Source organism: Lactuca serriola, chromosome 7 (assembly GCF_051521515.1).
Source record: "Lactuca serriola cultivar US96UC23 chromosome 7, Lser_US96UC23_V15, whole genome shotgun sequence".
Lineage (NCBI taxonomy): Eukaryota > Viridiplantae > Streptophyta > Magnoliopsida > Asterales > Asteraceae > Lactuca > Lactuca serriola.
In genome coordinates, this window is record NC_136414.1 from 74,185,323 (window position 1) to 74,257,411 (window position 72,089).

The 72,089-nt window shown below is 37.9% G+C and overlaps 3 protein-coding genes and 1 long non-coding RNA gene across 5 annotated transcripts; 3 read left to right on the forward strand and 1 right to left on the reverse strand.

The window, feature by feature from the left end:
* Nucleotides 1–7,117: 7,117 nt before the first annotated feature.
* LOC145062938 (uncharacterized) lies at nucleotides 7,118–8,169 on the forward strand. The gene is made up of 3 exons (XR_013687788.1): nucleotides 7,118–7,293; nucleotides 7,422–7,485; nucleotides 7,553–8,169. It is a non-coding gene; the product is annotated as an uncharacterized LOC145062938 (long non-coding RNA).
* Nucleotides 8,170–13,759: 5,590 nt separating this feature from the next.
* On the forward strand, nucleotides 13,760–20,563 carry LOC145062718 (uncharacterized). Its single transcript, XM_079010306.1, has 2 exons — nucleotides 13,760–14,961; nucleotides 20,320–20,563. Exon 1 carries the CDS (start codon nucleotides 13,929–13,931, stop codon nucleotides 14,907–14,909), a length of 981 nt encoding a protein of 326 aa, XP_078866432.1. The 5' UTR covers nucleotides 13,760–13,928; the 3' UTR covers nucleotides 14,910–14,961; nucleotides 20,320–20,563.
* A 40,405-nt stretch (nucleotides 20,564–60,968) lies between these two features.
* On the forward strand, nucleotides 60,969–68,013 carry LOC145063387 (uncharacterized). 2 transcript variants are annotated; one of them, XM_079010992.1, is made up of 16 exons: nucleotides 61,080–61,217; nucleotides 62,619–62,672; nucleotides 63,106–63,375; nucleotides 63,511–63,590; nucleotides 63,774–63,874; nucleotides 64,751–64,873; nucleotides 64,955–65,024; nucleotides 65,311–65,397; nucleotides 65,493–65,558; nucleotides 65,675–65,767; nucleotides 66,013–66,069; nucleotides 66,455–66,583; nucleotides 66,848–66,938; nucleotides 67,224–67,312; nucleotides 67,398–67,591; nucleotides 67,684–68,013. In XM_079010992.1, the coding sequence occupies exons 3-16, from the start codon at nucleotides 63,180–63,182 to the stop codon at nucleotides 67,766–67,768; spliced, it is 1,461 nt and encodes a 486-aa protein (XP_078867118.1). In that variant the 5' UTR covers nucleotides 61,080–61,217; nucleotides 62,619–62,672; nucleotides 63,106–63,179; the 3' UTR covers nucleotides 67,769–68,013. The 2 variants fall into 2 exon arrangements, with proteins under 2 accessions (XP_078867117.1, XP_078867118.1); XM_079010991.1 differs by lacking the exon at nucleotides 62,619–62,672 and having other exon boundaries at nucleotides 60,969–61,217.
* A 48-nt stretch (nucleotides 68,014–68,061) lies between these two features.
* On the reverse strand, nucleotides 68,062–69,914 carry LOC145063388 (uncharacterized). Its single transcript, XM_079010993.1, has 5 exons — nucleotides 69,466–69,914; nucleotides 68,917–69,096; nucleotides 68,710–68,836; nucleotides 68,517–68,630; nucleotides 68,062–68,422 (listed from the first exon to the last, which is right to left on the reverse strand). The coding sequence occupies exons 1-5, from the start codon at nucleotides 69,799–69,801 to the stop codon at nucleotides 68,307–68,309; spliced, it is 873 nt and encodes a 290-aa protein (XP_078867119.1). The 5' UTR covers nucleotides 69,802–69,914; the 3' UTR covers nucleotides 68,062–68,306.
* Nucleotides 69,915–72,089: the final 2,175 nt, after the last annotated feature.

Here is a 72,089-nt window from a genome sequence, read left to right on the forward strand (position 1 = left end):
AACCCATTCCAATGCCTTAAAACTAAGCCTAACATTAACCCTCAAATGTTATAAGGCCATTTAGCACCCTAGAACACCCCACCATGAGTTTACGGCCGTAAACTCATGGGGAGTGGGTCATTAGGGCCGTAAACTCTCTTATGAGTTTACTCTTGAAGAGTAAACTCCATATCCAAGCCATATACGTCCATAGATGTCACCCGGGTCACTCCAAACACTTGTAATGAAGTGTTTTCGCGACTAGAAGTGTATATCCTCAACTAATTAGTAGTACAAAGCCTCATTATATACAAATGTGTATCTTTTCATATTACATAGGAACCTCACATGTGTTCAAGCCTCGAACTGACGTTTAGCATCCAAACCGACACATTCTGCAACTATTGAGTTCATACCCTACACCTTTTTCCATGTTTTTCAATGTTTTCAGGGGGGGAATACAAGCAAAAGTACAAGGATAGCTTGTACTCAAACTTATTATTTCATTTGAAATGTTTCATATTCCACATGCTTTTAACAATCAAAACCGTATTAACCAACTGTTTGACTTGCAGAATTAGTTTTCAAATCTTACTATATATTGTTATAATATATGTTTCTTACATGATTTTCCACTTTATTACTGTTAAAAGCATTAGTTTAGTACATTTGTTTTGTCCTCGGTAACACTCCACAGAGATACGCGAGTGGAGGACCGCCCTTTGTAATTAGAATTTAAAACAGGATTTTCCGCATTATTACTTGTAAATTCGTTAATCTTAATAATTGGAGACACGTCCTCTGTAACACTCCACAGAGATACGCGAGTGGAGGACCGCCCCCGTAACCAGAATCTCCTGGAGGGAGAGCGTGACCTGAGTGTATAGATCTATACGGGGCTGACTACCCCGCACCTGGCTGCTAGCTACAGCCGAACCGAAAGGTTCAAGGGTGACGAAAGTCATAAATTGATGATGGACTACTTATTGCCATTTTTAGTCTATCGTATGGTTATGGAACTCGCAATTTAGATAACGGAGATTTACTTGTTGGTAATAATGAATTTAGTAAGCTAATAACCTTAAGAATTAGTTTACTTTCTGCTCAATAGTTTTATATACGTGGTAAAACTATCATACATTTCAAGGATAACCAGGCTTTCAGGAAACTTCACACAAACATTTTAAGTATGGTAGATACTTGTACATTACATTTGGATTTGATAATTAAACTCAAACTTTTAGGAAAATAAGGGTTTTTCCTGGGATAACTGAACTGTTCTTATCTAGACCGTGTAACTAATGGATAACTAAACTTTACTTTTAAGAAAATATGGGATTTTCTTGGATTCATAACTTTTAAAGAAAACCAAAGGAAACTCGTTCATTTTCAGAAAAACAAACCGCTTATCAACTCACCAGCTTTATGCTGATTTTTAAACTACTTGTATTCTCAGGTCCACATTAGACAGGTACCCCACGATCTTTTGGAAGTCATAGCGTGTAGAAGACCCGTCTTAGCTTTTGTTCATATGATACTTATATGTATAACACTTGTAACACTTTACTTTCAAACAAATGTAAATTTCCTATGTAATGTAATGTTTTGTGTTTACTATGCTTACTATGTACATTGGTTGCGATATAAATGATGTCCTCCGCCCCAGAACATTTCCGCCATCGGTTTCGGGGTATGACAAGTTTGGTCCACTAGCATCAAACTTCCAATTCACAATCACAAACATATACACTTCACCGTATATATCAATATTGGTCAACATTGGAACATACAAACTTACAAGTAGTACATCAATACATGCAGACACAAAAATGGTCAACATTGGACCTTAATTGGCATTAATTCATACTTAAAGACCTACCACAACCTCTTCCTACTTAACACTTGTACACCATCCACATCAAAATCCCTACCATGACTACTAAAATAACAAGCAACCCAATCATAGCCCTAACAAGATCCATCAAACTTAATTCACCATGATGAGGGTTCCCTTTTCCCTGTCCAGTGCTTTTTTTCTTCTTTGCCATAACTTCAAACAGAAGTTCCTTATACCATGGACTTACTTCACCGTCATACCATTCAAAGTAGCCACAGTTTTCAACTTCATCGGGCCATTACCTGCACCCAAAGTATCTTCTTCCAGGATTCTTCTCACTCGTTGACATCTTCAAAGGAGCAATTACTCCATAGTAGCACGTCCTGGAGGGACCATTGTTTGACTTGTTTACCCCACTCGTTGATCCACCTGATTGAGACGAAGACACCATTGAACAATCCTCGTGAATAACTGAGATGAAAAAGTGAAGATCGATCTAGGGTTCTAAAGGGTTGAAGCTGTTAGGAATCATTTATAAAGGCTCAACTGCCATGTAGGATCTTACGTGTATGCCACACAAGCAAAAGACCCACTCAGCAAAATTCAAACCGGTTTACCTGAAGGCAACCAGTCATATGGTTACATTTAGCAAAAAATTAATTACGCAGTGTCAAAATTGACACAAAAAAACACGGTGTCAAAATCGAATTTTTGTGTAAACAAAGTGTTTTTTGTGCCATTTAACATAAATTTAAAATAATAATAGGTGTTGTAATTTTGGGGCACTATTAAGCTTTTTCGTCCGGGGCATGAAAATCTTATGGACTGGCCCTGCATGTTGCTAGAGACGGAAGAAGACGACCAATGAGGGCTTTTCCTCATCTGAATCGTATTTGTTATCAAAATTATTTGTCGATTCTTGATTTAATCCAGATTATTCTATTTGTTCATCATAATTGTAATCCCAATTTCTTTGAATTTCCAATTTCCAGTGAGGGCTTTTCCTCATGTGAATCGTATTTGTTATCAAAATTATTTGTCGATTCTTGATTTAATCCAGATTATTCTATTTGTTCATCATAATTGTAATCCCAATTTCTTTGAATTTTCAATTTCATCATTAAATCATGTTGTTCTTCAGCGTTAAAATTGTTTTAACCGAGCTCTGATTTGCATCTGATTCTATTCATTTGAGCTCTCCAGTTCAATGTTCGGTTTCAAATCGCAATTTCTCATCACTAACGGCAATTTGAAATTTTTTAGCAATCAAAGTGCTTGGTGAAGTTCACATGTTTTGATAATTTATTAAAGTCAATCTGAATTGGTATCCATAGAGTTTATGTGCTTCATTATTGATGAATCGATGTTATCCTGTGTTAATTGACGAATTGATGAATTGAATAGTTGATGTTAGGCGGTGATGTATATGTGTTTTGAAGACGAAGTGGTGAAATTGGATTAAAGAAAACTGGGGTCGATGTTGTTTTGAATGGAGAAACTAAAAGGGTAAATGACACAAAAAACACTCTTTTTACACAGAAATTCGATTTTTACACCGTGTTTTTTTTTTTTTGTCAATTTTGACACTGTGTTTTACAATTTGTTACAACTCTGACCACTTGACCGGTTAACCAGGTTGCATGATGACGTGTCGGTTTTGATGACGTGGCATGCTGACGTGTCGAAATTGAATTTTTTTTCTCACAAAAAACACTAAGTTTTCATTTTTTTCGATTTTGACACTAAGTTTAATTTTTTCTTTCAACTTTGACACTATGTTTTTTTGTTCCAAATCGAACATCATTCTTTCCAATTTTGTTCAATGTTGACAATTTTCTATTTGAAACCGTATAAATATTTTTTTTAATACATTTAAACCGTATAAATATGTTTTTTCATTTAAAAACCATAGTTTTGTATAAATACATTTTTTTACACTCAAACAATATTTTTATGTACAAATATGTATTAGTTATATAAAAATTGTATTTTATATTAAATATGCAACATTAAATTGTGTTTGGAGGTTTAGAGGTGTGTAGTTGATCAAAACTCGGATATCAAGTTTGCAACATATCAAATTTTTACATCTTATTAGAAGCTTATGGTTAATTTGATTCTCATGATATAACTAATGCTTTGAATGTAAGAACAAAAACACCTTGTATTTAAATAAAAATATGGTTTTTAAATGGAAAAAAATATGTTTATACGGTTTAAAATGTAATAAAAAAATATATTTATACGGTTTCAAATGGAAAATAGACAAAATTGAACAAAATTTGATAAATGATGTTTGATTGGAACAAAAAAACATAGTGTCAAAATTGAAATAAAAAATTAAACTTAGTGTCAAAATCGAAAAAAGTGAAAACTTAGTGTTTTTTGTGGAAAAAAAATCAATTTTGATACGTCAGCATATCATGTCAGCATGCCACGTCATCATGCCACATCAGCATGTAACCTGGTTAACCGGTCAAGTTGTTAGAATTGTAACAAAATAGAAAACACAGTCTCAAAACTGACACAAAAAAAAACACGGTGTCAAAATCGAATTTCTATGTAAAAAGAGTGTTTTTTGTACCATTTACCCAAACTAAAAAGTCAAAATTGGATTAGTTGTGGTTCAATAGAAATTAATCCACGAAAATAGATTAACTCCGATATGGTTTGGAAGGAAATCTCAACTGTGATTCATGTGTTCGAAGGTGAAATTTGGTGTCCAAAGAGAAGCAATGATATAGATCTGGGACAAATGTGTAGTCAATTGAATTTAAAAAGCAAAAATTGATATTGCTACATGGGTTGAGTATAAAAAAAAAAAAAAAAAAAAAAAAAAAAAAAAAACATGTATATGGGTTTAACCGTTAGACTGGTTTTTTCGCTTTTGAAGCCCAAAAATTCGATCAAAGCCGGTTATGTTGTAACCGAAGCCCAAAAAAATTAAAACTGTTTACTTTTACCAACGACACGTGGTATTTTTAGCGCAGATAAATGTCACCGTTAAATAGTTTTTTTGTAGTGAATTTTACTCCAACCGAATAATTACTTGTTTAAGACTATGAAGACATGATTTTACAAAGGGGCTTCCTACACACTACACTTTGGTGTTTCGTATTTTAAGGCGATGTAGCGATCGTTTAGGAAGTATGTGTTGCATCGGGAAGAATTTGGGTTGTTTGTGCAGTCAAATGGAAAGATGAACGCATTCACACATTGGAATGGATGATCGAATTGATAGGGTGGTTAACCATTTTTTTCGGTTCGGTTTTCTGGTAGACCAATTAACCGTTAGTAATTGAAGAGATGCATTTTAGAATTAATAAACTCTAAAACTAATTTTCAAAATAATGATAATTTTTTGATATAATCTTCACCAAAATGGTAAATATAAAGTTTGAAGTTTAAATACCACTTCAAAAATAAATAGTATCTGCTGTATAGAAGTTTAGATTTCTTGATGGGGTTTGAGTCTTTCGAATGATTTATCTACAATTGATTGGATTTTAGATGAATACGAGAAATCAGTTTCTTTTATTGTCTACTAGTTGTTTTTTTTTAATACTGAAACGGCATAAATTATCAATTAACTATGGCGTTTGGGAAATAATAATAATAATTGATGAAAATTTTCATTTTCTAAAATATATAAAAATAACATAATATTCATTTACTTGGGTTAAAACATATTGAATTGAAGATGTAGACTCTATTACTCTATTATGTATTAACGACATAGATGGATTTAATATGTAGTTTATGAGTAGGTTAGATTTGTCGTTTCAAAAAAAAATTAACGAGTTAATTAAAATTGATAACTCCTAATAATAAATCCATTAACTTGAAACTTCAAACCTAATATATATATATATATATATATATATATATATATATATATATATATATATATATATATATATATATATATATATATATAATCGACAATTGTTAAATGAAACAGATTATTCACTTGATTCTTTAAACCTAATACAATCTTAAAATATAAAAATAAAAATTTGGTTTTGCGGTTAACCGTTCGTGTCAAACAACATGAACCGTAACCAAACCGGAAAATCAAAAATCGTACCAGGCAGTTAACCAAACCGGAAAAAAATATAATAAAAAAATAAGGTCAAAATAGTAGCTTCAGTTAACCTGAAAATTAGTACGTACGGTTCATCGGTTTTTAGGTTTGGTTTTTCAGTTTCGGGTATTTTGAACATGGTTGTTAGGTGGTACCATTACTTGTACTTTGAGAAAATGAACTCTTATGGGTGTTGGTTGTGTCATTCATGAAGTTGACGGCTAGTACAAACTTAAATGATCACAAAAGAAAAAATAAAAAACGATGGTCTTCTAAAATTATAAAAACCATCCAAAACCGTCGATTCGGTTATTGTTGTACCGGGTATTGAATAAACAGTTATAGTAAAAACTAGTCGGGTTTTTTCACAGGTTAGAAGACGGTTTGTTTGTGCATCCTAATTATAATTGTTGTATTTTGTATATTTTAGAGCATTTCGTTTAGTCTTTGTATATTGTATTTAGTCTTTGTCATTAATGTAAAAGATGTTAATGGAAAAAAATGTTTACAATGTTAAGTAGTATTTAATTTATAGTTTTATTTTTTGTAATGGTTTACTATTGTAGGTTTTCTTTAGTTTTAAAATGTTGGTAAAAAAGGGTTTTTTTTTTCTTTTTCCTGCTAAGTGGTGTATGTATAAATGTTTGAATTATATATATATATATATATATATATATATATATATATATATATATATATATATATATATATATATATATATATATATAGATATAAAGTTTGTTCCTTTTACATATTCAATTGTGACATTGTTTTTCATATATTATCATGAGAGATATATTGATGAGACAAGTGAGATGATTTGATACATTGGCAAAGAGATTGGATAACTAAGTTGTTAAAATACTCTAAATATGGTAGAGAAACATACTTAGAAAACATGACATGTTCGGATGAATGTCACTACGCGACGATGAGTACACATGGCTTGATGTAAGTAACACATAGGAAACGCAACACGTTTATAAAAGAGACGTGATATGTTTATATAATAGACGTGACACGTTAATGTGGTTCGCTTTTTAATGTGTGGGAAAGGAATAAAATACGTAGAAATACTTGAGGTACACATATGGATGTGATGTGTCCACTATTGGGACGCCACGTGCCTTCGTAGAAACCAACCATTCAAAAAATGAGTCATTTGTTCGGTTTCTTTCGAATATGGATCAGTAGCTTCTCGTGATGAATGATGGAGGGAGGAAGTGAATATTAATGTTGATATACAATGGTACAAGAGTTAAGTTGTTAACAAATTGAAGTATCCGTTTTCCTCCTTTTACGTTATTGTGTTCACGTAGCATAACTGTGACCGGTTGCTACAACCTAATCTAGTGATTAAAGTTCATAATATGGTGCTATTATGAAGACAATGGTAAGTTTAATGAGTTTAGCTACATAATTCAATTGAGTATTATGTTTTAGATGGAAATATCCAGATAAACACATGAAATAGTTATATCCTAATTTATAATATTCAAGAATTATGTGTTTTTTTGACAGCACATGGGATGGGATGAGGATTGTCACGGTCTTCCTGGAATCTCATACAACTAGTATATTTCAGGTGAGTAACTTTATCCTTATCTAGATGATTGATATCTACATATATGATACTTATTTTCCTTCTCTAGATGATTGATATCTACATATGCGATCAGGAATCTCATACAACTAGTATTATATTTCAGGTGAGTAACTTTATCCTTATCTAGATGATTGATATCTATATATATATGATACTTATTTTCCTTCTCTAGATGATTGATATCTACATATGCGGTCATCATTTTGTATGTAAAGAATAGTTATAATACATAGACCGTTGTAAATTCATATTTTATGAATCGAATAATTAGTGTAAATCAAAATTATAGTTGTTGAATGCCATATGAGTACTTGAGCATAATAGTTGAGAATTTTAGCAAGTTATTGACATCTAGGTAAATGGGAGAATGTAGACAAGATACATAGCGGGTATTACAATATGAATTGATGAGGACATATTATTAAGATACATAGTGAAGTGATGTTATATGTTATATGGCTAGGTAAATGGGAGAATGTAGACAAGATACATAGCGGGTATTACAATATGAATTGATGAGGACATATTATTAAGATACATAGTGAAGTGATGTTATATGTTATATGGCTGGGGAGGTTTTGAACTCATGATCTCCACCTCTTAAAACCAAAGCCTTAACCAATTGAGTTGCATGCGTTCTTGGTTTATTTTTTCCTAAAACTAATTTATATAATAATAGAATCCTTAAAAATAAACAATAAATAAACTACAAAAAACATTTTCTTTAAATAATTTTTTTTTCAATAAAAAAAAACGTATTTTAGTTATATTATAACAAAAATATTTTTTTACAAACAATTTGTATGTATTTTTATGTATTTATTTTACGTAAAATATATTTTTTTTGTTTTTAAAAAATACATTTTCTTAATACATATAACAAAATCGTTATTTCAAAGACATAAAAAAAATATTTTAAGAAAACATATTTTTTATACGAAAACTATTTTTTAAAGACAATAAAATATATTTTACGTAAAATAAATACATAAAAATACATACAAATTGTTTGTAAAAAAAGTATTATTTATAATATAACTAAAATACGTTTGTTTTATTTTAAAAAAAACTTATTTAAAAAAATGTTTTTTGTAGTTTATTTATTGTTTATTTTTAACGATTCTATTATTATATAAATTAGTTTTGGAAAAGAAAAAATCAAGAACACATGCAACTCAATTGGTTAAGGTTTTGGTTTTAAGAGGTGGAGATCATGAGTTCGAACCCTCCCTCAGCCATATAATTGTCTTTTTAAACAAATTTCAAAAATGGTCCCTGTCCTTTACTATATGTCACGGATTCAGGCCCTTTATACTTGAAAAGACGAAAATGCCCTTACAGATTCAGTCCCTAACGGCTGAATACTAACAGTGTTAGTAAAAAGGGCCATCAGTGCAACTTTTGCAAACCACAAGGACCATTTATATCAAAAAAGAATTAGGAGGGACTAACTTTGTGACTTTTGGCAAACTACATGGACCATATAATCACACAATTTTCAGCATAAGGGTACTTTGGTCAATTTACCTATATTAAAAAAGAAAATTTCCATAATTTAAGGGATAATTAATTCCTTTATGTTTAAAAATCTGAATATTTTAAATTAATTCAAATTTAAAAATCCGATTTTATTTTGTCAGAATGACAGAATGCCAACCATAAACTAGTAAATATATTTTCGGTTTTATTCTTGTAGAATACATTTCCAATGCAGTTATATTTGGTAATTGGCCTAATTTAAGAATGAGATATTATTCATATACATCCAACTTGGGTCTATGATTTTATTCTTAATATACATCCGAAATTATACATATTCTAATAGAATATCATCAAAAAATGAATGAAATTCTTTAAAAAAATAGCATTCTTGAATATACAATTATTGAACAAATACATTTGATCCTCTTCAATGGTCCATATAACCAACTTGATCTTCACATATATACTTGTTGTTGAACTCGATTCCAAATATTTCTCTTGTATGATCAATATTGAATTTTTTCTCCATGCAACTCTGAAAGAATAAGATACATTACTCGTTAGTATTACTAGTTAAACAAATATACTTGTTGTTAACAAACATTCTCAAAGACATTCTAACAGAATGCATTTATATAAATAAATTCTAACAAAATACATTACAAAATGCATTTAAATCATAGTCTTTTCTTTTATATGCATAAACATTCTAAAGCATGTATAAATGTATTCTGTCAGAATTACTAGCAACACATGTTTTATGTAATATTTATATTCTCATAGAATGAACATGTGTTTGCATTCTGATATGAAAAAAAATTAAAGAATAAAATTTGAGTTCATTCTTAGAGAACAATCATTATAAAAGAATAAAATTAAAGCTTCCCTACCTTTTTTGGTTGTCTAAGTTTGATCAATTTGCAGGATTGCATGTGAAGAATATTTCCCTTCTTCATTCTGTAAGAATAGTAGCCTTCCTCAAACTAAAACCCTCTTTATTCTAAAAGAATATTGCCCTGATTCTGAAAGAATTTACATGTTAACATTCATTTGGTAAAGCAAACAAGTTATATTACTGTAGGTGAAAATTAAAAATTATAAAGTTTGAAACCATTTAAAACTAAAGTTTTCAAACCTTTAAGTATTACTCAATTAACTAAAATATTAAAAAGAAAAAGAAAAAAGAACACAATGATATCCCATTCTTAATTTCTTAAAAAGGTCATTCTTCACTTCTTAATGAGTCGTGCAACAGTACAACACCAATTATATAAGATGATTTTAAAAATTATAAATCATAAATAGGAACTAAAAACATCATAACCCACCTTCTGCTCATGTCTAAAAGACCCAGTTTTCAGATCAATATAGATCACTTGAGTGTCATTCCTAAAAGACAAACTCACAATTATATATACCTCACTCGTATCAAGTGTAATAATAACAATAGATGTATCCCGCAATCCACCACCAGCAAGAAAAAAAATGCAAGGAGACAAGAGTCGGAATCCATCATATGACTTTCTTCACAAAACCAATCAGCAAATCAAGTGATGAAACTGCAAAAGCTTTCAAAGGGCTAACCAGGTGATTCCATGATCTCACGCCGCATCTGCCTTGGATGTTGATGACTGTGTTAAGGCTCATGAATTGTAGCACCTGATTCCTGGTATGTATTCGTGGTTATTAAATCTCTTTATTTTGCATAATTAGCCTTGGACTCGGCGAGTTGAAGGACTGACTCGCCGAGTAGAAGCGGGACTAGACGCGGGATCTACTCGGTCTACTCGGCGAGTAGGTCCGATGGACTCAGCGAGTAGACCCTATTTGGACTTAAACCCTAACCCGGGTGTTTGCACCCTATTTAATCGATCTAACCCAGCCTCCACTTCCCTTAGCACTCCTAGAGACCTGTAGAACGAAACCCTAGCCTCCTTTGTGTCCTTGTGGGTGATTGTTAGCATTTTGAAGGTGATTTGGGGCTTGGGAGAAGAAGGAGAAGATTGAAGAGTGCAAGAAGGGAAGAAGATCCAGAATCTACTCTGTGAAAGGCTTCTATTCAGGTAGAAAAGACCCTAACTTGATCTTTAGCTCGTTAGTCCCCTTTTGTCCCTAAGAAAAGCGGTTTTAAGCCCTAAGAACCTAAATCTCTATGTGTTTATGGCTAATGTTCTGCAAGAACTTCGGATGTGGACCTTTTGGACTTCATAGTAGCATAAAGTCTCTGTGGTTGAGGTAGTGGAAGTCCCCATTGAGCATAGGACCTCTTGTATAGCTTAGAAGTGCATGTTTGAGCTCATAGGGCCATGCATGCACGTAAAGTTTACAACTTTACGTGGTAAATGAGCCCTAGGACCATGGATCTGTGGTCTGGAAGTGTTGCATGTCCCAGATCTGGCCTACTCAGGAAGTGGGTCGAAGGACTCGGCGAGTCCCAAAGTGGGACTCGGCGAGTTCTATGAAGATGGTCGTCAACTCGGCGAATTGGATGAACAAACTCGGCGAGTCCTATGAAGATTGCCTGGAACTCGCCGAGTAGTTCTTCAAACTCGTCGAGTAATATGAACATCCACAGAACACGAGGGGTTTAAGCGTCGAAGGCTCAACCCTTCGTACCTGTGCACGGAATTAACCGTATAACGTAGTCCCGAAACCCCCAAACCCTCGAATGGGGTGTTTTGGTGTGGATTGGAAGCGAGCAGAGGACCTGCTCGAGGAACTCGGCGAGTTGCTCGCAGGACTCGGCGAGTTGGTACTCGAGTCAGCCCCAAAGTCCCGGATAGCGAGTCAGGGGTGACTTAGTGAGTGAAAAGAGGGACCTGGTGAGTGGTACCGGATTAGTGAGGGATGGACTCGGCGAGTTGCTCTCTGGACTCGGCGAGTCCAGTCAACTGGAAGTTGACTTTGACCTGGTCTTTGACTTGGTGAGGGGTAAAAGGGTCATTTTACCCTAAGAACATCTAGCGTGTTTGACTGATCATTTTGTGGGAATTACAGTCGAGGGACGTTAGCAGCAGCAGTAGACAGCCAATTCTCACACAGACCAGCAGCCTATTCGAGGTGAGTTACCTTCCAGTAGCGGTAGGTCTACGGCCACAATGCCGGCCCACCAGTAGGAGTCGTATGTTAGATGATTGTCTTTGTGATATCATCTATGTTGCTACTACCTGATATGTTATATGCTAGCATGATATGTTATATGTGATAATAGTAGAATTCGGTTGTTAGGACCGGAGGGTAGTCAGACACCCCAGAAATGTCTGACAGTACGTGATGATATGTTTGCATGCTGGCCTGTTATGTTATATGCGATAGTGGTAGTAGGAGGGGACTAGCCCCCGAGGATCGGTTGTTAGGACCGATGGGTAGTCAGCACCCCAGAATGGCTTGACACGGGTAGTCAGCACCCCAGAATGGCTTGACACGGGTAGTCGGCACCCCAGAATGGCCGTACCGGGTAGTCTGGCACCCCAGAATCGCCTGGCAGTGCGTGTGTTATGTGTTTGTATGGTATGTGGTACGATGGGGGAACTCACTAAGCTTTGTGGTTTGCAGTTTTGGTTTCAGGTACCTCTTCGTCGAAGGGGAAGGAGCCGGCGCGGTAGCGGCACATCATGCACACACACGGGTTTCCGCACTTACGAGATTCTCTGGGATTTATACTCTGATATTTTGATGATTGTATGATTTGACTTTTAGACATGGCTTACGTTTTGTTATGGTTTGATCAAACAATGTTTTTAACTCTTAATGTTTTTCTAAAGTAATGTTTTTAAAACGAAATTGTTGGATGTGAAATTTGGGTCGTTACAAGTTGGTATCAGAGCCCTGGTTTGAGGGATTCGGACTCACATTCGGGGGTGTCTGAACTCAAATCGAGGGATTAAAAGAATTTCTAAAAGGAAAATGTTTTCTAAAATTGAGAAAAGAGTTTAAGAAAGAACGAAGTGTGTGATGTGCGCGACCGGCCGAGCTCAAGTAAGTATTCCCCAAAGTACCCATACAAGTTTATGTTATGTTTATCAGCTTTTAGAACAGCATGCTAGAATAGGAATAAGGATCTAGGAGTGATGCCTTATGTGCCTGCTTTCTGTGTTCTTGCTGTATGAGAATTGCATGCTAGTATCGAGTAGACAGCAGTAGGGTAGCCTGTTAGGGTTGTGCCCGATAGTGTGAGTTAGCACTGTGTACTAGATAAATTTCCCTCCATGAGAGCGGAGTTGCTTGAGGTTGTTTCCCTTGTCTGAATGCTGCTTGCTTCGTGCTATGTGGGACTCCGAATAATGGGAATTAGCCATTGGACGAATATGTCACGTCACATGTGATCAGAGTTGAATAATCTTAGAGTGTCGGATTTGATCCTACTGCGCAGCTCTTGTTTGATTCCAACCGTTGTAGGGACGAGTCGGGTATTCGAAGGATTATTTGAGTCTTGTCGCATGTGATGGTATTCGGGTGATGGCTAATTGGCATTACAATGAGGCCTGCAGCAGCTGAGGACTGGATCGAGTAGAGTCGGAGATTTCCCTAGGGCGAGCCTGGGATGAGTATAGTAGTGATCAGCCTTAGCGTAAGGGATCTGGTGGAGTCGAGGCGGTCCTTGGAGAAGGTACGGATAGATGTGGAAGGTAGTATGGGCCCGTACTACTGAAAGCAGAGGATCTGTACCCGAACCAGGGAAGGCCAAGACAAGACCAGGGAACTTGTAAGTAGTTGTGATCCCTCAGGAAGTATCAGTATCTCTAATTATTGTTGTGATGTATTGCAGAATGGTGGTACTTCGATCGAGGCCGGTGGATGGCGGTTCAGGAGAGGGGTCAGGTTCGGGATCAGGTTCCGAGCCGGTAGATGAGGGGCTACGCAAGTTCATCGCATCAGAGATCACTAGAGGTATTCTTGAGTCGACCCCCATTCTCTTTGGGTCGATCAAGGAAGGGATTATGGAGCTGATGGAGGATCGCCCGCGGGCATTCAGGAGTGATTTGGCATCTAGCCAGTCGGGATCTCGCACACTGTCCTTCAAGGACTTCAGGGGAAGTGGTGTGCCGGACTTCCATGGGGTGAAGGACCCCATTGCTGCCAAGCGATGGATTGCAGACATCGAGTCTGCACAGTTAACTAGCTTCTGCCCCGAGGGGTCGAAGGTGAGGTATGCAGCGGGGTGTTTATGGGACCGAGCCCGGGATTGGTGGGAGTCAGTGGGTGACTCGTTGGGAGCCTCAGCTATCGAGGCTATGACCTGGTCGGACTTCGTGACCAGGTTCAGGGCAGAGTTTGCGCCAGCTGTCGAGCTTCAGCAGCTGGCCAGGGAGTTTCTGGATATGAGACAGACGACGGAGACTGTGGCGGAGATCACCGCCAAGTTCCGGGAGAGGGCTTTGTTGGTGCCCCAGTATGCTGGTGATGAGGATATGAGGAGGACTCGTTATCACGATATGCTACAAGCTGACATCCGGGAGCATGTTAGCTTTTCGGCTTGCCCTACCTTGGACTCTATGATTGCCAGGGAGAGGGAGAGGGAGATAGATTTGGAGCACATCCGGAAACGGAAATTGGAGGAGGGACAAGCAGGAGGGGCTTCGGGGAAGAAGCCCAAGGGATCAGATGGTAGGCCGAAAGGCCAGTCAGGACCGAGCTGCTGCAGGAAATGCGGCAGGCCGCACGAGGGGGCGTGCAGGATGGGATCGTCGGGTTGCTACAAGTGCGGCAAGCCTGGGCACATCAGCAGGGATTGCACTGCTCCGGTAGCAGTCATTCAGACATCAGAGTTGCTGTGTTTTCATTGCAACCAGAGAGGCCACAAGAAGGCCAATTGCCCCCAGTTGACAGTTTCAGCGCCAGTAAAGGCGCCAGCTCCAGCGACCCTGCGGATCACGGATGGCCGGCAGGGCAAGGCAGAGGCTCCGGTGGTGAGGAGCTGAGCATTCCAGTTGACTACCGAGGAGGCACGCGCCGCACCCGATGTGGTGACGGGTATGATTCTTTCCCTCTATTTTTATTTTTATGATGTTATGATATTGATATGTGCTCCGTATGTATATGTGTGCATTAGGATCATTCCATGTGAACGGCATCCCAGTTCAGGTATTGTTCGACTCGGGTGCATCCCGATCGTTTGTTTCTCTTGCGCTTAGAAAGAAGTTTCATGAGACTTCGGGCGAGTTAGATTGCCCTTTAGAAGTAGAGATTGCTGATGATCGATCAGTGTGAGCATCGATGGTGTTTCGAGATTGCGTTCTGTGTTTGTTTGAGGAGCGTTACTTGGTAGACTTGGTTCCCATTCCGTTGCGCGGGAACAAGGTGATTATAGGCATGGATTGGTTGAGCCCTAATGGGGCGGTGATAGATTGCGCGCAGCAGCCAGTGCGGGTCAGGACCCCAAGTGGGGGAGAGTTAGTGATTCATGGTGAGAGGCCTCAGTGTGGACCCACTGTATGTTCAGCAGCGAGGGCTAGGCGCTATCTTCAGCAGGGATGCGCAGGATATGTCGCGTATGTGATGGATACCCGGGAGGCGGGCAAGGCGACAGTGAGCGAGGTTCCGGTGGTTCGAGATTTTGCAGATGTTTTCCCGGAGGAGGTACCTGGGATACCTCCGGAGCGGCAAGTGGAGTTCAGGATTGACCTTGTTCCTGGTGCGGCTCCGATAGCCAAAGCACCGTATCGATTGGCTCCTCCCGAGATGTAGGAGTTGTCTACGCAGCTGCAGGAGCTGTTGGACAAGGGATTTATTCGTCCGAGCAGTTCGCCTTGGGGTGCCCCGATCCTATTTGTGAAAAAGAAGGATGGGTCGCATCGGATGTGTATAGATTACCGGGAGTTGAACAAGGTAACAGTGAAGAACCGTTACCCACTCCCGAGGATTGATGACCTCTTTGATCAGCTTCAGGGAGCATCTTGGTTCTCCAAGATTGGCTTGCGTTCGGGTTATCATCAGATGAGGGTCAGGGAGGAGGATGCGCAGAAGACAGCGTTTCGGACGCGCTATGGCCACTATGAGTTTGTGGTGATGCCGTTTGGGCTCACCAATGCTCCTGCCGCGTTCATGGACCTCATGAACCGCGTGTGCAGACCGATGCTAGATCGGTCTGTGATAGTCTTTATCGATGACATCTTGGTATATTCCAAGACTCAGAAGGAACACGAGGAACACCTGAGGGAGGTGTTGGAGACCCTGAGGAGGGAGAGCTTGTATGCCAAGTTCTCCAAGTGTGAGTTCTGGTTGCACGAGGTGTAATTTCTTGGACACCTCGTCAACCAGAACGGGATTCTGGTCGATCCGGCCAAGGTTGAGGCCGTGATGAGATGGGAGGTTCCGAAGTCTCCATCTGAGATTCGGAGTTTCCTGGGATTGGCAGGCTACTATAAGAGATTTATTCAGGATTTCTCCAAGATAGTCGTGCCCCTGACGCGGCTGACAAAAAAGTCGTGGTCTTTCGGTGGGGGCTCGAGCAGCAGGCTGCATTTGAGACGCTGAGACAGAGATTGTGCGAGGCGCCAATCTTAGCCCTGCCAGAGGGCGTGGAGGATTTTGTGGTTTATTGTGATGCGTCCATTTCTGGGTTGGGCGCGGTACTGATGCAGAGGGGACATGTCATTGCCTACGCTTCGAGGCAGCTCAAGCCTCACGAGGCGAACTACCCGACGCATGATTTGGAGTTGGGGGCGGTGGTTTTTGCCCTCAAGATTTGGCGACATTACCTCTACGGGGTTCGATGTACCATCTGCACAGACCACAAGAGTTTGAGGTACCTCATGGATCAGCCAAATCTGAACATGAGGCAGCGTCAGTGGTTGGATGTGGTAAAGGATTATGATTGCGAGATCCTTTACCACCCGAGGAAGGCCAACGTGGTGGCCGATGCACTCAGCCGCAAAGCGGCGCCGAGCAGGGACGTCTGCTTGAGGATGACCGTGGTGACTCCCCTGTTGGAGCAAATTCGGGAGGCTCAGCAGGAGGCTATCAAGGAGGAACATCGGAAGAGCGAGCGTGTAGTGGGCCAGGTGTCCTCCTTTGATTATGATAGCCGAGGACTATTGACACTACATCGTAGGGTGTGGGTGCCGTATCATGGAGGCGTGCGCCAGATTTTGATGGAGGAGGCGCACAAGTCCCGATTCTCTATTCATCCTGGGGCGACGAAGATGTATAGGGATCTTCGTCTGGATTACTGGTGGCCCTGCATGAAGCGGGATGTGGCATGGTATGTCGAGCGGTGTTTGACCTGCAGGAAGGTCAAGGCCGAACATCAGAGACCGCATGGCAAGATGCAGCCGTTGGATATTCCACTATGGAAAGGGGAAGATATCACGATGGATTTTATCACAAAGCTTCCCAGGACCGCATGTGGAGTGGATTCGATTTGGGTCATTGTGGATAGATTGACCAAGAGTGCTCATTTTATTCCGATTCAGGAGAGCATATCGGCCGAGAAATTGGCCGACATCTATATCAGGGAGATCGTGGCGCGGCACGGGGTGCCGGTATCGGTGATCTCAGACAGGGATGTGCGTTTTACTTCCAGATTTTGGAAGAGATTCCATGACGAGTTGGGCACTCGTCTGCATTTTAGCACCGCCTTTCACCAGCAGACGGATGGCCAGAGCGAGCGGACCATCCTTACTCTGGAGGATATGTTGCGGGCGTGCATGCTAGACTTCGGTGGTAGCTGGGATACCTATCTTCCCCTGGCTGAGTTCTCATACAACAACAGCTACCACGCGAGTATTGATCGTCCTCCATTTGAGTTGTTGTACTGACGAAGGTGCAGGACCCCGATATGATGGGGTGAAGTTGGCCAAAGAGTCATGGGGAGCACCGAAGTGGTGCTCAAGACGACCGAGAGGATTCAGCAGGTCCGGAGTAGGCTTCAGAATGCTCGGAGTCGGCAGAAAAGTTACGCCGACAAGCGTCGATCCGACTTGGAGTTTCGAGTCGGGGATATGGTTCTCCTGAAGGTGTCGCCTTGGAAAGGCGTCATCCGATTCAGGAAGCGGGGCAAGTTGGGCCCGAGGTTCATCGGACCGTTCAGGGTTGTAGCCCGGGTGGGCAAGGTGGCGTATAGGTTGGATCTGCCACCCGAGCTCAGCCAGATCCACAACACTTTCCATATCTCTCAACTGCGAAAGTGCTTAGTGGACAATTCAGCGGTAGTGCCGTTGGAGGATATTCAGGTTGATGACAGCCTAAATTACATTGAGCGCCCAGTCGCAATCCTCGACAGGAAGTCGAAGGATTTGAGGAAAAGGAGGGTGGAGCTAGTGAAGGTGCAATGGCAGCACCGCAAGGGTTCGGAATGGACTTGGGAGTCGGTGGACGAGATGATGGAGCACTATCCCGAGCTGTTTCAGGATCGAGCAGCAGACTTCGAGGACGAAGTCTAAAATAAGTGGGGGAGATTTGTAGCTACTGATTCCTGGTATGTATTCGTGGTTATTAAATCTATTTATTTTGCATAATTAGCCTTGGACTCGGCGAGTTGAAGGACTGACTCGCCGAGTAGAAGCGGGACTAGACGCGGGATCTACTCGGTCCACTCGGCGAGTAGGTCCGATGGACTCGGCGAGTAGACCCTGTTTGGACTTAAACCCTAACCTGGGTGTTTGCACCCTATTTAATCGATCTAACCCAGCCTCCACTTCCCTTAGCACTCCTAGAGACCTGTAGAACGAAACCCTAGCCTCCTTTGTGTCCTTGTGGCTGATTGTTAGCATTTTAAAGGTGATTTGGGGCTTGGGAGAAGAAGGAGAAGATTGAAGAGTGCAAGAAGGGAAGAAGATCTGGAATCTACTCTGTGAAAGGCTTCTATTCAGGTAGAAAAGACCCTAACTTGATCTTTAGCTCGTTAGTCCCCTTTTGTCCCTAAGAAAAGCGGTTTTAAGCCCTAAGAACCTAAATCTCTATGTGTTTATGGCTAATGTTCTGCAAGAACTTCGGATGTGGACCTTTTGGACTTCATAGTAGCATAAAGTCTCTGTGGTTGAGGTAGTGGAAGTCCCCATTGAGCATAGGACCTCTTGTATAGCTTGGAAGTGCATGTTTGAGCTCATAGGGCCATGCATGCACGTAAAGTTTACAACTTTACGTGGTAAATGAGACCTAGGACCATGGATCTGTGGTCTGGAAGTGTTGCATGTCCCAAATCTGGCCTACTCAGGAAGTGGGTCGAAGGACTTGGCGAGTCCCAAAGTGGGACTCGGCGAGTTCTATGAAGATGGTCGTCGACTCGGCGAATTGGATGAACAAACTCGGCGAGTCCTATGAAGATTGCCTGGAACTCGCCAAGTAGTTCTTCAAACTCGGCGAGTAATATGAACATCCACAGAACACGAGGGGTTTAAGCGTCGAAGGCTCAACCCTTCGTACCTGTGCACCGAATTAACCATATAACGTAGTCCCGAAACCCCCAAACCTTCGAATGGGGTGTTTTGGTGTGGATTGGAAGCGAGCAGAGGACCTGCTCGAGGAACTCGGCGAGTTGCTCGCAGGACTCGGCGAGTTGGTACTCGAGTCAGCCCCAAAGTCCCGGATAGCGAGTCAGGGGTGACTTAGTGAGTGAAAAGAGGGACCTGGTGAGTGGGACCGGATTAGTGAGGGATGGACTCGGCGAGTTGCTCTCTGGACTCGGCGAGTCCAGTCAACTGGAAGTTGACTTTGACCTGGTCTTTGACTTGGTGAGGGGTAAAAGGGTCATTTTACCCTAAGAACATCTAGTGTGTTTGACTGATCATTTTGTGGGAATTACAGTCGAGGGACGTTAGCAGCAGCAGCAACAGCAGTAGACAGCCAATTCCCACACAGACCAGCAGCCTATTCGAGGTGAGTTACCTTCCAGTAGCGGTAGGTCTATGGCCACAATGCCGGCCCACCAGTAGGAGTCGTATGTTAGATGATTGTCTTTGTGATATCATCTATGTTTCTACTACCTGATATGTTATATGCTAGCATGATATGTTATATGTGATAATAGTAGAATTCGGTTGTTAGGACCAGAGGGTAGTCAGACACCCCAGAAATGTCTGACAGTACGTGATGATATGTTTGCATGTTGGCCTGTTATGTTATATGCGATAGTGGTAGTAGGAGGGGACTAGCCCCCAAGGATCGGTTGTTAGGACCGATGGGTAGTCAGCACCCCAGAATGGCTTGACACGGGTAGTCAGCACCCTAGAATGGCTTGACACGGGTAGTCGGCACCCCAGAATGGCCGTACCGGGTAGTCAGGCACCCCAGAATCGCCTGGCAGTGCGTGTGTTATGTGTTTGTATGGTATGTGGTACGATGGGGGAACTCACTAAGCTTTGTGCTTACAGTTTGCAGTTTTGGTTTCAGGTACCTCTTCGTCGAAGGGGAAGGAGCCGGCGCAGTAGCGGCATATCATGCACACACACGGGTTTCCGCACTTACGAGATTCTCTGGGATTTATACTCTGATATTTTGATGATTGTATGATTTGACTTTTAGACATGGCTTACGTTTTGTTATGGTTTGATCAAACAATGTTTTTAACTCTTAATGTTTTTCTAAAGTAATGTTTTTAAAACGAAATTTTTGGACGTGAAATTTGGGTCGTTACATGAATCCTATTGGAGATAAGATATAATCTGATTAAAAACTCTGTGGTTATTTGATTTTCTTCATGGGACCGCTAGTGAGATAAGGCTTACAAAGTGCAGTGTATATAAAACATATCTATGTTTTCTAATAATAAATTGGGGGATTGTATTTGGTATGCAATGGACAAAACTACTTCACATTTTGAAATTTTGCAAGGAAAAGTTTCTAGAAATCAGAAAGCATAGTCACCTGAGTCGAACATATTAGAAATAACATACTTTAATTCTCAAGCTGCGAGATCAGGAATATTTAAGCTGATAATCACTAGCTATGGAGTCGAAACATACATATTTCTTAAGCAACGATCTACATGAAATAAGCATAAAGATACCATAGAAAGAGGTGATCCAGAAGAAGAATGAAAGAGATGTTGTTGGTAGCCACGACAGGAACTGATTTGCAAATAGGAAGGACCCAAGGAGAATGCATCGATACCGGTTTATGAAACCCGGATTCAAAACACGAATCTTGATTCTTTGTTGGTGGTTGGTATGATTACTGATCTTGTTGATATTGTTGTTGTTGAATATTGAACAGATAAAAATCATTGAGACCACACGCATAGAAGAAAAAGCAGAAGCGGAACGATGATGAGTTTGATTTAGGGCTAATGTTCTAAATTTATTTTTGATTCTTGCGTAATATAAGGAATTGGTGTTGATCTACCATAATTAACTATGCAAAGATTACTATCATATCCTTAAATGATTTATTTAATGATTTATTTTTTCCTAAATTCCTATTGGTGCATTCATGCACACAATAGTTGCTAGAAACATTTAAACCTAACTCTCTCTCTCTCTCTTTCTCTCTCTCTCTCTCTCTCTCTATATATATATATATATATATATATATATATATATACACACACACACACACTAGCCATTTACCCGCGCTAATCGACGAGTGATGAATAGTTTCAGAAATTAGTTTATAGAGGCAGGCAATGATTAGTTTCAATTCAAGGATAAGTTAGCTTTAGAAAACATATCATATTAAAAATAAGACATAATGTATTGCCAAATTACAATGTTTTGAATATTGAAGTTAAGACAAATCTATACCATTTCAAACACATTTAGCAACTATAACACATCTTTTATAAACATTAGATTTGAATGAATATTAGAAATTAAAACTAACATGTTGGGAAATACATGTTTGATTTTGATACATAATGACTCCATGCCTACAACAAAAGGAGCAAAACAACAAGCCTTTTATCCCAAAAAGTTTGGTTAGAATAAAAAAGAACCATACTTTTATCTCGGTCGAAACTTCCTATTGCTGATAAGAAACTTCTCAAAATCACTTATAAAGAATACATTAGGGTATAGAACTCCCAGCTAGTATTAAAACGATGCATGAACCGAAAGATATACTGTTATTTTTGCCAATAATTTTTTTGATATGAGAAATAGAGAAATGATTGTTTTCAAATGAAAGTCATATATTGAATAAGTTAATAATAATTTCACTACAGAATAAAAGGAACTTGCACCTCAGGAACAACTTATCCAATTTGACTCTCAAGAAGCTCAACTAGCCTGTTTCTATGTATGTAGGGAAGACAATACTACACTGATATCCATAACTTGAATATACAATAAAACGATACATTTTAGAAAGATAAAAAGACTTAATTTTCTTACCAAGATCAAATAATAAACATGAATATTGTTAGGTAATTAACAAAAAACAAGGAAATATGAAAGTTGGGAGATTTAAAATAAACCAGGGGTAAAAGGGAAAAAGAGACATGCCAAAGCTAGTATGAAAAATAATAGAATTATCAAGGGTAACAGCAAGTGTGTTCTTTTTGGGGTAAAATGGTCACTATGATGATAATATGAAGCGTCGATGGCAGCAGCAGGGCCAAGTAATTTATGATGGAACAAAGTATCTTCAACATGCCATCATCAATATGATCAAACATAACTATGAAAGTCAGAACCTGCAATGTGATCTTTTAGGGGCCACATACAGATCGAACCTTCATGTTCCTTAGCATCCTAAGGTTATTACTTAGGCCGTATACAGATCCGGTGATTTTAGTAGTACGGATTGATACTACCTTCCACACCAACCTGTAGTCATCCCAAGTCCTCCTCCTAGGATCCTAATTCACAAGTACTTTATCCCGTACAGATATCAAACTACTCTCCCAGTAGATTCCTCAATGCTCATCTAGGTATCTCTCCTAGATTACTCAAAACTCTCTCTAAAAGATACCTATTAGGTACTCCTACTAAGCACATACATAGAGCAAATAGCAGATAATATCAATCGATAACATCCCCTAGGCTAAGGCATCATCAATCAGGCAACTCTAGCTCTAATTTCCGAAATATATAGCCTATCCTCTAGCATGCAACTCTAATATCTCATAATCTAAACAAGTAATGGTATCTTGGGAAATCATCACTCGGGCTCTGGTTGATTGTACACACTGCTACATCTCGTTTTCTCTTTAAAATCTTACTCGTATTAGAAAAATCATTTCTTTTTAGAAAATTTTCTCAAATCCTCAATTTGAGTCCAGGCATACCCGAGATTACATTTGAATCCCTCAAACCAAGGCTCTGATACCAACTTGTAACACTGTAAATTTTCAACTAAAATTTTCATTTTTAAAATAACATAAACTCAATATCATATTTCCAAAAAGACCATAAAATGTATAAGTTGTCAAAACACATTTCAACAAAAGTTTATTAAAATCCCATAATCCTCAAAATCATGATCTCTAACTAGTGTGTACAATCAAGCCAGCGCCTTCCCGCGATCCTGAAAAGTACTTGAAACACATATCACACAACACGGTAAGCATGAAGCTTAGTGAGTTCCCCAAAATACCACACGCAAATAATTAGCCTCTCATGGCTATATCTCTATAAAGACCCTCCGATCCATGTGTCTCAGTGAGCACCCTCCGGTGCACAGAATAATATACAGCATAAATCACAAAGACAAATACATAATATCATATAACTCAGCATAAGCATATAAGACCCTCCGGTCACATTGTATTACCACTTAGGTAAGTATAGTGAGAAGACTCACCTCGTAAGTAAAGCAAGTATGTCTCGTACTCGAACCACCGGTCTAGCCTCCGCCTAACATATATCGTAATTAACTATAATTAATAAACGACCCCTAATGATGTTAGGCTAAACCCTCTACTAATTCCCAGAAGGATTAAAGACCATTTTACCCTTCCATGGCCTCCAAATTCCACAGTTTGACCAAACCCTAAAAGTCAACAAAGTCAACACCATGTGCATATGTTGGGCGTATGCATGCATCGGGAAACTTTGACGCTATGCTGCGTGTATCTGGAAGTACGCTCAGCGTACATCCCAGACTTATTTTTCCCACTCTCCTGGTCTTAATCCGTTAAGGCCGTAGCTATAATCTCATATCTGGACTCACTAAAGGCTAATACTCCATAAAGTTTGTGACTTTAAGCCTTAGGATGGCTGAGCAAGTCTAAAACTCATAAAATCTCACTCCTTACTTACAAAAGTTCTCATATATCATGCATGGGAGATCTTGACATCCAAGATCTCATTTTTATGGGTCCAGGCAACTAGAGACACTTAAAGGAATAAGTCTTATGCTCTAGAGTTCAACAAACTCATAAATCTTCAAGCTTTGGTACATAAACCCTAAAATGAACCACGATATGCACAAATGAAAACAATGAGAATGCTTTGAGCTTGATACCTCCAAATGATGCACCAACCACAGGGAAACTGAGATCCAAAGCTTGGACTCCAACTCTACACTCTTCAAAGCTCCTTCTTCACCCAAATAATCCCACAAAGATCACTGAAAAGCTTCAAATGGACACTCAAGTTAAGAAAACGTAAATTAGGGTTTTGAGGGGATTTGAAGACTGGAAATGGAGGCTGGAAATGAGGCCATCATGTTCCTTAAATAGGGACACACCACACAATTAGGGTTTTCACTCTGAGCCTAGTATATGTTCGGCGTACCCTCTGGTACACCCAGCGTACTAGGTGGCCTCCTCGTCCATAATACCCACATGAGTACACTGAGCATACACACCCGTACGCCCTGCATACTCATTTGCCACCTTTTTTTCAATTAAGGGCTAGCTTTGACAATTAAAAAAAAGTAAGGGTTATCGATACATACCTTATTTCAGGGTGTTACAATTCTCCCCGACTAGGATTAGACTTCACCCTCAAAGTCATCCTCTAGAAACAACTCTGGGTACTACTCCCGTATCTCGGACTCCGGTTCCCAAGTCCACTTGGATCCCTTCCGATGTTGCCACTGAACCTGAACCAAAGGTACCTCTTTATTCCTCAAGACCTTCACCTTCCTATCCAAGATTGCTATTAGCTTCTCAATGTAGGTCAGGCGATCGTCAATCTGAATGTCCTCTAAAGGAACCACTGTCGTCTCATCGGCTACACACTTCCTCAACTGGGACACATGGAAGGTGTTATGAATGGACTGATGTATCTAGGGCCCAGCTTGCCCCTCTTCCTGAGTCAGATCACCCTTTCCACGGGGATACCTTCAGAAGGACAAAATCCCCTACCTGGAACTCTAGCTCTGAACGTCGCCGGTCTGCATAAATCTTCTAAAGACTCTGAGCCATCAGTAACCTCTGTCTGACCTCCTAGATCTACTATGTCGTCTTGATCACTATCTTAGTGCTCCTCATCACTCTCTGCCCTACCTCTCCCCAACAGATGGAAGTCCGGCACCTCCTCCCGTATAAAAGCTTAAAGGGAGGCATACCGATACTGGAGTGATGGTTGTTGTTGTATGACAACTTAGCCAAGGGCAGATAAGTATCCCAACTTCCACCGAAGTCCATAAGACATGTGCGTAGCATGTCTTCGAGCATCTGAATCGTCCGCTCGCTTTGCCAGTCTGCCTGTGGATGATATGTGATACTGAAATGCAACAGGGTACCCAACTCCTAATGAAATTTCTTCCAGAACCTGGAAGTGAAATGCACATCTTGATCTGACACTATCGATGTTGGCACCCCATGCCATGTAACCACCTCTTGAACGTAGATCTCGGCTAATTTCTCCGCAGAAGAGCTCTCACTGATAGGCAGAAAGTGAGCACTCTTTGTCAACCAATCTACAATCACCCATATCGCATCGACACCTCGCGCGGTCCTCGGTAATTTGGTGATAAAATCCATGGAAATTTGTTCCCACTTCCACAGGTGAATCTCTAAAGGCTGTAACTGGCTATGACGACGTTGGTGCTTCGCCTTGATCTGGCGACAGGTTAAGCATCTCTCGACTACCTATGTCACATCTCTCATCATACAGGGCCACCAATAATCCCTTTTAAAGTCCAAATACATCTTGGTTGTTCCTGTATATGGCACCTATACCTGCCTACGGAAGGTCATAAGCCCCCGACTATCCATCTCAAACTCAGAAATTTGCCGGATCACCTGCTCTCTCTTACGGATCTCTAGTCTCACGGCCACCACCTGGGCCTCTCGGATGGTATCTAAGACTAGAGTCACCACCGTCATCCTCATGCACATGTCTTGGATCGGAACACTTACTACTCTACAACTCATGGAATCAGCTACCATATTAGCCTTGCCAGGGTGATACAAAATCTCACAGTCATAGTCTTTAACTACATCCAACCACCTCCTCTGTCTCATATTCAGGTTGGGCTGATCCATAAGGTATTTCAGGCTCTTATAGTCCGTGTACATGGTACACCGGACACCATAAAGATAGTGGTGCCAGAGCTTGATGGCAAACACCACCTCCCCCAGTTCCAAATTATGGGTGGGATACCTCGTCTCGTGAGGCTTCCGCTGCCTCGACGCATATGCTATCATGTGTCCCCTCTGCATTAACACGACACTCATCCCTGATATCGATGCATCACAATAAACTACAAAGTCCTCCACTCCCTCAGGAAGGGCTAACACTGGAGCTTCGCACAATCTCTGGCGAAGAGTCTCGAATGAAGCCTGCTGCTCGGGCCCCCAAACAAAAGTAACATCCTTCCTTGTCAATCTGGTGAGAAGAATGGCAATATTAGAGAAATATCTGATAAACCTCCGATAGTAGTCTGTCAGGCCCAAAAAACTTCTGATCTCGAGTGGGGATCTGTACACCTCCCATAGCATGATTGCCTTGATCTTGGCCGGGTCAACCAAAATCCCATTCTAGTTAATGAGGTGTCCTAAGAACTGGACCTCTCGTAACCAGAAATCACACTTGGAGATTTTGGCATAAAGCCTCTCCATCCTCAATACTCCAAGAATCTCCCAAAGATGCTCTTAGTGTTGTTCTCTAGACCTCAAGTACACCAAAATCTCGTCGATGAACACGTTCGCCGAACTGTCCAACATGGGCCTACACACCGGGTTCATGAGGTCCATGAACACTGCCAGTGCGTTGGTGAGCCCGAAAGGCATCACCACAAACTCGTAGTGGTCGTAATGAGTCCTAGAGGACGTCTTATGGATATCCTCCTCACAAACTCTCATCTGATGATACTCAAATCTCAAGTCAATCTTGGAAAACCAAGATACCTCCTGCAATCTCGTAGTGGCCGTAACGAGTCCTAGAGGACGTCTTATGGATATCCTCCTCACAAACTCTCATCTGATGATACTCAGATCTCAAGTCAATCTTGGAAAACCAAGATACCTCCTGCAACTGATCGAATAAATCGTCAATCATCGGTAGTGGATAACGGTTCTGACCGTCAGCTTGTTCAACTCCTGGTAGTCGATGTACATCCGGTGTGAACCATCCTTTTTCTTGACAAAAAGGATCGACGCTCCCAACGATGAGCTACTCGGTCTAATAAAACCCTTCCCCAACAGCTCCTATGTGACAACCGTCAAAATTCGAGTCAAATTTAGATTTGAATCAACTTAGTTGCACATATAGGAATGACACATACTAGACTTAGTAACTAGAAGTTAAGATATAACCTATTAGAAACGTAGAAACAATTAGAAACACTGGATAATATGCTTGGATTTCACATTGGTATGTGAATTCTACTACTACTTAACTGTAGAGGCTATCCATATTCGGGTCACTCTTTGACTCGAACACCATTTCATAAATCATATACACACACATCATGCACTTGACCTAGAAGTAGAAATTAGGTCAAAGTCTCATAGAAACTTAAGTCAAAGTTGAAGACTAGAACTAGTTTACTTGATTCCTCAATTTCGCTTGAATCTCGGAATCACTACATCGAATGCCAATAAACCGATAGAATAAATGACAAACATTATTTATAACTATAAAAGAGTTATAATACAATAAGATAAATTGAAGTCTCAAATATTCTATTGATTTTGATATCCAAAGATTTATTAAATCTCAAAACCCTAAAAGCCCTAAACCCTAAATCTTATAAAGTTTAACATCAAGAATTCAATAAAAATAGTTATGAGACTTATAATATTATCTTAAAATGATTAAGTTCAAGGAAATATAATCAAGGAAAATAAAAATTTAAGTCATTAACATTTACCCTTAATTTATAAGTCAAAAATCAATATTTTATGAGTAAAAACTATATTAAGGTGCACATTTTATAAAAGAGTTTGATATTTTTATAAAAGATTTGAATTTTATAAAAATATAAGAGAGGGAAGCCCTTTCTTATCCTCCAAAACCGGCCACCCTCTTCCCAAGACACTCCTCTCTTCCCAAAACACATAATCACTTCTTTCTCTCTCAGACTCCACTTTCTCTCTCATTTCTCTCTACCTTCACCACTCCATTTTCTCTCTTCCTCTCTCTATACCCAGGAAATTTTCCAGAAAATAAGTCCAAGAACACACCTCAAACTCAAAATCTTCATAATATAGTGGTGTTTATTAAGGTAGAACATGATTTCCATTCATTTTCCTTCAAAGTTTTGTTATTTTTCTTACACTTTCTTTTTCTTCTACTCCATTTTATTGTAAAATCATGAACACTTGCACATACTCACGATTTTGATGATGATGGTGGTAGGATTTCACCCAAAAACAACATGCCTGTTGTAAATGTTGAAATCCAAGGACCAAAACCTAATTCGAAATCAACATAATGCACTTTTTCTACAAGTTTTGGGTGAAAAACACCACATGCATCCAAAATTTCTATCAAAAATAATTTTTAAACATTTCAAACTCATAAATGGTCTTCAAACAAACATACATGTGATGATCTTCAAGCTTAGATGCTAGATCATCAAAGTAAGTTGTTAAAAGCTTTCAAATATGTTCATGAAGGATTTATTTCCAAATAACAATCTAAAACTCCTTTTCTGACCAAATACTATTTTTCCCAGATTCCCATCAACAAAATGAGATGTTCAACAAATTTTCAGAAAAGAATTCATTTTTCTCGAATTATTATAATTATTGAAATAAAATAGGGCAATAAATCATATAATATACTTTCAGAGTTCTATAAATCCTCGGTAAATCCGTGCATGACCCCTATGCTAAATAATGACCCCACATTAAATTTCATCGGTTTTGTTATTGTTTAATATGGTTTTGAATTTTCTTTTTGTTTGGCTCCAATAAATCATAAAACCACTTTAGAGAATGTGAAAATAATATATAACAATTTTCGCAGTTGCTCCCGAGGTATAACACTCAGCAAAATATTTTCATAATTTTTCATAATGCATTCCAATTTTTCCCCGATTTTTGTATTTATAATGGCCTAAAAATAGAAAAATAGTTCTGCTTATTCAAAATTCATGAAAATTTACCAGAACAACTTGTAGTACATTAGGATACTACATACAAATTTTGATAATTTTTCTCTTCTGTATACTATTTTTCTTCTATTTTCCCAAGATTAAATACACTTAAACCCATTTTTATTAGAATAAATACACAAAAATCATAAAAGTGGTTTAAATAGTTTAGAAATTCATTTTTATATTTTTCCCAGCTTAATAATGTTTAATAACAGTGCTAAAAAATTTTTGGGCAATTTTGGAAACTGTTTTCTATTTATTTCAATTTTTATTAGAATAAATGCACAAAAATCATAAAATTTGGTTAAACAGTTTAGAAATCCATTCTTATATTTTTCTCAGCTTAATAATGCTTAACCACAGTAATACAAAACGTTTGGGTAATTTTGGAAACTGTTTTGTATTTATTTCAATTTTTATTAGAATAAATGCTCAAAAATCATAAAATTGGGTTAAATAGTTTGGAAATCCATTTTTATATTTTTCCCAGCTTAAGTATGTCTAATGATAGTATTATAAAAAGTTAGGGAATTTTTATCATCTGAATTCTATTTTTCAGGAATTTATATTGTTATGAAGGCACAAAAATTTTGAAAAATAGTTAATCACATCAAAAATTCAAGGGAAAATTTTTGGAAGACGTATACTGTATTTTGTAACAAAAATCTAAAATTTGATGAGTTTTGGAAACTATTTCATAATATTTTTGGATTTTAGGAGTTTAAAACACCTTTAAATGTATTAAGATACCCTTAATTAATATTACAAAAATATGGAAAATGATATCCAAAATTATGTTAATCACACGAGTTATAAAATTTCATCATTTCAGAAAAATGTTTGTAACTTATCAATATGAAATTTTAACACAATATTGGCATAATTCTATTGTAGTAGCAAATATACTAGTGTTAGCTTTCTATTAGAGATTCATTACTGTGTAACATCGTGTAGGAATCGATAGTGGTACAAGTGGATCATAGTTGAAGGCACCATTTGCATCATCTCAATGCATATTGTGAGTATTCACGCACTCCCCTTTTTTCAGTTTTAATGTTTTGGGGTGGAAAGCATGTCCCGAAAAACTATTATTTGTTCGTTGTATTTAAATTGATTTGTATCAAACATGGTTGCTATTTTATTGTTGTATCTCTCTATGTATGTCTATGCAACACGGAAGATGAGAACTTATCGTCTTAAGGCCCTTCCCTTACACTTTTCTCTAACCATTAACTCTTTGAGCCAATGGTCATTATGGATAGCGCTATTGGGAATTGGCAACTCCTCACCTGCCTGATTGTTGGGGTGCATGATACCATATAATCTATGGAACGATAAGCATAGATCTTGATAGAGCTTCAATCATAGGCTTGGTTGAGAACTCATTGTTTGCCCATACACATACAAACTCATTACTTATTATAGCAATAAACTTTGTATCTCATTATAACAATGAACTTTTGTTAATAAATACTTATTTACTTGTTTTAGCAACAAACTTGGTTGCTTCTTATAGTAACAAACTTGTTTGCTCCTTGTAGCAATGAAACTTGATTACTCATTTTTGTAACAAACCTTATTTCCCATGAGGATATGAACGTTGCATCTCTTTTGGGCAACATACTTTATTTCTCATGATGACAATGAACTTTCTTTACACAAACTTATTTACTCATTTTAGCAATATATTTTTATCTATGGAAACTTATATCAAAATTTTGATTTCGATTCATGAAACCAATATTATTTTTAAACTTGTGAGTACTCACCAACTATTTTTATAGTTGACGCTCGTTTTACATGCTTTTTCAGGAATCATCGAGTAAGTGGCACTTAGGGACACTTCGCTTTTAGGAGCATTCGCATTTGTTGTATTTCAATTTACATTGTAATTTCTTTTAAAAGTTCTTCAAACCCATTGTAAAATTATAATGATTTTTAATACTATGGTTGGTTTTGTCTTTTAACTTTTGCTATGAAACCCTTTATACTGTCATGCCTCGTGTTTCCGCTTTAGCGGGGTGTAACATCCTAGAGCTGCGACGGCAAATCCTGCATCTCGAGCAGCGCAAGGCGATAAGGTACCTTGGCAATAGGCGCCGCACCCGGAATCAAATCAATCCGAAACTCCACCTGCCTCTCGGGAGGCACACTTTGCAATTCCTCAAGTAAAACATCTGGGAACTCACACACAACCAGAACATTGAAGATAGAACTCGGCCTCTCAGTAGCAACTCTCGTATCCATCACATATGCTAAATAACCCATGCATCCCTGCTGTAAACTTTGCCTCGCCCTGGAGGCAGAGTAGAAAGTTGATCCAGATCTGGTCCCCTCGTCATACACAGTAAGTACTCCCCCACTAGGATCTCGTATGGTCACCATCTGGCGCTCATAGTAAATCACAGCTCCAAATCGACTCAACAAATCCATGCCCACTATGACACAGACATCACCCATCGCTATCGGCACCAGATCTATCAGGAACTCAACACCAAAAATCACTAATACACATCCCCGGAATACATCAGTGGAAAAAACTACATGCTCATCAGCTATAGAAACCCTCAGTGGTCGACTCAGCGCCTCGCATCTAAAACTAATGTGACGACTAAAGGATATAGACACGAAAGATCAACTCGCACCCGAGTCCAATAACACCAAGGCAGGCACAGAACTCACAAGAAAAGTACCTATAAGCAAAATAGTATAAGCATAAACAAATCTTAAAGTTATATAATTAAGGAGATATGTACCAAATACAACATCAGGCGCGGCACGGACCTCCTCCGTGGTCAGCCGGAATGCTCTCCAACGTGCTCTCGGAGCCTCGACCTTCACTGGTCGGCCATTAGTAACGCGTAAAGCAGTAGGAGCAGAAGCCTGGTATTATTGGGACGTGTTATGTAAGAATTTATAAATTGGATTATTCGAGGGTTAAAATGCAAGTTCAGGACTTGTCTCGCAAATGATTTTTGAAGTCAAGGGAGTGTTTGGTATTATTGGGACGTGTTATGTAAGAATTTAAGTAGGTGGGGGGCTGAATAGTAACTTTTGGACTTCATTTGAAAATAAATTGTAGGGCAGGGGTTGTTTAGTAACTGTTGGATTAATTATGAATTGAATTATAAGATTAAGGGTGTAATAGGTAAATATAGGAGTTGTTTTGGAAATAATTTCATGGAAAGGGACTATTTACGCGATTATGGAAATAAGATTTGAGGGCACCGGGTATATAGCCATAACCCACCGGTCCCTTAACCCTAACCCTAAAGAAGTACAGCCACCATCCTCCCACCCTCATCCCCCACGTTCCCCGGAACCCCACCTCCGACTGTCGTCGCCTAGCTGGGTTCGACCACCACCTCCGGACCCGTCTCAGCCGCCATTGTCACAACTAGGAATTTGAAGCCTTGTAAACATTGAACAAAGATAACAAATGTAAACCAACAATGGGAAAGCATGTAAGATGCTTATTCATTAACAACCAAATCTCAATCAAACACATCATACATGCACTGCAAATAGTCAACAAATAATTGGGAACCCTAGTAATCCTTGTTTAAGTTCATTTTGGACTAGGATTTCCTTATTGGGCCCAATGGACAAATAAGCTTCTAATTGGACTATCTTGGGCTTAGAACTCTTGAATGGGCTCTAATTGGACCCACTTTCATTTATTTTAACATTTTGGGCCATATTGGGCCTAGAATGAAATAAAATACCTTAATGGACCTCATTGGGCCATAACTTACCTAATTAGCCCTAATGGGCCATAAAAATCATTTCTTGATTTATTTTGGGCCAATAGTTTTCTAAATTATCTATGAATTGGACTTAGGCATTTAAGGGCCCAATCCTTTCCTTTTTCTCTCCATTCTCGGCCCAAGCCCAACCAAAGAAGGAGATTTGACTTTTCCTATGCCACCTCACATTTATCCATATGTTTCCCATGCACCATCTCATGTTTTCATGCAAATCAACTCAAAAACCTCTCTTCTCTCCCCTCTCTCTTGCTCTCGGCCGAATCCAAGCACACACACACACACACATTTCACTAACAATTCTCTCAAGAAAACTCTCTCCATTCCTCTCCATATTTTCGAGATTAAGGAAGCTTTCAAGGAGATTTAACCCACGAACACATCATCTAAGGTAAGTTGATGTTAGATCCATAATCTAGCTATTTCCTTTCATTCAAGAATCATCTCTTAATTCATTCAAACTCATGATCTTGCACCTTAGAAGCATCTAAGTTCGAGATCCATCCAAGGAACTTGATAGGGCCGAAAATAGCACCAAACTTCTCCAAATCTTCTTCAAAACCGATCCACAACTCAATGTGAGTTTCATACCCCCTTCTTTTCGGTTTTTATGAGTTTTATGGGGGAGAATACAAGAAAATGTGTAGATCTATGTGTAAATGTATGCTATGTGTGATTTGATGCATGTATGTGTGTGATATCATGTGTTTTGTGATGAATATGTTATCAAAAAGTGTGTAATAACCGAGATCTAAGACATGAGAAAGGAAATAAACATAACTTAAGCTATTTTACACTAATCTAGTCAAGAAAAATAGTTTATAAGGTTAGAATAAACATACTTGAACATAAAACCTATTTTTGGGCTTAAATTGTCAAAAATACAAACTTGGGGTAAAAATCAACAAGTCACGGTTCTTGAAGGGTAAGAGGGTCCAAAACAGTTTCCATAAATATTTTCCTGATTTTTAGAAATTTCTAAGGACTTAAAATGTAAATTTTTAACCTAATGGGTTAATTTTGGGCTTTTCGGCCCAATAAGCCCCAAAATGCGAAATTTTACAAGTTGAGGGGCTGGAAATGAAATTTTCTAGGAAACAGGGAGCAATTAGCCTAATAAAATGTTTATATGGTTCAAAAATGCTTTTTATTATCAAAAAGGACTAAAAATGCAAACTTTTTAGATTTTGTGCCAAAATTGTAAAAGTTGTCAAAATAGGTCCTTAACCGAGAACCACTATTCTAGAGGGGCTGAAGCTGTCAATTAAATAAACTTTGGGGTAAAATCGTGTTTTCATCAAACAAATCATACAAAAGTGTCAAGAAAAGTGTTTTAAGGACTAAAAAATGAAATTCTTTTATATAAAAGGACCAAAAGTGTTATTTTTATAAAAGGAAGAGTAATGAGAAGGGTCAAACTCTACTTACAAATAATCAAATTAAAATACAGCATCCACGAATTACCAACGAAAATAGAAAACAAATACACTCTCAATAACAGATATCGTTACCAAACGAATTGATTCGGTCTCGAATCAATAACAACACAAAATCGTTAAACCAAAGCAATTTGTTAATCATGCGATAACTACAATGAGTCAACATACAAACTCTGGGCTTGAAAGTTTCAAATCTTGCTTGTTTGGCCTTGCTAGCCCATCAACATGATCTTTGGGGCCCAAAGGGATTATGCTTACGTGATATTGGGCCTTCTATGACCCAATTCCACGTAAAAGGACTTTCAATAGCTATAATGTGTTATTGGGCCCTAATGGCCCATTAGTACTGCTAGTGAGGTCGAGAAGTCAAATACGAGTTGGGCCAAGTGTCTTTCGCATTCCCGATAGCCTTGAATAACTCCTGGTAATAATGGGGGCTTCGTACCCTCCTTTCTCCTCGGTTGTTGGGCTTATGAGAAATCAAAGTAAACAGATTCAGGACGATAAACAATAGTAATCAGGGTGGGTGGATTAAGTGAGTAGTAACGGGCGACGCCTTTAAGGATCGTTCGTAATCTGTAGTTATAAACTAGTCATTTTCCTAATGCGTGATTATAACAACTCACAAACCCTAATTAATCCAATGCCACCCGGGTAATCAAAAACATTTGACGTATCGGTATAACAATAAACAAGTCATGTATTTTATGTATTGGGAAAACGTCGGGTTTTCCTGAGAAGTTCAACATTTTCACTTGTGTGACATATACAAAATTCAACAACTATACATGTTTTAAAAATCAACGAGCATATTTATGGATCTTCACACTTTTTTTTAAACAAATACTCTTTTCAGAAAATATCGGATTTTCTGGGTTTACAAACTACACCAAATCATTTTACTACAAAATTACTTATGAACTCACCAACATTTCATATGTTGACGTTTTTCAAAATAACTTGTATTCTCAGGTAACAGGTAAGCCGAAGAATAAGTATCAAGTTATGTCATGGTGTTTTGCTTAGATTATCTATCGAACGGTTTATGTTATGAAACTGTAATGAGTAAAACAATGTAATGGATGTAAACAATATCAGTTGTATTATTTCAATGCATGGTGATGAATGATGTTATAATTCATGTATAATCATTGTGATGGTATTCAATTTAAGTCACAAGATCCCTCGGACGTTTCTGCCGTCTGGTTTGGGGGTGTGACAGGTTGGTATCAGAGCTCTGTTTATAATGAACTAGCATATCTAACCACACATTGATATACAACTATAAACCAAAAGAGGGACTAACACAACTCTGAACAAAACAAGTAAAACATAACAATAAAAACACCCTTGCTTGTATTAGGAAAAAGAACATAATACCGAACCAAACAAGATAATGATAGTATCTCGGTTAAGCCAGGACTGTTCTTAGTTGTATCAAGAGTGGATGTAACCTGATCAACTACATTTCCTCCAAGGTACAACTATCACATGTCCTGAGGAAATCGCGATAGCTAGGGAACCTAAAAACATACCCCCTTTATCCCCAAGAAGGGAACCTCAACTCAATCTATGCAATAGTTGTAGAGTCATAGGAGTAATGATAGTTTATTCGTATACCTTCTCCCAATCTTCATGGAAGGGGAGCAGCAGGGCATTCAGTTTCATCAAGTCTTGGTGGCTCAGTGGATGCTTGAAGATGAACCTGAAGGAAATCAAGGGGGAGCACACGACGTTGGGCCTGACGAGTACACGGACACCGACTACGAATTTGAGGGGGGCGATGATGACATGGAGGAAGAACAAGACTCGGGCAAAGATCACACCACGTCATTTGTCAGCGAGGCGCAACAAGGCCACCCCGCCCCACCAGTGAATCCTGCAAGGGAGAATCGCTTCCCCGAAGCTGAGATTGCCCCCCTACGACAACAGTTGTTCGCCATGGAAGCACGTGCAGTGCGAGCTGAGCATAAGAGGGATGAGGTCATTGGAGACATGACTGAGATGGCTCAATTGTTGGCTCAACACTTCGGCATATGATGTTGCCACTGTCATAGGACACTCCATAGAGTGTTAGGGATAGACTTATCTTACTATGTCATTAGGATCTATGCTATGTACCCCGACTCTATGTTTAAGTGACTACACTACTCATAGAGTCGTTATGCTGTCAAACTTGTATCACTTATGCATGCATCCTATTTGATACCGGAGCAGAACGAAGTTTTGTGAGCAATAAGTTTAAACATTTGTTAAAACAACAACCCCAGAAGCTCAATGAAACCTTTACTGTGGAAATGGCCAATGGGAAAACCGAATCCACTAGGGAAGTCTACATCGGATGTACCCTAACTCTAAATCAACACGTCTTCCGAATAGACTTAATGCCTGTTTCCATTAGGAGTTTTGATGTGATTATTGGCATGGACTGGTTAAGCCCCCACCATGCTGAAATTATGTGTCACGAGAAGGCCGTTCGCCTTCACCTTCCAAATCATGAAACCCTAGTTATTTACGGAGACAAACCTAGCATGAACCTTCATCTCATCTCGTGTGTCCAGGCACAGAAGCATCTGCGAAAGAACGATTTGACGTTCCTAGAGCATATTGTGGATAAAACCAAGGAAGAGGTTAACGTTCGAGACATTCCTGTATCACGTGAATTCCCAGACATATTTCCTGAAGATCTTCCTGGAGTACCCCCAGAGAGACAAGTTGAATTCCGAATTGATCTTGTTCCAGGAGCTACTCCCATCGCTAAATCGCCTTACCGATTAGCTCCTGCTGAGATGCAGGAATTGTCCAGCCAACTCAGTGAACTCCTGGGCAAAGGATTCATCTGACCCAGCTTCTCGCCATGGGGAGCTCCAGTCCTCTTTGTCAAGAACAAAGACGGATCTTTTAGGATGTGCATTGATTACAGGGAACTAAACAATCTCACTGTCAAAAATCGCTATCCACTCCCACGAATCAACAATCTATTTGACCAGCTCCAAGGAGCCAGTTACTTCTCTACGATAGATCTATGATCTGGGTACCATCAACTCAAGGTCCGGGAAGAGGATATTCCCAAAACCGCTTTCCGAACTCGTTACGGACATTATGAATTTGTCGTAATGCCCTTCGGTCTAACGAATGACCCTGCCGCATTCATGGACCTAATGAATCGAATCTGCCGACCATTCCTCGACAACTTTGTTATTGTTTTCATTGACGACATTCTAGTTTATTCCCGAAGCGAAGAAGAGCATGGCCAACATCTCCGACAAATACTGGAAACCCCGCGAACTGAGAAGCTATACGCAAAACTCTCCAAGTGTGAGTTCTGGCTCCGTAGCGTGAACTTTTTGGGTCATGTTGTTAGTCAGGAAGGAATACATGTGGATCCTTCTAAGGTCAAATCCATCGAAGGATGGGCAGTCCCGACAACACCCACATAAATTCGCCAATTCTTAGGACTAGCAGGTTACTACATGAGGTTCATTCAAAACTTCTCTAAGATCGCCAAGCCACTTACCTCGCTTACACAAAAGGGCGTACCATTCAAATGGACGGACAAACAAGAAGTTGCATTCCGAACTCTGAAGCGAGCACTCTACAGTGCCCCGGTACTATCACTACCAGAGGGAACGGAAGACTTCGTAGTCTACTGTGACGCTTCAAATTAGGGTTTAGGTTATGTTCTCATGCAGTGTGGAAAGGTGATAGCTTACACGTCCCGGCAACTCAAGACACACAAAGTGAATTACACAACCCATGATCTAGAGTTGGGAGTAGTGGTCTTCGCCCTGAAGATTTGGAGGCATTACCTTTATGGTACGAAGTGCAACATCTTCACGGACCACAAGAGTCTCCAGCATATCTTGAATCAAAAAGAGTTGAATATGAGGCAACGAAGATGGGTTGAACTATTAAACGATTATGAGTGTGAAATCAAGTACCACCCAGGCAAGGCTAATGTGGTAGCTGATGCCTTGATCCGGAAAGAGTACTCTAATCGTCATGTGAAAACTCTCTCAGTAACCATCCAATCTCACCTAACCACTCAGATCAGGGCAGCCCAGTCAGACGCCATGAAGGTGGAAAACAAAACAAGCGAAGCGTTACGCGGAATGGAGAAGAATCTAGAGGTAAAAGAAGGCGGAGTATACTATTTCATGAACCGTATTTGGGTCCTTAAATTTGGAGGATTTAGGTAGGTAGTTCTAAGTGAAGCTCACAAGACGCGATACTCCATCCATCCGGGTTCGGACAAGATGTACTTGGATATTAAACAACATTATTGGTGGCCTAACATGAAGGCGGAAATTGCCACCTATGTCAGTAAATGCCTTACTTGTGCCAAGGTAAAGGTGGAATACCAGAAGCCCTCGGGGATATTACAGCAACCAGTAATTCCCGAGTGGAAATGGGAAGGGATTTCTATGGACTTTGTAACCAAGCTACCCAATACGTCAGATGGATTGGACACTATATGGGTAATAGTTGACCGACTGATGAAATCCGCTCATTTCCTGCCAATAAAAGAATCCTACAAGATGGAGAGACTGACAAGAATATACATTCGAGAAATCGTGAGGCTTCACGGAGTACCTGTGTCTATCATCTCGGATAGAGATAGTAGGTTCACTTCACGTTTTTGGCAATCACTTCAGAAAGCACTGGGAACCCATCTCGACATGAGCACTGCTTATCACCCACACACGGATGGTCAAAGCGAACGAACCATTCAGACGCTCGAAGACATGCTTCGCGCATGTGTGATAGACTTTGGGAAGTCCTAGGATACCCACTTACCCTTAGTTGAATCCTCGTATAACAACAGTTACCATTCGAGCATCAAAGTCGCTCCTTTCGAAGCGCTATATGGACGTAAGTGTAGATCACCGTTGTGTTGGGCTAAGGTGGGCGACACCCAGCTAGCGAGGGAACTAGCATCATACAAGACGTTAACGGGACCGGAGATCATACGCGAAACCACGGAAAAGATAGTTCAAATCAGGGCTCGACTACAAGCATCGCGCGACCGACAAAAGAGCTACGCTGATAAACGGCGAAAGCCCTTAGAGTTTCAGGTTAGGGATCGAGTGTTGTTAAAAGTTTCTCCCTGGAAAGGGGTCATTCGTTTTGGAAAATGGGGAAAACTGAACCCACGATACATTGGACCTTTCGAGATTCTTGCACGAATTGGTCCAGTGGCGTACAGATTGCAGCTACCCGCTAAGCTCAGCAGTGTACACCCCGTGTTCAATGTTTCCAATCTAAAGAAGTGCCTATCCGATGAAACTCTCGTCATTCCCCTTGACGAAATTGAAATCAACGAGAATCTCCTGTTCGTTGAAGAACCAGTCGAAATCATGGACAGGGAGGTGAAGCGTACTAAGCAAAGTCGCATCCCGATCGTGAAAGTACGGTGGAACGCGAAGCGTGGGCCAGAATTCACATGGGAACGCGAAGATCAAATGAAACAAAAGTACCCTCATCTATTCTAACATTCTCAAATCGGACTTTCAAAAGAATTTCAGGACGAAATTCCCTCTAATGGGGGGGATGACGTCACAACTAGGAATTTGAAGCCTTGTAAACATTGAACAAAGATAACAAATGTAAACCAACAATGGGAAAGCATGTAAGATGCTTATTCATTAACAACCAAATCTCAATCAAAAACATCATACATGCACTGCAAATAGTCAACAAATAATTGGGAACCCTAGAAATCCTTGTTTAAGTCCATTTTGGACTAGGATTTCCTTATTGGGCCTAATGGGCCAATAAGCTTCCAATTGGACTATCTTGGGCTTAGAACTCTTGAATGGGCTCTAATTGGACCCACTTTCATTTATTTTAACATTTTGGGCCATATTGGGCCTAGAATGAAATAAAATACCTTAATGGACCTCATTGGGCCATAGCTTACCTAATTAGCCCTAATGAGCCATAAAAATCATTTCTTGATTTATTTGGGGCCAATAGTTATCTAAATTATCTATGAATTGGACTTAGGCATTTAAGGGCCCAATCCTTTCCTTTTTCTCTCCATTCTCGGCCCAAGCCCAACCAAAGAAGGAGAGTTGACTTTTCCTATGCCACCTCACATTTATCCATAGGTTTCCCATGCACCATCTCATGTTTTCATGCAAATCAACTCAAAAACCTCTCTTCTCTCCCCTCTCTCTTGCTCTCCACTGAATCCAAGCACACACGCACACATTTCACTCACAATTCTCTCAAGAAAACTCTCTCCACTCCTCTCCATATTCTCAAGATTAAGGAAGCTTTCAAGGAGATTTAACCCACAAACACATCATCTAAGGTAAGTTGATGTTAGATCCATAATCTAGCTATTTCCTTTCATTCAAGAATCATCTCTTAATTCATTCAAACTCATGATCTTGCACCTTAGAAGCATCTAAGTTTGAGATCCATCCAAGGAACTTGATAGGGCCGAAAATAGCACCAAACTTCTCCAAATCATCTTCAAAACCGATCCACAACTCAAGGTGAGTTTCATACCCCCTTCTTTTCGGTTTTTATGAGTTTTATGGGGGAGAATACAAGAAAATGTGTAGATCTATGTGTAAATGTATGCTATGTGTGATTTGATGCATATATGTGTGTGATATCATGTGTTTTGTGATGAATATGTTATCAAAAAGTGTGTAATAACCGAGATCTAAGACATGAGAAAGGAAATAAACATAACTTAAGCTATTTTACACTAATCAAGTCAAGAAAAATAGTTTATAAGGTTAGAATAAACATACTTGAACATAAAACCTATTTTTGGGCTTAAATTGTCAAAAATACAAACTTGGGGTAAAAATCAACAAGTCACGGTTCTTGAAGGGTAAGAGGGTCCAAAACAGTTTCCATAAATATTTTCCTGATTTTTAGAAATTTCTAAGGACTTAAAATGTAAATTTTTAACCTAATGGACTAATTTTGGGCTTTTCGGCCCAATAAGCCCCAAAATGCAAAATTTTACAAGTTGAGGGGCTGGAAATGAAATTTTCTATAAAACAGGGAGCAATTAGCATAATAAAATGTTTATAAGGTTCAAAAATGCTTTTTATTATCCAAAAGGACTAAAAATGCAAACTTTTTAGATTTTGTGCCAAAATTGTAAAGTTGTGAAAAATAGGTCCTTAACCGAGAACCACTATTATAGAGGGGCTGAAGCTGTCAATTAAATAAACTTTGGGGTAAAATCGTGTTTTCATCATACAAAAGTGTCAAGAAAAGTGTTTTAGGGACTAAAAAAATGAAATTCTTTTATATAAAAGGACCAAAAGTGATATTTTTATAAAAGGAAGAGTAATGAGAAGGGTCAAACTCTACTTACAAACAATCAAATTAAAATACAACATCCGCGAATTACCAACGAAAATGGAAAACAAATACACTCTCAATAACAGATATCGTTACCAAACGAATTGATTCGGTCTCGAATCAATAACAACACAAAATCGTTAAACCAAAGCAATTCGTTAATCACGCGATAACTACAATGAGTCAACATACAAACTCTGGGCTTGAAAGTTTCAAATCTTGCTTGTTGGGCCTTGCTAGCCCATCAACATGATCTTTGGGGCCCAAAGGGATTATGCTTACATGATATTGGGCCTTCTATGACCCAATTCCACGTAAAAGGACTTTCAATAGCTATAATGTGTTATTGGGCCCTAATGGTCCATTAGTACTGCTAGTGAGGTCGAGAAGTCAAATGCGAGTTGAGCCAAGTGTCTTTCGCATTTCCCGATAGCCTTGAATTGAATAACTCCTGGTAATAAAAGGGGCTTCATACCCTCCTTTCTCCTCGGTTGTTGGGCTTATGAGAAATCAAAGTAAACAGAATTTGGACGATAAACAATAGTAATCAGGGTTGGTGGATTAAGTGAGTAGTAACGGCCAACGCCTTTAAGGATCGTTCGTAATTTGTAGTTATAAACTAGTCATTTTCCTAATGCGTGATTATAACAACTCACAAACCCTAATTAATCCAACGCCACCCGGGTAATCAAAAACATTTGACGTATCGGTATAACAATAAACAAGTCATGTATTTTACGTATTGGGAAAACATTGGGTTTTCCTAGGAAGTTCAACATTTTCACTTGTGTGACGTATACAAAATTCAACAACTATACATGTTTTAAAAATCAACGAGCATATTTACGGATCTTCACACTTTTTTTAAAAAAAAATACTCTTTTCAGAAAATATCAGATTTTCTGGGTTTACAAACTACACCAAATCATTTTACTACAACATTACTTATGAACTCACCAACATTTCATATGTTGACGTTTTTCAAAATAACTTGTATTCTCAGGTAACAGGTAAGCCGAAGAATAAGTATCAAGTTATGTCATGGTGTTTTGCTTAGATTATCTATCGAACGGTTTATGTTATGAAACTGTAATGACTAAAACAATGTAATGGATGTAAACAATATCAGTTGTATTATTTCAATGCATGGTGATGAATGATGTTATGATTCATGTATAATCATTGTGATGGTATTCAATTTAAGTCACAAGAGCCCTCGGATGTTTCCGCCGTCTGGTTTGGGGGTGTGACAGCCATTACCACGAAAAGCCTGACCACCGTTCCAATCTTTGCCACACTATCATCATACGTCGCCATAACCTCCTCTACCGCCTCTGGTGAAGTCGTTAACAGCTGAAGAAGCCCCACCAAGAACGAAGGCGGAGCTGTGACCGGTGGACATCAGTCGTGTGCGATCGGAATGCTCACGGTGAGACTACCTTTCATCTCCTTCTTCCATTTTTCTATCTATTTGGGGTCGTAACCACTGTTGGCCACCATTTCATTAGCATTCCGGCGATGACTTACCACCTTGTAGGTGGTTGAATGCACGTGTGTTGCCTTTAAGGGCCGTTTATGGAGCTAATTGGGGTGTATGTGCGATATTTTTCTCACGCGAATCAAGAGAACCACCGCCACCACCGTGAGGTGGTGGCTGTCACTACAATCCACCGCTATGCCATCATTTATGTTGTCGATGTCGCAAATCTCCGCCTACCACCTTTATATTGATGATAGTTGTGTTCTAAGTGTCCAACTTGTGTTTGTATGTGTTGTAGGTAGTGTTGATGGCTGGAAAATGCAGAAGATAACCATCATGGCCACCAGTCATGGTGGCTGCCACCATGAACCACCACCAGCCACCACAATGGGTGGTTGTGTGTGTATTATTTTATGAGTGTGTGTGTTATTTAGAAATTATTGTAAATTGTATTGCAATCCGTATCGAAATAATGAAAAAGAAAAGTCTAAACCACCACTGTGAGGTGGTGGCTGCCGCCACTGGCCACTGTGTCAGGTGGCGGTGTGCCTTGCCTTGTTGTGTTTAACTCGGTTGGGATGCTTGAAACCCTAATGGGACCAATGAAGCCTTAATGGGCCTAACAAACCCTAATTGATCATAGGACCTAGCTATTGGCCCTATTGGGCTAAGATGGGTTGGAAACCCTAATTAGGGTTTGGAAAACCCTAATGCCATGAAACCTTAATTTTGGGGTTGATCGGGATATGTTCGGGAATTATTTAATAAACTTAAATTATTAATAAACAATCATTGGCAAATTAACCTAAAGGCAATATTGGACTTAATGGATTAAGTCCTTAATGGGTTAAGTAGGAACACTTAACCCTAACCGACATTTTATGTGAAAAACCCTAATTTCACTTGGGCTTTATGTTGGGCCTTTTTGCTGGGCTTTGGTGATTGCGCCAATAATGGGCCATCCAAGAAAAATCAATGAACTAAAATAATTAGATGGGCTTTAGGGTAAGGCCCATATGAGGGTTTGGCCCAATTTGGAAAATTGGGCCAAAGATGGGCCATAGTTTGGGCCTTAATGATTATATGATATTGGGCCATTAGAATGTCAAAGGTTGGACAGGAATAAATTGTTAGGGTTTAGAATAAGACCATGTAAAGGTTTGCGCCCAATTTGTTAAATTGGACCATATGTTGGGCTTTGGCCCATTAATTGAATATTGGGCCTTTGGAGTGGGAGTTGGACTTTGGGCTTGGAACCCAATTATTAATTAGGTATTGTTTGATGTTGGCAGTTCAGGAACCCGTCAACTAATAGCTGGAGTTGCAACCACATGACTTCAGCAATGCCAGGTGAGTCTTCACCATACCAATGGGTCTAAGGCACCAAGGTCAGCCCATTTTACAATATGTGATACGCTAGCTGATTATGTGTTATGTTATTATGACATTTGCATGGAAGACCTCGGGGGTTCCCGAGGCAGTAGACTAAGACCATGTGGGGTTTCCTATGGCAATTAGTTATATGTGTTATGTGGTATGCTAGCTATTATGTGATATGTGGTATGCTAGATATTTCTATGATATGCAGTGTGCTAGTTGACTCTACGTTGCTTGCATGGAAGACCTCGGGGGGTTCCCGAGGCAGTTGGATATTAGACCATGTGGGGGTTCCCATGGCATGCCAGGCTAAGACCATGTGGGGGTTCCCATGGCATTTGGTGTAATACCTTGGAGGGTTTCCAGGGCATCCTTGGGCTAAGACCTCGGGGGGTTCCCGAGGCACCCGGTGTAAGACCCTGGAGGGTTTCCAGGGCATCATGATATGTTTCTTTGCATGACTTGTGTAGTATATATGGTTTATGCGGTTATGTGGATTATGCGGGATATGCTCTGGGGAACTCACTAAGCTTCGTGCTTACAGTTTTGTTTATGGTTTCAGGTATCATTGTTTAGAAAGGAAGGGCTTGGCTTGATCGCAATGCACACACCCGTGTTTTCCGCATTATGTGATTTTGGGGCGAACTCTGATAAATGTTTTAATTAATCCTATTTTTGGAATGTTTGGATTTGGGTCGTTACAAGTTGGTATCAGAGCCTTGGTTTGAGCGATTCGGACGTACTCTCGGGTGTTTCTGAACTCAAACCGAGGATATGTAAAGTTTTCAAAACAAAAATGTTTTCAGGGAAAGAGTTTTTCTAAAACAAGAAAGGGTGTGGTGCATGCAATCGGCCGAGCTCAAGTAAGTTTCCCCAGAATACCCATATATTTTATCTGTTATGATTTGATTTATGAATTTGAGAATCGCATGCTAGTTAGGACTAGGAGAGATGCCTTTATATGTTGTATGAGCTGGTAGACTTGCATGCTAGTGCTGAGTAGTCAATGATAGATTGGCTTGATATGTGATTTTTGTAGCCTTAGAGACATTGGATGCCATGATAGAATGAAAATGATCATTGGTACTAGTAACTACTAAGTGTATGCTTTTAAAATTGTATAAACTTTGGATCCTATAGCCTTAGAATAATTGATTTGGCCCAATTTCTTGTTCCTTGTCTGATTGTGGTCCGAGGGTAGAGTCTATTATTCGACATTCTATTAGATCCTGTTATGTATACAATTTGCATGCATAAGGCAGCCGACAGTGAGGACGGATGGATATGGATAGCATGAGTTGTGGTATGCGGGCTGAATGTTCTATGATAAACCTTTGGGTCACAGTGCTTCTGCATGAATGTTGTTTGCTTTGTGCTTTGTGGAACTCTTGAATGATACGAGTCAGTTACTAAGTGAATATGACGATATTCAGGAGGTAGATGGTTGGCATCATGAGGAGTTCTTCAGCAGCTGATGGCAGGGCGAGGTTGGGAACCTAGGAAAGCCTGGGATATGCTCTAGTAAGTTAATGGGGTGGTTCGGTGAAGTTGGGAACCTAAGGAGAGCCTAGGAGTAGCTTTGGTGGGTATTATGCTATTGACTAGCAGACATTTGGTGCATCAGTGGAGTAGGTGACTTAGAGGATTCGAGAGGATTGCTGAGGAAAGTATGGATAGGTGGGGAAGGTAGTATGGGCCCGTACTACTGAAAGAACAAGATCCATACTCGAATCAGTGAGAGTCTTGGAGAATCTAAGAAGCTTATAGGAAAGAGGATTCTTGGTTATGTGCTAATATGGGGATAACTGCTTTGCCAGAAAAGGATGAGAACACATGAGGAAGGTTCAGGGTTTGGTCCCGACTTTGGTAGTGAGCCGGTTAATGGAAGGACTGTCAGGTGGCAAGGATTGATTGTGCGATCTATTGCGCTTTCGGATGGGAGAATATGTCGTGGGAATAGTGGTAGCCCCGTTTAGGGCAGAGGTTGCTCCGACTATTGCAGATCAGCCATTGACGATTGAGCGGGTGAGTGTGTCAGGGTGCGAGACCCTGAATGATATCACTTCTAGGGCCCGAGAGCGGGAGATTGATTTGGAGCACATTAGAAAGATGGGATCAGACCAGGTGCATATATTGGAGGGTCTCAGGAGGAGATCCAAGATTTAGGATCAGCTTTCGAGAGGCTTGCAGGGCCAGATTTAGTGCAGCACTTGCGGGAAACTGCACGATGGAGTTTTTTGTTCCAAGGGTTTGGTGTTCAGTGTTAACTTGGTTTATGGTCAAGATCGATTCAGGTATATTATATGGGATGGTCGATGGTTAGGGTTCAACAGGGTGGTTATCCACCCTCGTTGGGATTCCGTGGTTTTAGTCATTGTGCTCAGATTGACTTCTGGAATCGCTAAGGGAAGTGGTCCATTGTTGGGGCTTGATCTAAGCATTTGTCATTGGGATTTCAAGATTTTAGTGTAGTATCATTTCAAAGATATTGGGATTATCAATGTGTTTTAATTCAACAAGTGTTCATCTAGTATTCGGTGAATGTCCGTCCTTTTGAGTTGGCTAGTAATGGATCACTAGCAAAGTTAAGCGTCGGTAGTCAATGGGTTGTAAAGTAAGAAGGATTGGGAATCCTTCGATTCTCGCGTGTTTTGAGAACCTTGTCGATTCAAAGTGGGGGAGACTCGTCCTAAAATACAAAAGCAAGAACAATTTTCAAACTGGAAAGCAAAGGCTCAGCTTGATCGCAGCGCACACTCCTGTGTTTTCCGCATTATGTGATTTTAGGGCGAACTCTTATAAATGGTTTGATTAATCCTGTTTTTGGAATGTTTGGATTTGGTTAGTTACAAAAAGTCTCAATAAGTGTGGTTTATTAGACTCAAACATATCTGGTATGGCCTCTCTGATAGTTGCGGCCACCTCCTCATGAATAATCCTGCGGATCTCCTCGTCACTGGTATCACTGCTCCCGGGGTTGTTGCGGGTAATCACCATAGTGTCTTTGAAACGCAAACACAAAATCATCAAAGACTAGCTCAAACACTCACACACTCGATTACCTAACCCTACATGTTCCTTAGCATCCTAAGGTTCTTACTTGGGCCGCATACAGATCTGGTGCTTTTAGTAGTACGGGCCTAATACTACCTTCCACACCAACCTGTAGTCATCCTAATTCCTCCTCCTAGGATCCTAATTCACAATTACTCTATCCCGCACGGATATCAAACTACTCTCCCAACAGATTCCTCAATGTTCATCTAGGTATCTCTCCTAGATTACTCAAAACTCTCTCTAAAAGAATCATGCTATGTACTCCTACCCAACACATACATAGAGCAAATAACGGATAATATCAATCGATAACATCCCCTAGGCTAAGGCATCGTGAATCAGGAAACTCTAGCCATAATTTCTGAAATACCTAACCTATCCTCTAGCATGTAGCTCTAATATCTCATAATTTAAACAAGTAATGGTATCTTGGGAAATCACCGCTCGGGCTTTGGCTGATTGTACACACTGCTCCGTCTCGTTTTCACTTTAAACTCTTACTTGTTTTAGAAAAATCATTTATTTTTAGAAAATTTTCTCAAATCCTCAGTTTGAATCCAGACATACTCGAGAGTACATCCGAATCCCTCAAACCAAGGCTCTGATACCAACCTGTAACACTGTAAATTTTCAACTAAATTTTTCATTTTTTAAATCACATAAACTCGATATCATATTTCCAAAAAGACCACAAAATGTATAAGTTGTCAAAACACATTTAACCAAATGTTTATTAAAATCCCAAAATCCTCAAAATCATGATCTCTAATTGGTGTGTACAATCAAGTCGGCGCCTTCCCACTATCCTGAGAAGTACCTGAAACACATATCTCACAAAACGGTAAGGACAAAGCTTAATGATTTCCCCAAAATACCACACGCAAATAATTAGCCTCTCATTGTTATATCTCTATAAATACCCTTTGGTCCATATTTCTCAATGAGTACCCTCCGGTCTCACAAGTCGGTTTGGACCCTCCGGTCCTAACCAATAAAGCACATAATAATATACAACATAAATCACAAAGACAAATGCATAATATCACATAACTCAGCATAATCATATAAGACCCTCTGGTCACACTGTATTACCACTCAGGTAAGTATAGTGAGAAGACTCACCTCATAAGTAAAGCAAGCATGTATCGTACTCGAACCATCGGTCTAGCTTTCGCCTAACATATATCGTAAATAAATCTACTTAATAAAAGACACCCAAAGATGTTAGGTTAGACCCTCTATTAATTCCCAAAAGGATAAAAGTCCACAGTTTGACCAAACCCTAAAAGTCAACAATGTCAACACCAAGCGTGTCCACTAGACGTACAACCCTTTACGTTGGGCGTACTACTTCATCATGCATGCATCGGGAAACATATAATTATTTAAAGGTATAATTATTTTTACACTATGTAACCACTATGGAAGAGTAATGCATTCATTTACAAGAAAAATGGGTTTTCAGTGCACGTAGACCGATTGATACAATTTTGTGATACATTTGGCTTCATCTTACCCACCAGAGTACACACTAAGTCATGAATTATAACCAGAGTCTCTTGTAGGGAGAGCTTGACACTTGTGTATAGATCTATACGGGATTGACAACCCCGCACCTACGCTGTTAGCTACAGTTAGACCAGTCAGTCTGGGGTGACAAATGTCTAACAATTCTGACGCTTGAAGAACGTTGTAGCAGGCGAACTAGTCATTAGCATAGTTATGATAACTCACATGGGGTATTAATAATACATTTGGTTTACGCGGTTAACATACATTCAAGTATTTTTATATAAAGATAAAACTTCATAACATTATTTTCCAGTACAACATTACTTACATCTTAGTCTTGGGTTTAAGACTTATAGTTCATTTTTAAAGAAAATATTGGATTTTATGAAAGCACCCTCTATCATTTTTTACAAGGAAGAGCTATCGATTTGTCTCATACAAAATGCTTATGAACTCACCAACTTATTTGTTGACACTTTTCAAAATCACTTGTATTTTCAGGACATCAGTAGACAGGTAACCGAGACGGTTTTGAGGACGGGACGTCGCAACGTTATGTCATTTATTTTTAGTCATATGTATATGGTATCAAGTAAATAATGTTTTGGATACAGTGTAAACTTATTATTTATCAATATGATGGTTTTAATGCTTTGATCACTACTATTCATTTGTTATGATACTGTACATGAAAGTCATCCACCCCCAGACGTTTCCGCCGTTTCTGGTTGGGGGTGTGACAAATTGGTATCAGAGAATTGTTATAGTGAACTAAGTATATCAAACCATGTAGATATACAACTATAAATAAAATATAATAGTCTTTTTATATACATACACACATATATACTAGAAACGGTATCATAATAAGAACCATATAAAAATTATTATGATAAGTTGAACACTACGATTAAGCCTAGACAGTTATGTAATCAGATTTGGGATGAATATAGCCTGATCAACTATATTTATACGAGATATGACTAACATGTGTTTAGGAATGGTCGTGGTGAACAACGAATCAAAAACTTACCAACTCTATATACCAAGAAAACTCTAGAATCAAACATAAATTTAAAATACTATAGGAGTATTTTTAGAATACTACAGAGTCATACACTTAAACCCTTCTTGTATTTCTCATATCCCTTTTCTTGCACAGACGTCATGGCAGGATCCCATATGCCTGGAGACCCCTATTTCCCTAACCAGGGAAATGGCGGTTGGATCGAGGAGGATCCCGAAGAGGATCCTAAGGAGATAATGGAGGAAGAACCCAAAGAGGATCCAGAGGAGGAAGAAGATGAGGACGCGATAGAAGAGGACTAAGATGCAAAATCCAACCTATGTTGCCCAAGTTCCCGCACATCGTCTGGGCTACTAGGGACCCACGCCTCGCTAGGCGGAGGACCTAGAGAGGTGGAGTAGAAAACAACACTAGTGTTCTCTATACGGCATGGAGTGAGGTTTCTATAACCTCACTCACGGAGTTCTCGTAGACAGGGCCCTCCCTGTCATGGTTCAGCTAATCACGCACCTTGGGGATCAGACCAGGGCGTCGGCAAACTGGGGGCTGCTGTGGAAGTCACTGACGAACGAGCTCGACGACTGGAGAGGTACTACCCCCGGACATTTCATATCATTGACCACCTCCATGAGGACCTCACCACCACTCGAGCGGAAATGAGGGAGTACCAGGAGAGGCACTCGGCCCTCAATGAGAGGGTGATCGCAGCAGAGCGTCGGATAGCGGAGATGCAGGCCTCCATGACTTCATCCCATGGCACACAGGAGGCCACCCTCCGTGAGTATTGCTTATACTACTCACGTTTTGTGATCGATTATATTTATGGGTAGGCGTTGGTGCTAGTCTTTCTTATAGACCTTCTTAAAGATCAATTTTGACAAACTATGTACAAATGCTATATTATCAATGAAATGGGCATGAATTTTATTTCATTGAGTGTTGTTGTATGTTATGCAAATTGTTTACTTGTTATAGTAATTTTCATTTATGAATTACTTGCAAATTTCAATAACAACGAGACTTGATACATATATAAAAAAAGCATTGCATTATGGTAACGCTTGATTCATAAGTCTTATCAAAGACTTATCGTCATTCCACCCTGAAACTTTATGGCAGAAAAATGCCACCACGAAAATCTAACAGGCGCTTCAACAATACATCAGCGCCACCGCCACCACCACTGCCTCCACAGATGCACTCTGTTGTGTTCTAGGCTGCTACAACAGCCGTTGTGGCTGTCGTAGTGTCCCAAATTAGCAGTAACGGCAACGAAAGCGGAAATGGAACTAACAGTTCCAATCAAGGCAAAAACCAAGGGCACCAGTGAATGTGCTCCTACAAAGAATTCATGAACTGCAAGCCCATGACCTATCATGGCGACGGCGGGGTCGCTACTTTAACAAGATGGTTTGAGAAAACTGAGTACGTCTTCAAAATCTGTGCATGCACGGCCGAATTCAAATTCAAATATGCAATGTGCACATTCGCGAACTCGGCTTTGTCGTGGTGGAACGGCCACGTTAAAACTCTGACCCTAGCTATGGCAAACGCCATGAGTTAGGAGGACCTAAAAGTTATAATGCTCGAGGAATATTGTCCAATGAGCGAGATCCAGAAATTGGAACAAGAATTATGGGAACACTCCATGAAGGGCTCCAATATTGCCACCTACACTTCTCGATTTAACGAACTGAAACTATGTGCGCGGGAATGGTCATCCCAGAGGCCAAGAAAATGGAACTTTACATTTGGGGACTATCCCCTCAGATCCAGGGATGGTCATATCCGCTAACCCAAGCACCTTCAACAATGCCAAGCGTTTGGCACAAGCTCTTGTCGACCAGGGCGTTCGTCAAGGCATTATAACCCCCATGCCTGAACAACCAAAGCGGTGAGACAACAAGCGGCAGTTCAAAAATAAGAAAAAGGGCCAACCCGCTCAAGACCCGGCCAAGAAAGAACAAACTATGGTCGCCCATGCCATCATCGCGCCTGTGCCAGCCAAGCAATATGTTGAGACTCTTCCGAAATGCGACAAGTGCAATTACCATCACCATGGAGACTGCCGAGAAATGCATTGTAACAATTGCAACATGAAGGGGCATACTGCCCATTTCTTCAAAGCAACGACACAACAAACCGCCCAAGCCGCTAATGTTGGGGTGAGTCGAGCATGCTACGGTTGCGGTGAAACAGGGCATTTTAAGGAGTGCCCGAAGGCACAGAATACAAATAGCGGAAGCATGGGAAGGGTTCTAGAAATGGAGCATGAGGAGGCCGTGAGGGACCCCACCGTGGTTACTAGTACGTTTCTCCTAAATAACTCATACACATGCATACTTTTCGATAGTGGTGCGGAGAAAAGTTTCATGAGCCACCAGTTTAAACACTTACTCAAACAGAAACCCCAATCGTTAAATGAAACATTCACTGTAGAAACCGCCAATGGAAAAACCGAAAACACTGAAGATATATACATAGGATGCACTCTAACTCTAAACAACCATTCATTCCAAATTGACCTAATGTCGGTCACAATAAGAAGTTTTGACGTTATCATTGGCATAGACTGGTTAAGTCCACACCATGCAATATCCTGTGTTACGAAAAGGCCGTATGCCTTAACCTACCAAGTAGTGAAACCCTCTTCATTTATGGCGACAAACCCGACACAAATCTACAAATCATCTCTAGCATCAAGGCTCAAAAGTATCTACGCAAGGAATACCACGCCTTCTTAGCCCACATAGTAGATGAAAAACAAGAAGTGAAAGACATCTAAGATATTCCCGAAGTCTGTAACTTTCCTGATGTATTCCCAGAATACCTTCCGGGAATACCCCCCCCCCCCCCATATGCCAAGTCGAGTTCAGACTCGACTTGATTCCTAGAGCCACTCCCACAGCCAAATCCCCATACCGTTTAACACCGGCTGAAATGTAGGAATTGTCCAGTCAACTTGAATGAATTGTTGAGCAAAGGATTCATCAGAACGAGCTTCTCACTTTGGGGAGCGCCGGTCTTGTTCATGAAGAAAATCATGGATCATTCTGCATGTGCATAGACTATCGAGAACTGAACAAACTTGCTATTAAAAACCGTTATCCATTACCTCGAATCGAAGACCTATTTGATCAACTGCAAGGATCGAGCTACTTCTCAAAGATCAATCTAAGGTCGGGGTACCATCAACTGCGAATCCAGGAGGCAGATGTTCCTAAAACAACATTTAGAACATGCTACGGTCACTACAAGTTTGTAGTGATGCGCTTCGGTCTAACTAATGTGTCAGCGGTGTTCATGGACCTAATGAACTATGTGTGCTGACCTTACTTGGATAAATTCGTGATAGTATTCATCGATGACATACTAATATATTCACAAAGTAAGGAGGAACATAGTCACCACCTACGACAAGTCTTGGAGACGTTAAGGGCAGATAAATTGTATGCGAAATTCTTGAAATGTGAATTCTGGATTCGAAAGGTAGACTTCTTGGGACACGTAGTCAACAAGGAAGGGATACACATGGACCCTTCCAAAGTCAAGGCGATCAAAAACTGGGCAACACCAAGAACACCGACAGAGATACGCTAGTTTTTGGGCATGGTTGGCTACTACCGAAGATTCATACAAAACTTCTCTATGATCGCAAAGCCGCTCACTACCTTGACACAGAAGGGAGTAACTTTCAGCTGGGAGAATAAACAAAAAACTACCCTCGAAATGCTTAAGCAAGCCCTATGCAATGCTCCAATCTTATCTCTCCCAAAAGGGACCAAAGATTTTGTGATCTACTGTGATGCATCCAAGTAGGGCCTCGTATGCATGATCATGCAACGAGGGAAGGTCATTGCCTATGCCTCAAGACAACTCAAGACTCATGAGGTCAATTACACCACATACGACCTCGAATTAGGAGCACTGGTGTTCGCCCTGAAGATCTAGAGACACTACCTTTATGGCACTAAATGCACCATCTTCACAGATCATAAGATCCTTCAATACATTCTCAATCAAAAAGAACTCAACATGAGACAATGGCGATGGGTAGAACTACTAAATGACTGTGAATGTGAAATTCGTTATCATCCAGACAAGGACAACGTAGCAACAGACGCTCTAAGTCGAAAAGAATACTAGGGCCACCGAGTAAAATCATTAACCATGACCATCCATTCACACCTATCCACATAGATCAAGGAGGGGTAGCTAGAAGCCTTGAAACCTGAGAACATCGCAGTGAGGCCTTGCGGGGAATGGATAAAACCTTGAATTCAAGGATGACGGAGCTCGTTACTTCATGGATCGAATCTGGACACCGAGATTTGGTGGGTATAGAGACGTTGTCATGAACGAGGCTCACAAAACCAAATAATCTATTCATCCTGGTTCAGACAATTTGTATTTGGACCTCAATAAACTTTATTGGTGGCCAAACATGAAGGTAGAGATCGTTACCTATGTAGGCAAGTGCCTGACTTGTGCCAAGGTCAAGGTAGAATACCAAAAGCCCTCGGGTTTGCTCCAGCAACCGAATATATCCGAGTGGAAGTGGGAGCGGATAACCATGGACTTCATACCCAAATTGCCTAAGACAACGGGTGGACTTGACACCATCTGGGTGATCATTGATAGGTTAACCAAATCCGCAAACTTCCTACCAATAAAAGAGACTGACAAGATGGAGAAGCTAACAATGACGTACATTAAAGAAATTGTACAACTACATGGGATGCCAATATCCATCATCTCCGACAGAGATAGTAGATTCACCTCACAGTTTTAGCAATCCCTACAGAAGTACTTGGGGACCAAACTCGACATGAGTATGACTTATCACCCTCAAACTGACGGAAAAAGCGAGAGAACCATTCATACGTTGGAAGACATGTTGAGAGCATGTGTGATAGACTTTGGTAAAGCTTGGGATACCCATTTACCGCTCATCGAGTTCTCATACAATAACAACTATCACACTAGCATCAAAGTCGCGCCATTCAAAGCCCTCTATGGGCGCAAGTGCAGAGCACCTCTATGCTGGGCTGAGGTGGGTGACACATAGCTACCAAGTAGACAAGTGCCTAATAGCACACTCACCGACCTAGAGATCATATGGGAAACTACAAAGAAGATCATTCAAATTTATGAATGGTTAAAGGCATCTCGGGATCGGCAAAAGAGTTATGCAGATAAGCGACGAAAACCCTTGGAGTTCCAAGTTGGTGACCAAGTGTTGTTAAAGGTCTCACCCTGAAAGGGAATGATTCATTTTAGGAAATGTGGGAAATTAAATCCAAGGTATATCAGGCCATTTGAGATCCTTGCCAGAATTGGCCCAGTAGCTTACAAACTTCGACTACCCCAAGAACTTAGTAACGTACACCCCACCTTCCACGTGTCCAACCTAAAGAAGTGTCTGTCTGACGAGACTCTCGTAGTCCCACTCGATGAAATCGAGGTAAACGAGAGTTTACACTTCGTAGAGGATCCTGCGGAAATCATGGACAAGGAGGTCAAAAGGACGAAACAAAGCCGCATAACCATATTTAAGGTCCGTTGGAATGCCAAGCAAGGGCCTGAATTCACATGGGAACGAGAAGATCAAATGAAACAAAAGTACCCACATCTTTTCCCTAACTCATGAGTACCCACTCCAGAACTAATTTTGGGACGAAATTCCCTCTAACGAGGGGATGATGTGACAACTGCCAATTTTGGATCCACCAGAAGTTAAACGAGCCAACAAAAAACAAGTAAAGTCAACAAGTTAACGGCTTGAAACCCAAACCATTGTGATTTTGGTTGGTACCTAGACCGAAATCACCATGTGATCTCGGTTGGTACATGGACCAAAATCACTAGGTGATCTCGGTGGTACTAGATCGAAATCCCTAGTATCTCGGTGGCTCCTTGGACCAAAGTCCCCATACAATCTCGATGGCTTTCTTGGACCAAAATCACATGTGATTTCAGTAAAAGTTTGAAGATTTCGGCTGGAAAGGATTTGACCTTGTGACTTGATAGATACATCATTTCCCCATAAGAATTATTAACCCGCATATAAGAATGCTATTATCCCCCAAATATCAAAGTAAACATCATTTCACCCTCCCTCCTTATCTTGGCCGAGAACACCCACAAACCATCCCACCATTTCCATATTTCTTTCTATTGACTCCATATTCTCTCAAGAATCAAGTCCAGACTTCTAAGGGTTAATTCTCCAAGTTGATTCCTAAAATTTTGGTAAGTAATTCTTGCTAATCTAGTGTTTTTACACACTTTCATGTTAGTTCTATCTCATTTACACACAATATAATGTGTTAAAACGCTTAGGATAATATCATCTTCAAAGAGTTCATCAACCACTTTCAAGTGTTCTAGGCTTGGAGATCTTCACAATCATCTATTTATCTAACCACAACCACACTCAAGGTGAGTTTATACCCCCACATTTTCGAGTTTTTCATGTTTTAGGGGGGGGGGGGGGGGAATACAAGTAAAGCTTAGTTTATCACACAAATACTTGCATTTTTCATCTCTATGTTAATTATAAAACATTATTTGCATGAAATATGGTTATCACTAGTTTGTAGACAATTATTTGTGATATAATGCAAAACTAACAAAAACAAAACATAAACTATGTAAAATAATCATAAGAAAAGTTATGATTATAAAACTACAAGGATTTTGAGACTTTTACCAACATATAGTTTTCTAACAAAAAAGGGTTACATTCTAGTTATTTCACCATTTTGTGGGAAACAACCCAAAAATATGATATTTTAACCATACATTTTAAAACTAGACAAAAACATCGTTAAAAACGGGGCAAGATAATTACTATGTATTTATATAAATGATTATATAAATAGTCTTAACAAACAAACATAATAAACTATAATTGGTATAGTTTGGGAGTCACAAACACTACACTATCATTACGGAAGAAACATATAATTATTTAAAAGTATAATTATTTTACACTATGTAACCACTATGGAAGAGTAAAGCATTCATTTCCAAGAAAAGGGATTTTCAGTGCACGTAGACCGGTTGATACAATTTTGTGAGACATTTGGCTTCATCATACCTACCAGAGTACACACTAAGTCATGAATTATAACCAGTCTCTTGTAGGGAGAGCATGAAACTTGTGTATAGATCTATACAGGATTAACAACCCCGCATCTGAGTTGTTAGCTACAGTTAGACCAGCCAGTCTAGGGTGATAAATTTCTAACAGTTCTGACGCCTGAAGAATGTCGTAGCAGGCCAACTAGTAATTAACATGATTATGATAACTCACATGGGGTGTTAACAATTCATTTGGTTTATGGGGTTAACATACATTCAAGTAGTTTTATATAAAGATAAAACTTCATAACACTATTTTCCAGTACAACATTACTTACATCTTAGTCTTGGGTTTAAGACTTACAGTTCATTTCTAAAGAAAATATTGGATTTTCTGAAAACACACTCTATCATTTTTTTTACAAGGAAAAGCTACCGGTTTCTCTCATACAAAATTCTTATGAACTGACACACTTAATTGTTGACACTTTTTAAAATCACTTGTATTCACAAGACATCGGTAGACAGTATTCTCAAGACATCAGTAGACAGGTAACCGATACGGTTTTGAGGACGGGACGTCACAGCGTTACGTCATTTATTTTTGGTCATATGTATATGGTATCAAGTAAACAATGTTTTGGATACAATGTAAACTTATTATTTATCAATATGATAGTTGCAATGCTTTGATCACTACTATTCATTTGTTAAGATACTGTACATGAAAGTCATCCACCCCCAGACGTTTTCGCCGTTTCTGATTTGGGGGTGTGACACACCTAATAATATTAACTTGATGATTTCTTTACTTCTATTTGTAAATATCATAAACGAAAATAACAATAAAATGAAGATGCATAGTGAGTTGGGGTAGTCTGTTGTCGACAGAAAGTGCACTTATCTGTTGATGTTCAAACCGTTTTAAATGCAATTGCGTCACAAACCCTTCTATGGAAACTTAACCTAAAAAAACAAAAAACAGGTTAAATATCCAAAAAAAAAAAATATATGTTCCTGGCATTTTCGATAGTAAAAGTTAGAATCCTAAATGAATATACAAAACCAAGCCTTTAGCTTGAATACGTAACAAAAAATAACTCATAAATATTTGTAAAAAGCAGATCTGAGAAAAAAAGCGCAACAAAACAACACGGAAAAGATAAATGGTGGCGTTGTATGTTTGTGCTGGTGTCGGCGGTGAATAGATGAAAGTAGAAAAGGATGGGCGTAACAGCGTTGATTGGCATTGTTGGTGATTGTGGCAGCTAGTTGTGGTAAGTGGTATCGTTTTTAGGGTTTTCAGAAAGGATGAGCGATAGAGAGGGCGTCTCTGTATCCTGAGATGAGAGGGTGGGTTATATTTTAGTTAAATAGATAGGGTTTAAATGAAAATCCAAGTTTTATGGTGTGTGATGCATTTTTTGTTTCTTTAAGCATAATGGTTTGTAACTATTGCTTAAAACATTATACATGTTTTTGATTGGTTTAAATCAATTTATATGAATCACTAATTATTAATCTAAACCCTTCAAGCTTGATCTAAAGGTCAATAATCTCTATTTTTGTTTTTAAGATGTGATCTTAAAATTTTATGGGGCCCACAAACATGCATATACATTATATATATATATATATATATATATATATATATATATATATATATATATATATATATATATATATATATATATATATATATATATGGGAAAAGTGAATATACCTTTAAGGGTATATAAGCTTAGATACCAAACTCACCATACTACGTCGTTTTGTTTCATATAATACATTATAATTGTCTAATGTTTTTATAATTTAACTTCTAAATTGATTTATTTCCATGATTTTTATAAATTACACATTTATCTTCCTCTTACATAATTTTCATTTTCAACTACAATATATCTAGCGTAATAGGTGTTCGGCAAAAAGATGTGATATAAGAGAAAGATAATAGTGAAATTTCGAAAATCTTGAAATTGAATCAAGTTAGGGGTTGAAGTTTAAGAACATTATAATGAATATATCAAACAAAACGACGTATTATGGTGTGTTTAGGTACCTAAGCTTATATACCCTTTAGATATATTCACTTTCCCCTATATATATATATATATATATATATATATATATATATATATATATATATATATATATATATATATATATATAATTGATAGTTATTTATAATTGAGAAAATGTCATTTTAACATAATCAATTACTCTCATTTATCTAATTTGATCACTAAACTATTTTTTTTTTCCGCAATAGGTCATTATAATTACAAGTTACCTGTCAATTAAATCACTTTCGTTAATTTTTAACGGATACCTGATTACCGAGCCAAAGTAAAAGTGTGACGTTTTGAAGAAGTTTAATGACCTATTAGGTAAAGTAAATAGTTTAATGACCAAATTAGGTAAATGAAAATATTTGATTATGCTATAGTGAAGTTTTTTTTTTGTTTTTTTTTTAATGTTTTATCTTCTTAAACAACATGAATTAGAGCAGGTCACACGTACATATTCCTAACATTCTTCTTTTTCTAATGAACATGATCTTCAACATGAGTTCGACCAACACCACTTTCTTATTTTCTTTCGTTCATTCTTCCCTTCTTACCGGTTGAACATAGACGGAGAACAAGCATATATGGCCAATACGAGGGAAGACGAAGTAGAAATAAATCAATGTCAGGAAACCCTTTACAGAGTTGAAGATGGGTGGCGACGGTCTCTAGCGACCGATACGGAGTAGAGAGAAGCGATGAAAAGAGAGAAATGAGAGCGGCAGATTAGACGGTGGTCGATAGGTTTTCAGTGGGTTCCAAGGATGATTTAGTGGTTCCGGAGGTGATGAGCTGTAATCTAAAGATTTAGGGTTCTATCTTCTTTAATTGACATGAGAGTGAAAGATAACGTGATAGATGAGAGGGTGAGATGGTCGGGGGTCAGGAATGGACTTATATATCTATTAATTATTTAATTTATTTTTTATAATTATTAAATAATAATAATAACTAAAAAAGAAAATGCATATTATAATATAGTGTTTTCATCTTTAAAGGGGCAAAAACGCAATAAAATCATAACTAGGACAGTGAAAGGCCAAATATGCAATTTTCACCAAATAATAGAGATTATTTCAATAACTTATTTATTTTTAAATTAAAAATTGTTAATTAAGATTGAAATTGTAGCCTAAGAATTCATTCCATTAGCTTGTATATATTCTATTGGGTGTATTGCATACCAAACAAATATATCCCTCTTACCGTAGTCCGATAAAACACCTATCAATAGAACCAAACGATGCTTCGATCCTGACGTGGCGAAATGGGTCTGCATCATGAATGTGTATTATTAAATTCGCCATTAACAGTACGGTGGAGGGTGGTTGTGGGGGGCCCCTGAGTCGCGATAAGTATATCCCTATCCTCTTTCGTCTTCCACCCCCACTCCACAACACCCTGGCCAGCAATTTCTTAGTGTAAATTCATCGATCAATCAACATTTGAGGTTTCCTAATGTTAATCCCATGATTGCGATCGTTGCTTTTGCTACCTAAATTCAAACATTTAAATAATTGAGAAAAGAAAATCACCCAAATTCCCATTATCCTTTCCCTCTATCTCATCCATCTTCAAGAAGCACCAACGCTTTAGGGTTTCTCACTTTTTGACCCATCAATTGATAAATCTTCCAAATTTCCAGCTTTCGCCTTTTGCAGAGTTGAATTGAATTCTGGGTTTTGGAGTTTTTTTGAAATTTTTGTTGCTCAGGTTTGTTGATGAATTAATGTAGTTTTTGGTTTCTTCCATGCACAGTTTTGGTGATCAGTTTTACTCGAATTTTGATTAAAGAATGTTGATCATCCGAAAATTAGTGTCACTGATTGTGGGTTTTGAAAATTTTACTTTGATCAATCAGCGATTCACCCTGTTCATTCCTGTTCTTGAATTTATCTAGCTTTCTGGTTTCTTGCATGCATCTTGATGTTCAAAAAGTATATTCAAACTTGACTTTTTGATTAAAAAAAAACCTTGTTAATTAGTTTAATCAATCGCTCGTCTTTTTGATTTCGTGCATGCATTCCATATTTTATTTAAAAAATTTAAATCGGGGTTCGATGATTCTGGGTGATTTGGTGTTTGAATTTTAGTTTGTTTGGTCAATAACCTAATTCAGATTTGTTCTTGAATTTGTAGATATTTTCCTTTCTTTCTTTCTTTTTTTTAAGATTAAGAACCTTTTCGTGATCATTCTTCATGAAAATTGGGTCAAAAAAATAAAATAAACTGTTTGATCATCCAAATTTTAGTATGGGGTTGAAGGCTTTAAAATTTTGGTTTTGATGAATCACCCAATTGAGGTTTGTTCTTGAATTTCTTTAAAATTATGAAGTTTGTGGTGATCAATTTTCTTGAAAATTAAGAGATTTAATTCTCCAAACATCAATTTTCACTTATTCTGGCTGCATGTATCCATATTTCGATTTTTGTCAAGATTATTGACTTTCTGCATGTAGAATTACTTGAAAATTAGGTGAAAGAAGTCAACTGTTTGATCTCTCATGATTCTGTATGTGGCTGTTTTTTAACATGTATTTAATTGATCAATCATCCATCGAACAAGCATTCTTGAATTTCCATGATTTTTTATTCCCTGTTTGCATATCCATATTTCAGTTTTTGTTGACTTTATGGTCAAACTTCTTGAAAATTAGGTAAAAGAAGTCGCTTTTTAATCTTTGATGATTCTGGGTGTTTAGTTTTTCAAAGTTTCAGTTAATTAAATCAATCCCCAAGTCCAGGATTCTTCTTGAATTTCCAAGTTTTGGTATAATAAAATTCTATTTTTTTCATTATGAACAATGTAGGATCAATTTCTTCAAAATTCGCATCGAAATCTCTTCACTCTACCAAAGCTTAATTTTTGTAATTTAGATCGATCTCACAAATCAAACGTGTTCTTGAATTTCTACAATAATTGGTTTCTTGATTGCGTCCATATTTCCTTTTTCTTAATTTTTAAAGGAATCACTAACTTTTTGGTGTTCCAATTTCTCTACAGTTTTCAAGAATAAAGTGAATGATTTAATCCTTTTAAAAATTAGAGTTCATGATTATGCTACTTTCTGTCAATTTTATGGGTCTAATTTTTCACGATTTTTTAAATTTCAGTGATTATACACTTAGGAATATAAGAAAAGGTCGAACTTTTTTAAGCTTCGCAAGGTACTTTTTTAAGATTAATCAATAAATACAATGAATACTACATAATAAAAGTTAAAACCAGATTCTCTGTCAACTACTGAAACTTATGTCCATTTTTTTTCCTAAAACCATGAGCCAAACATGTTATATTTACCATATTCTCCCTTCTCCCATAACCAAAGTCCACATATGACCTCATAAATTCGAAATTTACATCCATATTTTATACTTCATACCTCATAATATTTTCTTACGTAATACCCTTTTTGTATTACAATGCAATTTCAAATCTATTTCTCTACAATGAAACATAATCTTTATCAATTTTGGAGTTACAATTCGATCAATTTGACTCTAAAAGTCAAAACCAACCTCTAGTTTTTAGAATCAAATACTTTGATATATTCCTAAATCCTAATTTATGTCTATATCTTAATCCCCAACTTGTTTGCAGAATTTTGGCGTTATTTAAAAAGGCTCTACATTAACATTAACATTTGTAACTCAACATTAAACCATCGATTGAAGATGATGAGAGCTTTGATCAAATCTTCAAGACTGATTTACTCACAATTTCGCTATCATGAAGTAAAAAGAGTGTTATCAAATGCAAATCCAAGATTATTTGATCTAAAATATGATACTCATACATATAATTGTGGACATTCATCACACATTTTTTCAAGAGCGATGTCTGCTGATGCTGCTAAAGTAAATTATGAAGGTTAGGAAATATAAACTTACTTTGATTCTTTCTATAATATATTCAAATCAATAGAAGTACATTGCAATTTATTGCATTAATCACTTCATTATATGTGATGAAAATCGATTGTTAAATGTGTTGTATGAATAACAGAGGTGAAGAGAAGTGGACCTCTTGTGGAATATGAACGAAGAATCAATGCTGGAGAACTTGAAGATGGTGATAATTGTCAGGTACATAGTTTCCTTTTTGGGAAAAGTTCCAAGTTGAAATGACGTATTTACCCTTTATAACTAATTGCAAATAGCTTTGATTATGTTGATGTGGCCCAAATTGAAAATCGTGAGATTTCTTTCTTTTTGTCTTTGTTGAAGCCTGAAGGGTATTTTAGGTATTTGACATGTATTTTTTTGCAGATAGGAACCTTAAGAGAAATTCAAAGACTCTATGAGGAACTCGGTAACTCTGCTCATGTGTGTCATTTGGATCTTAATTCTGATTCTGGGAAAAAGGCGAGGTATTTTGAATTTTCTTTTTTTTTTTTTAATTATTAAATCATTGTAAAAAAATAACAATTATAGCATTATAATTTCAATCTTTTTTCTTATTGGGTCATTACACTTTTAAAAAAATCCACCTAATTATAGAAGTGAAAATTGCTTTGTATTTTGATAACATTGCCAAAATTGGGTAGATTTTTCAAGGGTTAATCTAAAAAAAAACCTTATATTTTGTGTTTTTTCCGAATTAAACTTCAAATTTAGTTTTTTTTTTCTGAAAAAGACCTTTTTTTTTATCATTTTTTCCAAAAAATCCCTCAACTTTGTCTTTTTTCCGGAAAAAAACCCTCAACCTTCTAACTGCTTCCAAATAAAACCCTCAACTTTTTTACTTTTTCTCGAAAAAGAAAAGGAAAATCTTCAGAAAAGTCCCAAAATTTTGGGAAAAGTTTTATAAAAGTCCTAAAAGAAATTTTTGAATGGAAAAGTCTCATTATTTTGAGAAAATCATATAATCTATCATTTGTTGTTCAAATAAAAAAATAACTTTTTCGTTAATTTAGGCAAAATGTTAAATAATCGGGACTTTTCTGTTTAAAAAAAAATTTAGGACTTTATTGAAACTTTTTCCATGGGACTTTTATGTAGATTTCCCCAAAAAACCATCACAATTTACAATTTTATTGGAAAGAAATAACTAAAAGGGCCAAATCGAAAAAATGTTAAATACAAAGTCTTTTTCAGGCAAAAAAATAAATTTGAGGCTTAATCCGAAAAAAAACACAAAATATAAGGTTTTTTTATGAGATTAACCGGATTTTTAAAAGTAGAAATGAAAGTAATTTGTTATAAATTATAATAAATAAATTAATGAAAGTACATTGCTATTTCAGGAGTAGGTGGTTATGGTCACGTTTTATGCCTCAATCTTCAGTGTCACCAGTGAAAGGACTTTATCTCTATGGAGGAGTTGGAACTGGAAAAACCATGTTGATGGATTTATTTTATGATCAATTGTAACAACAAAATCACAAATTCATAAATTTGTTATGTTGATTTTCAAATTTTAATATTAATTTGAATTTGCATATCATTAGGCCTTGCAATTGGAGGAAAAAGAGGATTCATTTTCATGACTTTATGTTGAATGTTCACAGCCGTTTACAGGTCAAATAATATACTTTTTCACCCTTTTCTTTTTAGATTAAGTCAAAAAAAAAAAAATAGTTTGACTTTTGAAGTCAAACTAATCGATTTGGTGCCTCGAAATTGATGAAGACGCTTTACTTTTCAAGAAAAATACAACAAATAACAATCGCCTTGAACTTTGTAGACTAATATTACATATGAAAAAAAAAAAATTTAAGATTCATTTTGATGCAAAAACGATATTGATTTTGATTATTTGAAATAAATTATTCGACTTCAAAATTCAAATTCTTTTTGAATGCAGAGGCACAAAGGGGTGTCTGATCCGCTTGAAGTTGTTGCAGGCGAGATTTCTCATGAATCTGTTTTGTTATGTTTAGATGAATTCATGGTACGTTACAACTTTCTCCAAAATGTCTAAAATACCCTTGAAGTATTTTCATTTTTTTTAAGTCGACTTATTCATTTCTGTATTATTATTATCAGGTTACTGATGTAGCCGATGCTATGATATTAAACCGATTATTTAAACATCTTTTCAGCAATGGTGCTGTAAGTGATTAATATTTTACAAATTTACATTTTTCTCTTTTTATAACAATGTGAATATATTTTTTTGTGAAAATAACTGAAGTTTAATTTATTGTGTGTTGATGATGCAAGTATAGATACTTGTTGCTACATCTAATCGAGCTCCTGATAACCTTTATGAACGTGGATTACAAAGAGATCTTTTTCTACCCTTCATTTCCACACTAAAGGTAAAATCAATAATTTACTTGTGTCCTATGAAGCTTACAAGGTTTGAATCGAGTAAAAGTGTTAATAAAATGTCGAAATTACCCTTCCATAATGATAAACAAGAGGTTCTCATGGAAACGAGTCGATATGATGGGTTTTTTAATTGAAATGTTTTGAAATTCTCAAGAGATGTAGAAGTTGTAATTTGTTTCGATTTTTTTGCTTTCTTTTGTGATAATTATTATGTGATGTCTTGTGGATGCAGGATAGATGCATAGTACATGAAATCGGTTCATCTGTAGACTATAGGAGAAGAACCTCGGTAAAATGCCAAATTTTTTCACCTTAAAGACTAGTTTTGTTACACATGATTAGACATAACAAGCAGTTGACAGCCTGATAGTTGACAGTTGACAGTTTGACAGTTTGACAAGTTGACAGATGACAGTTTAACAAGTTGACAGTTTGATAGTTAATAGTGACAGTTTGACAAGTTGACAGTGACCAATGGAAAAAAACTACAATTTTTGTTACACCTAAAAAGGTAGAACAACGTGGGAGAGAGACTTAATTCTTTATCTCTCGTATGTGAAAAAGACGTGAATGCCCTTCTTGTCGAGTCTCATCTGGTCATGTCATGTGTAACAAACGCAGACCAAATGCTTAGTACTTTCTATATCTATTTTTTTTTTTTTTTTGAAATGAAGGCGGAAGAAGGTTTCTACTTCATACAAAATGGTACATCCGATTTCCTTATGCAAAGGTTTAAAGAGTTGATCGGGGAACATACGGCTCATCCTCAAGAGGCTGAAGTTGTTATGGGAAGGACACTTCAGGTTGCATTTGCTGAAAATAAATGACTTTTTTGCCCTTGCCCACTTTCACTTTCTCATCTTAGAAAATAAAATCATTCAACTAGTTTAGCATGTACTAGATGATGTTATTCACATTGCTCATCAAGGGAAAATAAATCAAGAAATGTCATTTTTTCCAAAATGTCGGATTCATGGGTAGAAAGTGAACAAGAAAATAAATAAATTTAATGTTTTCACTATTTATGAAAATGTCTAAAATACCCTTTTATCATGTGTGGTGGATAGGTACCTTTGGGTGCCAATGGATGTGCATATTTTCCATTCGAGGAGCTTTGTGACAAACCTCTTGGTGCTGCTGACTATTTTGGATTGTGTAGTAAGAAAAATCTAAAGCCTCTTCATTTTTGCGTATCAAAAGTTATAGTTTGACTTTTGAGGTCAAACTAACTATTTTCGACATTGAAATCGACAAGGATTCTTAAAATTTGAAGATTAAAATAGGAAGCCACATCAAACTTTGTAACAAATACCACATAATGGAGAAACTTGGATTCTAAAATTGATAGAAAATCTCTATGATTTTTGAAATTGAATGTCGAAACGGTTGACCTCAAAAGTCAAATGTTACTTATAATTTGAACTAATGAGATTTCAATTGTAGAGAATTTTCACACCTTGGCTTTGGATGGTGTCCCAATATTCGGTCTCCACAATAGGACCGCAGCATATCGATTTGTCACATTAGTTGATGTTAGTCTCTCTTTTCTTGTCTTTGGTATTAACTCATGCATACCAAATTGTAAAATGACTAAAATACCCTCCAATTGTTTTATAGGTAATGTACGAGAATAAAGCCCGGTTGATGTGTACGGCCGAGGGGACTCCATTTGAAGTTTTTGAAAGAATCGTGACGGTTGCGGATGCTCATAACATAGCCCCAAGAACCTCATCAAGATCAAGGAAAAATGACGATTTTGACCTTTGTGTTGACAACGAATTGGGCTTTGCAAAAGATCGCACCATTAGTAGGTATGCTTTGTTATGTCATTTAACATATAATTTCCATGTTTCACATTGACATCTGTCTCAGTCTCAGTTAAATTTATCAAATTTTCTTATAGGTTGACAGAAATGAATAGCAAAGAGTATCTTGAGCAACATAGTGAAATGATTACACACAACAATGAGAATGTGGTGCATGCGTAACACAAATGATAGTGAACATTATACAAAAATCATAATTGCAATTCAAGATGTTAATTTAGGAATAAAGGTAGCCATGTTTGATGATTGTGTATGATTAGTAGGTGGGCCTTTAGTTTCATTTGTAACATTTTACTTGTCATGTTTATATGACCTAATTATGGGCCCCATTTACTTGATATGCATAAATGAGAGTGGAATCTTATGTAGAATACATCATTTGTAATTGAAAGTGTTTTATGGGTGAATGTTGTATATTAATCCTTAAGATTGTGTTGTGTGGAAACATGATAATAAATCAACAAGAAAAAAATCAAGTGATTGAAATCTTAAGAACCCTAACCCCAAATGTTGCTCTATTTAAAGCAAAAAACAAATGATTGATCATCAAAAGTGCAAGATAAAAAGTAACAAGAAAACATGATGATTTGAATTTTCAAAACCACAAAACATGTAGAAATATCATATCATCTGGTATAACTGTATAAGTCTTCTTATAAACATGTGGAAAACATGCATATATCTTCTTCTTCTTATTTTTCTATCTCTGAAAAGAGATAGAATATGATCCAGTATTTGGATCTTTCACAGCTTTAAAGTTGTCCACACTCATCCCAAATTTTCCCAATATCGAGTCACCCATATCTTTCAACTTCCCTGAAAATTTAATCAAAGCGGATATTTCATATTTATATAATTTGTTTTTATTAAAATAAGATAATATATTTTAGGGAAAGTTTATAACAAATACCCAACATCTCTTCCTTCATCTTTTCACGTTTTTGAATAGCTAGTGGCTCTAAACGGATAATGGTTCTCTTACATTGGTAGTTCGAAGGATCCAACTCCAAGATTTTCTTCATATCTAACACAACAAACCAAGGTTAAAATCGTCATTTACTCTCATTGGCTAGTACAAGGGCTTTTTTGTAATTTGAACTTACCAGCAATAGCCTCCTCATAATTTTCAAGCTTTTCATGAGCCTCTCCTCTTCTAAGCAAAGATTTCATGTAAGTAGGATTAATTTCCAATGCTTTGCTGCATTCTTTAATTGTATCCTCATACTTTCCCTAACATATAATGAAATATAGAATTTAATTTAACAGTGTATATGAAAATTAATGGAGGATGAAAAAAGTAAAGAATTTACCAGTTTAAAGAAACATGTAGCACAATTATTATGGCATATTGACCTAATTTCTGAAGAAGAAGACATCTCAGGTGCAAGTTGGATTGCATAATCATACTTTAATAATGCCTCTTCATATAGTTCTTCTCCAAATAACTTGTTTCCTTCAACTTTTGCTTCATTCATTTGTGCCAAAAGTTTCTGCATCTCGATGGTGATAAGAAGTAAGATGAAGTTATTCAATTTTTAAGGTGATCCAAATGACTGATATAGTAATATCATTGCTGAAATAATAATAAGCTAAAGATCCAAAGCACTGATAACATAGAGCTACAAATCATAATCAGTCAAGTAAATTTAACTGAGGCCAAATACGAATTCGCACATGTAATAGGGGAATGCTTCAAAGCATTGCATAATCATGACATTCTATGCTATAAAATTGAAACGATAAGCAGGTATATAAGAAATTTCTCTACGATAACCTAGTAATTACAGATTTAACTCAAACGAAAGCATAAACCCCAAAATGAACACAAAACGAGACTTGAAAAGCAAGAAACAACTAACCTGCTTGAATTCATCATCATTGAGTGCATCTTCATAGGTCGGATCCTTCGACACCGTAGACATTTCTTCCGATTTCTGTTGTTGATGTTCATGTTCAACGGCGTACGATTTATCAGAATTGTCGGAAACCTTATCATCATCGCCAACTTCAGTCTCGCTTGCCGTTTCGTACCCGTCGGATGCGTATCCGGCGGCTGTTGCTTTATCTCCACTGCTCGAAACTACTCCTCCATCAGCATTTAATCTGTTGCTACTGTTCGAATCTACTCCGGTGGTGGTTGAATTTGAGGGTTTTGATTCGATATCGGTGGAAGGCAAAGGCTCAATCGCCACCATTTCCGATCGTCTTCCGCAAACACACGCACAACAAAAACCTCAAAAGCGAAATCCGTTGGCGTCTGATCACAGTCACCGGCGCAAAGTAGTAAAAAGATCGAAAATTGCAATAAGATATTTTTCACGATTTTATCAATTTATATAAGAAAATATTCTTGTAAAATACTACACTTTAGATTTTTTATTTTTTTTTTATTATTATTATTATTATTTTGAACAACTACAATTTAGATTTGTATCATTTTATATACATGATGTGACTTAAGATATGAAAATAGGTAAAAAAGTTTTGTATATAAAATAGTAAAAAATGGAGTAAATTTGATTAAACAATTAGAAAAAATATATTATTTATATCAATAAAATAATAAAAATGTTTTGTAAATATTTTTGCAATTAACTTGAGAAACATATTGTAATTAATGGGAACCAAAAGCTATTAATAACAAATTATTTACCATATTTCCCAATGAAGTGTAAAAAATATTTAGTGGGTGTCCGATTGTTCAGCTTATTGCAATTTTATATCTTTAATAAATTTATGTTTATATTAAATTAATTTTATATTTATTATGTTATTAGGTATAAGACACGTGTATTACATGAGTTTATAAAAAAAAATTCATATCAACTTATGAAATTAAACAATTATTAAAGTAATACTTTTACATAAATAAATATGTAATTAACCTCAAAGTAATCAAAATTAGTAATAGCATATTCTAAATAATTGTTATAAATCACAAATTTCCAAATACTTCTTTAAATACAACATTAGATGTGTTATTGGTAATGTTACCGTCATTATCTAAAATTAATATTTTAGATAATTTTATTTAAAAAAAAAAGGTGACATAATTTAAAATTTTAAAAGACAAAACACAAAAATATAAGTACAATATTGAAATCCGTATGCCACATGGTTTATAAATTAAAATAACATTGATAACAACATATTCAAACACAAACACACACATAAACACATTGAAAGCACCAATAGTTAACATTCTAATTATCATATCGTCTTCTTTTCAAATATATATTTAATTTTGAAAGACAAAACACAAAAATATAAGTACAATACTGAAAATAATACTTTTAAAATATGAAAGAGAAATTATAGTAACTAAACTCTCCTATTGTGATGATGCAAAAAGTCAAGTTAGTGGGCAGCCATGTGCCAATACATTTGAAGAAATGGAGGCATATTTATTTAGGAACATGACCTCTAACATAAGCCTCCTTGTTTTGTGCATACAATAATCAGAAAAATTAAACATAATATACGAATTTCATATTTGATTATAAGACTCCATTACAACAAAATATACGAAGTTTATATGCCCTGCTCTTTTCAAGGGCATAAAGGATTTCAAAGCCACTACTACATCTTTTTTGAAAGGAAATATATTAAAAATAAAATTAATTGACCAGCTGGTGGATGGAACAATACATAGAATTGGTACAGATAAACATAAAAGGGAAAAAAGTAACAACTAATATCAACAAACCAAAGCACAAAGTACAAAAAAAAAAAAAAAAAAAAACAGTGTTTGCTCACTGATCAACAAACATGAGATAAGAACTAAAGTGTTGAATCCAAGCATCACCAGGAAAATCAATAAACCTTGATATCTTTGCACAGCAAGTATGTAAGGTTCTTGTGAAGTCTTGCTTTGTAAACATGGGAAGCACCTGATTAATTTCACCAAAGCTACAAAGCAACACCAGGGGCAATATGGTCAAGTATTGGATCAAACGGTCTTCTCTCGCAAAGGGAGGAACTTTTCTCTTAACAAATATGTAGAGTAACTCTGAGTCTTTAGTTAAAACCATATCAATACCAAAATTGGAGAAAAACACCAAAACCACACCAAGGGAAAAATGGTCCATAATATATTTAAAAGGGAGGAGATGTTTTCAAGTTCTCTACTAAATAGAAGAAACAAAAAAAAAACATTATTAATTTTATAATTTTAAAATGTAAAGCATTTAAAACAGCATAAAAGGTACTGACAACTACGAAATATTGAGCTATAAAAATTGGTATTGGTATACCCAAAACAATGATATGGTGTGTGATAACCATTTTCTTGCAGAACCCATTCAAATATCAAATTATGTTATAACTTGAACCTGGAGATTAGACTTCCATGACCAGAGCATCATTTAAAAAAATCATTGTGTTCATTTCATTTTCCCATATATTTAAACTACTTATATTCTCTGGATGCAATTTGTCAAAATAAAGATTTTAGCAGGGATTAGACTTCCATGACCCAATTGAA

What these genes read in the sequence shown, in the direction of transcription:
- LOC145063387 (XM_079010991.1), top strand. Translation starts at nt 63,180, where the DNA reads ATGATGAGAGCTTTGATCAAATCTTCAAGACTGATTTACTCACAATTT. An exon ending in AAGATGGTGATAATTGTCAG is followed by an intron (nt 63,591 to 63,773) that starts GTACATAGTTTC and finishes ATTTTTTTGCAG; the next exon opens with ATAGGAACCTTAAGAGAAAT. An exon ending in ACTATAGGAGAAGAACCTCG is followed by an intron (nt 66,070 to 66,454) that starts GTAAAATGCCAA and finishes TTTGAAATGAAG; the next exon opens with GCGGAAGAAGGTTTCTACTT.
- LOC145063388 (XM_079010993.1), bottom strand. Translation starts at nt 69,801, where the DNA reads ATGGTGGCGATTGAGCCTTTGCCTTCCACCGATATCGAATCAAAACCC. An exon ending in ATGATGATGAATTCAAGCAG is followed by an intron (nt 69,097 to 69,465) that starts GTTAGTTGTTTC and finishes ATCGAGATGCAG; the next exon opens with AAACTTTTGGCACAAATGAA. An exon ending in GATGAAGGAAGAGATGTTGG is followed by an intron (nt 68,423 to 68,516) that starts GTATTTGTTATA and finishes TTAAATTTTCAG; the next exon opens with GGAAGTTGAAAGATATGGGT.
- LOC145062718 (XM_079010306.1), top strand. Translation starts at nt 13,929, where the DNA reads ATGGAGCTGATGGAGGATCGCCCGCGGGCATTCAGGAGTGATTTGGCA.